This window comes from Salvelinus sp. IW2-2015, linkage group LG1 (assembly GCF_002910315.2).
Source record: "Salvelinus sp. IW2-2015 linkage group LG1, ASM291031v2, whole genome shotgun sequence".
Lineage (NCBI taxonomy): Eukaryota > Metazoa > Chordata > Actinopteri > Salmoniformes > Salmonidae > Salvelinus > Salvelinus sp. IW2-2015.
Genome location: NC_036838.1, coordinates 46,952,446 through 47,024,534, shown reverse-complemented (window position 1 = coordinate 47,024,534; position 72,089 = coordinate 46,952,446). Strand labels below are relative to the sequence as shown.

General features: G+C 42.4%; 1 protein-coding gene and 1 long non-coding RNA gene across 3 annotated transcripts in view; both read left to right on the top strand.

Annotated features, from left to right (window-relative positions):
* Nucleotides 1–723, top strand: part of LOC111968662 (uncharacterized) — a 39,348-nt gene extending 38,625 nt beyond the window's left edge. Inside the window, exon 3 of the long non-coding RNA XR_002877902.2 lies at nucleotides 482–723. This is a non-coding gene — a long non-coding RNA (uncharacterized lncRNA). The remainder of the gene's footprint in view (nucleotides 1–481) is intronic.
* Nucleotides 724–17,515: 16,792 nt separating this feature from the next.
* On the top strand, nucleotides 17,516–50,628 carry LOC111968642 (inositol hexakisphosphate kinase 2). 2 transcript variants are annotated; one of them, XM_023994401.2, is made up of 6 exons: nucleotides 17,516–18,095; nucleotides 45,741–46,143; nucleotides 48,107–48,311; nucleotides 48,814–48,968; nucleotides 49,345–49,520; nucleotides 49,667–50,628. In XM_023994401.2, the coding sequence occupies exons 2-6, from the start codon at nucleotides 45,906–45,908 to the stop codon at nucleotides 50,213–50,215; spliced, it is 1,323 nt and encodes a 440-aa protein (XP_023850169.1). In that variant the 5' UTR covers nucleotides 17,516–18,095; nucleotides 45,741–45,905; the 3' UTR covers nucleotides 50,216–50,628. The 2 variants fall into 2 exon arrangements, with proteins under 2 accessions (XP_023850169.1, XP_023850178.1); XM_023994410.1 differs by lacking the exon at nucleotides 17,516–18,095 and having other exon boundaries at nucleotides 46,052–46,568.
* The last annotated feature ends 21,461 nt before the right edge of the window (nucleotides 50,629–72,089 follow it).

The following is a 72,089-nucleotide window of genomic DNA, read 5'->3' as shown; positions in this document are numbered from 1 at the left end:
AAGCTCTCCTGAGAGCCTTGACTATATTACCTGACTGTGAAGAGAACCTGGGAAAGGTAGACTCTGATCTGAGAGATATGCTCTACTCTGGGTACGTTTCAGCATTCCCTGCAAACCAACTTCATATTGATGCCTTCATGGAGGACAAGGAGTTGTGTTTTATAGTCTCCAGAATGGTTGTGGAAAGTTGATAGGTCACTGAACCCCATCAGTGTTGTTCTCGGATCCCATTGTTGTTGGATCAGAGTTAATCAGCTAAAGAGTAAGCTTTCTCTATGAATACAATTAAAGTTTTTTAGTCACTCAAATACGCTGTTTATAGTGTGGACTAGCAGACTTTTCAGCCTCATACACTCTTCGCAGATCATTGACATATGAGGACCTTTCAAGTGTGTCAACAAATCAATGTACAGAACATGGTCTGCAAAGAGTAAAGTAGATTTGGAGGTGAATACAAATATGACTTCTTCCTATCTTTCAGGTGACCGTAAATTGCCCCAGAAATAAGGGAGGAGTCCTCCGCCATGTTTGGAGAGCAGTGAAGCGACTCACCTGTGGCTGCTGCCGACATGCTAGAGCTTGACCAAGCCGGGACTAAAATACATAGCCTAGACAAGTAGTCATTGTTATATGATCATGTGCAAGGCCTACCTTTTCAAAATCAGTTATTTCATTATTAAAATCGTTATTGTATTGATATGAATAAATTGCTTATTCATTAGAGCGACTTGTCCCTGTCATTATTTTCAGCTATCATGTTTTGATGCCCAACATAAGCCACAGTGTAGACCTATTCTGGTGTATAGCTGAAGCAACATTTCAAGCAAACATAGCCCCGTTTATAGCATTATAAGGTATCCTTTGGTCTTAGACAGAGCCCTATGTATTATTTGGTATCAGAGGAGGCTGGTAGGAGGAGCAATAGGAGGAAGGGCTCATTCTAATTGCTGGAATGGAATCAATGGAACGGTATCAAACACATCAAACATATGGACACCAGCCATTACAATGAGCCCGTCCTCCTATAACTCCTCCCACCAGCCTCCTCTGTTTGGTATTTACAGTAGCGCCATTAAAAGTGTTTTAAAAAACGACGTATATTGACAAAAGGTTCCTCGATTGAACACAAGGTGGTGCTGTTATATAGTTTGACATTTATCGACCCTGGTGTTTGGCCTGGGGCCTGGGCCCTGGGCCCTGGGCCCTGGTCTGTAGTGTAGTTTCAAACTACTCTAATGATCAAAAATATCAATAAGACAAGATAATACCTACCGCACTACAAAACATGTATAGAATGGTTCAAATAATCTCAATTGGTTAATTAATATAATTGGCTTATTGAATAATTCGTGTTAATGATTGGCATTGTTTATGTTTGAGATTTGAGTCATGATACAGAGTCATGTCAGGATAGCATTGTTGACAGTGCCACATAGGTAACCTACGACCCCATGTATCCACCTCAGAGAAAGTGTTTTCACCACCAGCAGGGGTGTGACAGACAGACAGGAATATTGGGCCTGGTCCAGTCCAGTCTACAAAGGGATTCTGGCCCACTCATAATTAGTTTGTCTGTCCACCTGCCAGCAAGGTCAAGATTTGTAAGGAGAACGTTGGTCGAAGAGAGCATGCCCAGGATTTCGGAGTACAAAACAGGTCAGGGATTTGCGTCATCTCCATTGAAACACAAGTGAATGGTGCACTCCCTCTCTGCCTCTCTCAGTGGCAGTGTTCTAAACAGCAGTGCATTCTAAATGAATGGAGCGAGAATGTTTTAGAGCGAGAGAGCGGAGAGAGTGAGGCGGGAGATTGACGGGGTCAGAGTGAGGCGCACAATTTTCTGGGTACTGCTAGGCATTGACGACTATGCAGAGGAAGAGGTTGATAGTGTGTGTGTGTATGTGTGTGTGTGTGTGTGTGTGTGTGTGTGTGTGTGTGTGTGTGTGTGTGTGTGATCATCAGAACACTCTGTTCATTCCACGGCCTCTCATTTTCATCCCTACCCACACAATGTCAGATAATATGTTACCGTATATGTATCATCTCAACAAATATATTCACATGTTACTAGGTTATTTGTGGCAATGTGTGATTATGCAAGACGATGCTAAACAAGGCAGCTACTGAACGTTTCTTTAAGCAACAGTCGTCTCTCACTCTCATTCGTTTGTTCTCCATGCCTGCCAGCTGTGTGTGACTTGGAAAGTCTAGCAGACTTTCCAAGTCTCTTTGTTTAGGCAGCTCCTCGAAAGGAAACTGCCTGAACATGCCAATCAAGCCACTTACTGATTCAATTTGGTAATAGAATGAAACATTAAGGCAGTGGGAGGAACATGAACTGTTTTTGCTCTAATGAATCTAACCTCCATTCAGTCCTGTTCCAAACCGCTCCCACAAGTATTCTGGTAAAGTTGGCATCACTTGAAGGCTTGAATAACCTGAACAACAATGACTTCTACAGGCTCGGTAAACACCCTATGTCCTGTCCCTTAGTTCCTGGGCCTTTTTAAACAAGCCCTGAGCCGGACAGACAGACTAACAGACACAGGAGGCAGTTACAGAAAGACAGAGTGAGGGGTAGAGAGAGGGTGACAAGGCAAAAGAGTGAGAGTTGGTCACATAATAGCTTGTTTACAATACAAAGAATGATTAGGGTAAACAACCATTAAAAGTGAGAGAAGTGGGATCTCTGACAGTTGCTACTGGTAGTAATTATTTGTGTGGTCAACTTCATAGCTAGCCCCTAAATCCTAACAAACCACAATAAACAACAACAACTAACCTTTTCCTGAGTGTGTAAGTTGCTTTGGGCAATATTGTTCTATAACACTAAATTATACTGTTGAACCATTAGTAGTTTAGTATAGCCTAAGATTATGACAATACTATATAGCTCAGAAAGTCTACAAACTTGCAATGAGTGGAAAGTGTTCTTCAGTTGACAATTTCCTGCATGTTGCACTGATGCTGATAGGTCCACCACCACTGTTTCACATTACGTGTAATTATTGGTTTTTCCCCTTTCAGCACATTGGCTAATATTCTTTCCATGGTTCTGTACACTACTGTACTATGTTGACTTATCTTATGGGAACTGAAAACGCTTTATTCACCATTTTCAAACATGTTCAAAAAGCACAAATAGCTAGATTCCTTTTAGACACATGTCCGTACACAATAAAACATGTTGACAGAATAAAATGGATTGCTAGCCCTAAAACACGAGGACAGTTCCCATGTGGTGCAGCACCTGTCATGTGCTTCTTGTTTTCCATTTTCAATTCCATTACCAATCATAATAGACACGGCCTATTCAATTGTCGCTCTACAATTTGAGGAAATGTTCTGGCTACATCAAGAGAGAAAGAGTGTTTGACATGACGTATTTGTGACTATCCCACTCCATTATGACATAACAGCATTAGCATCAAAAAACATTTCTTCACAAAATGTCAAAGCAGTTTTGTCCCTGGGTAAGGGGATAGAATGTGCCTTATCCCTGTCATTGTGTGGGGAGTAAAGCGCTCTGTTGTCCCTGCTGTGTGATTGAGCAGAAAATAACTAACCCACGCATGCTCCCTCCAAACAGCTCTGGGCTAGGGAACAACCGGGGGATTGTTCTGTGTGTAATTTATACACAGGGTTGGGGAGTAACTGATTAAACTATTAAATGTAATCAGTAACATCTAATCTGATTACAAAAAAACTATAACTGTTACTGTTACTTTACCAGCAACAACAAAAAATGGATTACTTTTCAATTCAGAAGGGATGTTTGCGAGAAAAAAATCCATTATGACACCTTTCTGTTCAACATTGAAAAAAGGTGCAAGTTAAAGTTTGTTCCACCCGAGAGTGTCATAGACCACTATGATGACGTACAAAATACATTTGATGGATATTTTTTGTCTTCTTCTAATGCCTGAAAGGAAAACTCMACCCAAAAACTACAGTGGGGAGAACAAGTATTTGATACACTGCCGATTTTGCAGGTTTTCCTACTTACAAAGCATGTAGAGGTCTGTAATTTTTTATCATAGGTACACTTCAACTGTGAGAGACGGAATCTAAAACAAAAATCTAGAAAATCGCATTGTATGATTTTTAAGTAATTAATTTGCATTTTATTGCAAGACATAAGTATTTGATCACCTTCCAATCAGTAAGAATTCCGGCTCTCACAGACCTGTTAGTTTTTCTTTAAGAAGCCCTCCTGTTCTCCACTCATTACCTGTATTAACTGCACCTGTTTGAACTCGTTACCTGTATAAACGACCCTGTCCACACACTCAATCAAACAGACTCCAACCTCTCCACAATGGCCAAGACCAGAGAGCTGTGTAAGGACATCAGGGATAAAATTGTAGACCTGCACAAGGCTGGGATGGGCTACAGGACAATAAGCAAGCAGCTTGGTGAGAAGGCAACAACTGTTGCGGCAATTATTAGAAAATGGAAGAAGTTCAAGATGACGGTCAATCATCCTCGGTCTGGGGCTCCATGCAAGATCTCACCTCGTGGGGCATCAATGATCATGGGAAGGTGAGGGATCAGCCCAGAACTACACGGCAGGACCTGGTCAATGACCTGAAGAGAGCTGGGACCACAGTCTCAAAGAAAACCATTAGTAACACACTATGCCGTCATGGATTAAAATACTGCAGCGCACGCAAGGTCCCCTGCTCAAGCCAGGGCATGTCCAGGCCCGTCTGAAGTTTGCCAATGACCATCTGGATGATCCAGAGGAAGAATGGAGAAGGTCATGTGGTCTGATGAGACAAAAATTGAGCTTTTGGTCTAAACTCCACTCGACGTGTTTGGAGGAAGAAGAAGGATGAGTACAACCCCAAGAACACCATCCCAACCGTGAAGCATGGAGGTGGAAACATCATTCTTTGGGGATGCTTTTCTGCAAAGGGGACAGGACGACTGCACCGTATTGAGGGGAGGATGGATGGGGCCATGTATCGTGAGATCTTGCCAACAACCTCCTTCCCTCAGTAAGAGCATTGAAGATGGGTCGTGGCTGGGTCTTCCAGCATGACAACGACCCGAAACACACAGCCATGGCAACTAAGGAGTGGCTCCGTAAAGGCATCTCAAGGTCTGAAGTGGCCTAGCCAGTATCCAGACCTGAACCCAATAGAACATTTTTGAGGGAGCTGAAAGTCCGTATTGCCCAGCGACAGCCCCGAAACCTGAAGGATCTGGAGAAGGTCTGTATGGAGGAGTGGGCCAAAATCCCTGCTGCAGTGCGTGCAAACCTGGTCAAGAACTCCAGGAAACATATGATCTCTGTAATTGCAAACAAAGGTTTCTGTACCAAATATTAAGTTCTGCTTTTCTGATGTATCAAATACTTATGTCATGCAATAAAATGCAAATTAAATACTTAAAAATCATACAATGTGATTTTCTGGATTTTTGTTTTAGATTCCGTCTCTCACAGTTGAAGTGTACCTATGATAAATATTACAGACCTCTACATGCTTTGTAAGTAGGAAAACCTGCAAAATCGGCAGTGTATCAAATACTTGTTCTCCCCACTGTATATTTTGGTATTTGTTTCATTGGTCCTGTCATGCCCTGACCATAGAGAGCCTTTTTATTCTCTATTTTGGTTAGGTCTGGGTGTGACTAGGGTGGGTGATCTAGTGTGTTTATTTGTATGTTGGCTTGGTATGGTTCCCATTCAGAGGCAGCGGTTTATCGTTKTCTCTGATTGGGGATCATATTTAGGCAGCCATTTCCCAACTGTGTTTTGTGGGATCTTGTTTTGAGTTAGTGCATGTTAAACCGCTTATGTTACGGTTTGTTGTTTGTTTCCGTTCTTTGTTTTTGTAAGTTTTTCAAAAAATAAAGATGTGGAACTCAGAGCACGCTGCGCATTGGTCCGTTTCTCCACACAGTTATGTTACCGATTACAAATTTGGACAGGTAACTACTAACTGTAATGAATTACATTTAGAAAGTTACATACTGTCATAACTGTCCTGTAAGGATCCAAATGGGTCAGATTAGCTTTGCAATAAATAACTTCAACCAGATCCCCTTTCACCCACAGAGGGGGGAGAAAAGAACTGGTGGGGGGGGTTGACAGCTCACGCCCTGTTGTAAATCAATTTCAGAACATTCAGCTATCTCCCTTTCCAAATTCACCCAAGGAATGTGGCTTTGTCTACACAGACCTTTTCCCACCAAAACTCTAACACGTTCTGAAGCGAATACTGGAACAACATTTCTAACAAAGAACGTGGGGAATGGTCAGAGGCAATATGGAGAACACTGGTGACGTTTCAGGTGTTGTTTTGTGATGTCATTAAAAATGTTATAAAGGAAATACTGTAACTTGAAAAGTATACACACTATTTGTGTGAAGTGTTCGTCCGATGAACTGTGCATGAAATATGAAAAATTATGAAAGTGTTTTAGTCGAGAGAGGGATATGATTTTAGGAGCCATAAGAGATAAACGTTTCCATAACTTTATAGAAGTAAGTAGTCACAGCCCCCTTGAGTGAGGTCACATAGCGAGTCAGCCTGAAGGAACACCCCCCCTTTTTGAACGAACAGTATAAAATTATGGGTTAACAATTAACATGTCAGACCAGAAAGACATCAAGCTGCAGCTCACATTTAAAGTGGTTGGAACTTTGAATCTCAACACGAGATAGAGATATAAAGTCACCACCTGGACAATCACTGGTAATGCTGATTAGCTGTCCTAAGTATCTAGAAAAGAGAATTTAAGTGGGACCATTCTACTATTCTCTTCAAACCATCGTATTCTACTACTCTCATCAACCCATTGGGAACCATCAACACGGCTGSTTAGCCTATCTTCAAAGGAGCATCTTCCAGAGTGAATGGAAGTAGAATAAACTCTGTAGTTCTGTTCAGGACTACACGACAAGTCATTGGATAACGGACGACAGCAGAGAACAACAGTAGAAGACGGGTGGGGACCCCTTTTGGACAACCAGAGCCTTACAAGCGTGCCGCAAAAAGGCCCAACACCCTTTCCAAGAAGGCCTGGTTCAGACAAAATACACAAAGAACCAAGATATTTCACATAAATACATTYGTGATTTCTTACTCGTGTTCATGTGCAAAGTATACGATTACTGTGAGAGTAGTTTCTAAATGTACCAAAGTATTATGTCTCTGTCCCTCAGATATTGGCAAACTGCTCTATTGTACTTATTGGAGAAAACGTAAACAGAGCTGAGTCATGCATTTAATGTGTTATGCAATCAAGGATACAGGTGGCTAGGGTTGCACATTTTGGGGAATATTCAGAGGGGGAAACTTTCCGTGGGAATGAATGGGAAAATATGGGAATTGTAAGGGGTGCGTACTGGTGGCAGAGAAGTCAGACGCAGGAGAGCAAAAACTGTGTTTCCAAACGGCGCAGTTTAATAACAAACAAAAAACACCGGAAAACAGAACAATCAAATAATGGTTACATAACCCGACGCACACCAGGACAGACGTGCACAAKCACTTACAATAAACAATCACCGACAAGGACATGCGGGGGAGCAGAGGGTAAAATACACAACATGTAATTGATGGGATTGGAACCAGGTGTGATGGAAGACAAGACAAAACCAAAGGAAAATGAAAAGAGGACCAGCGATGGCTAGAAGGACGGTGACTTCGACCGCCGAACGCCGCCTGAACAAGGAGAGGGTCCAACTTCGGCGGAAGTCGTGACAGGAATTAATGGGAATTAACGGAAATATATGCAAAATATTATTAATACCATTTAAATGTATATGTTTTTTTGCACTGGATATAGTTACCATATCATATGGAGACAGAAACATAAACCTTATCATAAGTAGACATAATTGCAAATGATTCAAACCTTCCAATAGAAATTTTTAAAAACTTTTTACAGTTGAAGTCGGAGGTTTACATACACCTTTGCCAAATACATTTAAACTCAGTTTTTCACAATTCCTGACATTTAGTCCTAGTAAAAATTCCCTGTCTTAGGTCAGTTAGGATCACCACTTTATTTTAAGAATGTGAAATGTCAGAATAATAGGAGAGAATGATTTATTTCAGCTTTTATTTCTTTCATCACATTCCCAGTGGGTCAGAAGTTTACATACACTCAATTATTATCTGGTAGCATTGCCTTTAAATTGTTTAACTTGGGTCAAACATTTCGGGTAGCCTTCCACAAGCTTCCCACAATAAGTTGGGTGAAGTTTGGCCCATTCCTCCTGACAGAGCTGGTGTAACTGAGTCAAGTTTGTAGGCCTCCTTGCTCGCACATGCTTTTTCAGTTCTGCCCACACATTTTCTATAGGATTGAGGTCAGGGCTTTGTGACGGCCACTCCAATACCTTGACTTTGCTGTCCTTAAGCCATTTTACCCACACTTTGGAAGTATACTTGGGTCATTGTCCATTTGGAAGGCCCATTTGCAACCAAGCTTTAACTTCATGACTGATGTCTTGAGATGTTGCTTCAATATATCCACATAATCTTCCTCCCTCATGATGCCATCTATTTTGTGAAGTGCACCAGTCCCTCCGCAGCAAATCACCCCCACAACATGATGCTGCCACCCCCGTGCTTCACGGTTGGGATGGTGTTCTTCGGCTTGCAAGCGTTTTTCCACCAAACATAACGATGGTCATTATGGCCAAACAGTTCTATTTTGTTTCATCAGACCAGAGGACATTTCTCCAAAAAGTACGATCTTTGTCCCCATGTGCAGTTGCAAACCGTAGTCTGGCTTGTTTATGGCGGTTTGGAGCAGTGGCTTCTTCCATGCTGAGTGGCCTTTCAGGTTTTGTCAATATAAGACTTGTTTTACTGTGGATATAGATACTTTTGTACCGGTCTCCTTCCTGAGCGGGTATGATGGCTGTGTGGTCCCACGGTGTTTATACTTGCGTACTATTGTTTGTACAGATGAATGTGGTACCTTCAGGCGTTTGGAAATTGCTCCCAAGGATGAACCAGACTTGTGGAGGTCTACCATCTTGGGTTATCTCTTTTGATTTTCCCATGATGTCAAGCAAAGAGGCACTGAGTTTGAAGGTAGGCCTTGAAATACATCCACAGGTACACCTCCAATTTACTCAAATGATGCAGCCTATCAGAAGCTTCTAAAGCCATGACATAATTTTCTGGAATTTTCCAAGCTGTTTAAAGGCACAGTCAACCTAGTGTATGTAAACTTCTGACCTACTGGAATTGTGAAACAGTGAATTATAAGTGAAATAATCTGTCTTTAAACAATTGTTGTAAAAATTACTTTGTCATGCACAAGTAGATGTCCTAACTGACTTGCCAAAACTATAGTTTGTTATCAAGAAATTTGTGGAGTGGTTGAAAAACGAGTTTTAATGACTCAAACTAAGTGTATGTAAACTTCCGACTTCAACTGTAGTTACAAATTGAACTTTAATTAAATGAGTTGACTCTTCACATGGGATGATTTCACTGAACAACAAAAGGGATTATTGAATGATCCCCAACGATCCATCGCATCTCCAAAAAAACGTTTTCAATATACATCATTAAAATGATAGTCTAGAAACTAAAGCTTTGGTTGTCTTCCTCTCAGGCTTCCATTTCTTCTCCCTGGACCTCCTCAATGTCCACCTCTTGAACATCAGACTCTGAGGCCTCATCTTCACTGTCACTTTCCAACCTTGTTGAGGATGGCTCGTTGTCAGGCTCAAAAAGCATAACATTTTCCCGGATGGCCACCAATTTTTCAACCCTTGTATTGGTCAGCCTGTTGTGTGCTTTGGTGTGTGTGTTCCCATACAAGGACCTGAGGCGGCTGATGTTGGTGGGATTTGGAGGATGATGGAGGCAACAGGGTAAAGAGCCTCAGATCCACAAAGTCACTTCCACCAGGTGGGTGATGAGATATGTTGGCACGACTGCCATATTGCATCTCCATCCCAAAGCCATTGCTTGTAAGTGTACTTCGCCAGACTGCCAAGAACCTTGCCCTCATCCAGGCCATGGTGGCAAAACACAGTAGTGATGACACCATAGGCCTTGTTGATCTCTGCACCAGACAGGATGCTCTTGCCAGCATACTTGGGTCCAACATGTATGCTGCGGGGTGCATGGGCTTCAGGCAGAAGTCTTCACGCTTTTTGATGTATTTCAGAACTGCAGTTTCCTCTGCTTGGAGCAACAGTGAAATGGGCAGGGCAGTATGGATTTATTCTCTTACATCTGCAAGCAGAGTCTGAACATCAGACAGGATGGCATTGTCTCCCTCAATCCGTGCAACTACTACTGCTATAAGTTTCAGGCTGCTTGCTACGCTCACTCAAAATACATCATCCAGGAGGATCCTCTTGATGGGGCTGTCCAGATCGGCAGACTGTGATATGGCCATTTCTTGGAGAGACTCCTTCCCCTACAAGGGACTGTCTAACATAATGACAACACCACTCCAACAGGTGTTGCTGGACAGTTTCAATGTGGTGCTCTTATTCTTCTCACTTTGCTTGCTGAGGTAGATTGCTGCTATAACTTGATGACCCTTCACATACCTAACCATTTCCTTGGCTCTCTTGTAGAGCATATCCATTGTTTTCAGTGCCATGRTGTCCTTGAAGAGCAGATTCAATGCATGAGCAGCACAGCCAATGGGTGTGATGTGAGGGTAGGACTCCTCCACTTCAGACCAAGCAGTCATCATGTTYGCAGTCTGTCACCAGTGCAAATACCTTCTGTGGTCCAAGGTCATTGATGACTGCCTTCAGCTCATCTGCAATGTAGAGACCAGTGTATCTGTTGTCCCTTGTGTCTGTGCTCTTGTAGAGTACTGGTTGAGGAGTGGAGAGGATGTAGTTAATTATTCCATGCCCACGAACATTCGACCACCCATCAGAAACTATTGCAATACAGTCTGCTTTCTCTATGATTTGCTTGACCTTCACTTGAACTCTTTTGAACTCTGCATTCAGCAAATGAGTAGATAAAGCATGTCTGTTTGGAGGGGTGTATGCTGGGCAAAGAACATTCAGAAATCTCTTCCAATACACATTGTTTGTGAGCATCAGAGGTGAACCAGTTGCATACACAGCTCGAGCAAGACATTCATCAGCATTTCTCTGACTATGTTCCTCCATTGAGTCAAAAAACAAAGGACCATGAGCTGTTGCTATCAATAAGGTGTCTGATGAATCATTTTCACTTTGCATAGAAGTAGAGGGACTTTTGTCAGAGGTTGCTTGTTGAAGCGCTGAGGGAACTTCATGCATTTGGCCAGATGATTCTGCATCTTTGTTGCATTCTTCACATATGATTTGGCACAGTATTTGCAAATGTACACAGCTTTTCCTAGCTGCAGTGAAATGCCTCCACACATCAGATATTGCCTGTAGCATTTTCCTGTAAAGATTAGAAAAAAATAATGTACAGATAAATATTTAAGCAGCTAGACTAAACAACTCATTTGTAAGATAAATGTTTTAAGATTAAACATGTATGGAAGAAGGTGAATTAACACTCCTCAGTTAGCAGGCTCAAGCAAGCTAAAACCCACATRATAGCAAAAACTAACCAGCAGAAATGTTTGACAAGTTAGAAATGATTTAAGCACACTTTGCTGTAAGCTACTACTTACTAGTTAACAAACAATCATGTATGTCATATAAAATATATTCACCCCACCCAGTATTGTAATCAAAACTTACCAGAAAGCATGTAGTCCTTGGCTCAGACTGTGTAGTTAAACCAAAATATTCCACAAGACCTAGAATTGCCTTATGAATATCCCACAAAAAAGGTTAATTGTTATAAGCTTTTTTGATGAATTTAAGCAGAATTCCCCAAATTCCCAGGCTTAACATTCCATGGTAAATTTCCGGAAGAATGGCTGAAATTTACCGGAAGGTTTCCGACCCTTTGCAGATTCATGGTCTCTACATTGCATATAAAAGCTTCACATGGATATTTTCAGTGGTATTAAGCCTTACCAATCCTGCAAGATGTCTTCAGATTTTATTTAAGTCAACATCATTCAGTGAATTTGCTATTTACTTTATTCTCTGCAGAAATGTAGTCAGTGCTTGACTTGGGCAGGAGTTCACCGGAACTGAGTACCGGAACTTCAGATATTCTATTCTTGAGTTCTATTCAGATATTCTATTCTTGAGTTCCTCCTGCATTACTTATAGAATATTAGCTCAAAAGTATTGAGGAGTTCCTGTACCTAAATATAAACATTACCAGCACCCAAAATGAGTGCCGGCACCTACTTCAGTCCAAGTCAAGCACTGATTGTAGTGACAGCTTTGTTGAATCATATAAACTTTGTAATGGCAGTCAAACATAAGTTAAATGACCAAAGTTGCTATGCTTGCTAGATAACGCCAATGAATGACAGAATATCTCCTATTTGGCAAAATCGAGTTGATGATTACACAGATAGCAGATCTGCTCATGAATAACAGAGAGTTGAAGAGAGGATTTTGTTTAAATATCAAGGTACAGTATCTTAACAGGGACCAACTCTGTTTAAAAGATATATACATATCTACTCTCATGCCATTTGTTGATCACACATTTTCAACCGAAGCTCTCATATGGGCAGCAATACGAGACAGCGCAGAGAAACCGGGGAAATGTTATAGCAGTATTTTGACATGCATAGGCGAGATGTACTTTGATAATGCAACCTATGGATTACAGAATAAAGTTAGGAATTTTCATTCGAGACGGGAGTCAGGATTGGGAAGATAGGAAAATAGCTCAGGCTCTATWTAAGGCTACATAAGGTTAGCATACTAGATACATTATAGACTACACTTGATTTAGGGTACATTATTGCATGCTAAATGTTTCTGATCAGTGAACGAATAAATGAGCTAGCACTTCCACTTGTCCAGCCAGAGATCAATTAACCAAATATACAGACAGATTCAGTGAAATAAAATCACATTGACTGATTAGACAATTCACAGGCTTTTGGTCAGGAGTAGGCCAGGCTACTACGCAAGTGAATAGCAAAATCCACTTGTATTTTTTTCATACCTAAACGGGTCCTAAAATTCCAAATCAAATAGCTAAATGATCCATATAATGACTATCTTAAAACAATTCCATATGTCTGCTTAGCAGCTTATCATTATAGCCTGCTGTTTTCTAGAAATCGGGTTGGGGCAAATTTTTCGCGTTGGGGTTCATTTAATTTCTGTGATGTCAGATCAGGCCTGGGCTCGGGCTTCATTTCACCAGGCTTTGGTCTGAAAGGGATCAAATTTTCAGTTCTGATGAGAACTCTATACTGCAATTCGGGTCTTGTGCAGTCCGACAGTGTCAATTATACATGTGCTTCGAATTTATGGTGACTTTGTGTTAAGTTAATACGCTAAGGCTTCCATGAGACAACCTGTTTATATAATGTGCTATTTCATTTTTAATCTGCTGCTGCACATGTTGTGTATTTCGTGGAATKGCATTAGTGCCGACATTGGGGGGAAATGTTGTAATTTCCCAGGTCTTGTCATTTAATTTTTGGGGGGAATTGTGAAGCATGGTCCCGGGACAGTACCGGGATCCCAGTTACCGGTGTTAATCCCTAGTATGGTGGTTATGCAACATGTCAACTTGTGTATAAGAATTATGTTGCATTTACTGCACTGTGTACATTCAAAACACGTGTCCTTGATATGCTTTTCCCAATATTCATGTCTTGATGTTTCACCTCAAAACCTTCATATATGTGTTTCTCTGCTGTAATGTGTGCAATCTTCTTTAAAGTAAAATATTTTGGTAGTTTTTGTAAATATTTGAGCTACAGACATGAAAAATTACCTTGGAGTTTGGTCAGATAAAAACCATCTGTTTCCCTCCATTCCTTGGCTTCTGTAGCCTCGTTCCTGAATTGGCAACATCTGTTCTGGCGAACTCCTGCTGGTCTTTCTCTCGCTCTCCATCCATACACATACATGGACATGCTTCAGAACATGCCCCTGCTATGTAACGTTTTAAAAATTGTATGACTGCCTTACTTTTGCCGGGCCCCAGGAAGAGTTGCTAATGGGGATCCATAATACAAATACTCCCCTCCTTCTACCACCTGTTTTAAAGCAGCAGCTGCAGCCAAATAGGATGTTTTTTCTCCTTATATCCCCCCTACATAATTTGATTTACAACACAGTGTGAAAAATAGAGGTAGGGTGTAGACAATCAAAGGACGATGAATGTAATAAGAAACCTTAGGTGCTACCTTAAGGCCGATAGCAACCACTACAGAATTTCCGGTCAGAACAAGGATGAGACGTATGTCCAGGTTAAAGCGAGTTTAATGGAAGAARATGTCCACATTCACACACATACCCGACCACTCATGGTTCAGATAACTGAGAATCATGTCCAGTGAGAATTGACATTAACTATGGTTCTGAAAGGAAAGTGGAGAAAGAGAACTTAGGCTACACCAATGCTATTTATGAGTGACATGGCTTGTATAACACAGGTAAGTACAGTTGAAGTCGGAAGTTTACATACACTTACGTTGGAGTCATTAAAACTCGATTTTCAACCACTCTACAAATTTCTTGATAACAAACTATAGTTTTGGCAAGTCGGTTAGGACATCTACTTTGTTTATGACACAAGTAATTTTTCCAACAATTGTTTACAGACAGATTATTTCACTTATAATTCACTGTATCAGAAGTTGACACACACTAAGTTGACTGTGCCTTTAAACAGCTTGGAGAATTCCAGAAAATTATGTCATGGCTTTAGAAGCTTCTGATAGGCTAATTGGCAACATTTGAGTCAATTGGAGGTGTACCTGTGGATGTATTTCAAGGCCTACCTTCAAACTCAGTGTCTCTTTGCTTGACATCATGGGAAAATCAAAAGAAATCAGCCAAGACCTCAGGAAAAAAATGGTAGACCTCCACAAGTCTGGTTCATCCTTGGGAGCAATTTCCAAATGCCTGAAGGTACCATGTTCATCTTTACAAACAATAGTACGCAAGTATAAACACCATGGGACCACGCAGCCAWCATACCGCTCAGGAAGGAGATGCGTTCTGTCTCCTAGAGATGAACGTACATTGGTGCGAAAAGTGCAAATCAATCCCAGAACAACAGCAAAGGACCTTGTGAAGATGCTGGAGGAAACGAGTACAAAAGTATCTACATCCACAGTAAAACGAGTCCTATATCGACATAACCTGAAAGGCCACTCAGCAAGGAAGAAGCCACTTCTCCAAAACCGCCATAAACAAGCCAGATTACGGTTTGCAAATGCACATGGGGACACAGATCGTACTTTTTGGGGAAGTGTCCTCTGGTCTGATGAAACAAAAATAGAACTGTTTGGCCATAATGACCATTGTTATGTTTGGAGGAAAAAGGGGGAGGCTTGCAAGCCAAAGAACACCATCCCAACCGTGAAGCACGGGGGTGGCAGCATCATGTTGTGAGGGTGCTTTGCTGCAGGAGGGACTGGTGCACTTCACAAAATAGATGGCATCATGAGGTAGGACAATTATGTGGATATATTGAAGCAACATCAAGACATCAGTCAGGAAGTTAAAGCTTGGTCGCAAATGGGTCTTCCAAAGGGACAATAACCCCAAGCATACTTCCAAAGTTGTGGCAAATTGGCTTAAGGACAACAAAGTCAAGGCATTGGAGAGGCCATCACAAAGCCTTGACCTCAATCCTATAGAAAATGTGTGTGCAGAACGGAAATAGCGTGTCCGAGCAAGGAGGCCTATAAACCTGACTCAGTTACACCAGCTCTGTCAGGATGAATGGGCCAAAATTCACCCAACTTATTGTGGGAAGCTTGTGGAAGGCTACCCAAAACGTTTGACCCAAGTTAAACAATTTAAAGGCAATGCTATCAAATACTAATTGAGTGTATGTAAACTTCTGACCCACTGGGAATGTGATGAAAGAAATAAAAGCTGAAATAAATCTCTGGTATTATTTTGACATTTCACATTCTTAAAATAAAGTGGTGATCCTAACTGACCTAAGACAGTGAATCTTAACTAGGATTAAATGTCAAGAATTGTGAAAAACTGAGTTTAAATGTATTTGGCTAAGGTGTATGTAAACTTCTGACTTCAATTGTAGATAATAGCATTGGCTATAATACACCACAGCAGGCCTAATGCCTAGTCAAATAAACATTACAGTAATGTTGAAATGTATACATAATATTAATACACTGAGTATGAATGATATATTATAGAAAATAGCCTAGCTCCATAAATGAGCAACACTAATAAACGGCTAATCGCTAACAGTCATGCTTATGCATTCCAATGCAAAATGCTAACAGTAATGCTAATGCTAGCGGGAGCACGAGCTAGCTAACAAGCTCAACACATGGTAATTATACAAAATAGACCACAAAACTTAACTCCACATAATATGACACCTATCTCAAGGCACTTACGTTTAGATGCACGCTCAATTAAACAYCAGGCATACAGGAGGAAAACTTTACCAGGAGGATAACTGTGAAACTGCTCATCCAGATGGGGAAAGCACGTTTCTGACCACACATCGTGCTGGGGTCATAGATTAATTGATTCTGAAATCCCGGGGATTAAGGCCGCTGATAGGCTTAACGAGTTGGTGATATGTATTTGGCGTCACCTTGACCAATAAGACACTAACAAAAGTGTGGGTCCTCTAAATGAGACTATGCTGCCAGACTAAAACAAAACCAGAAGGGACGGCTAGAATCAGCTGGCCGTTTTAACGTGCTTCAGAGTTATTGAATTAACCTGTCAGGTGACACTGAGGTGGTCAGGTTTGCCACATCTTCAACCAGCTAAAACCACACAATCAGCATGCACTTCTATTGTATTCTACTCTATCAGAAAACTATAAGGGCACAAGGCAAAACCCAGATGCAGACACAGGAGGCAGATGGTTTGAGTCTGATATTTATTACATTCAAAAGGGGTAGGCAAGAGAATGGTTGTGGACAAGCAAAAGGTCAAACCAGTTCAGTGTCTAGGAATGTACAGTGCGGCAGGCAGGCAGAATGGTCAGGCAGGTGGGTACAGAGTCCAGAAAACAGCCAAGGGTCAAAACCGGGAGGACTAGTCAAAGAGAATAGACAAGGCAGGCGCACAGGGAAACCACACTGGTTGACTTAGAAAATACAAGACAAACTGGCACAGAGAGACAGGAAACACAGGGATATATACACCACGGATAACAAGCGACACCTGGAGGGGGTGGAGACAATAACAAGGATAGGTGAAACTGATCAGTGTGTGACAGAAAACATTATTTATCCATTAATTTATCATGCAGCAGCCAAGCCTGGAATGCATTTCTTAAGTCTAAAGGTGTTTGGGTAAATGTAGAGCCTTGTATTTATCTAAAGATATTGCTCTAGGTAAATTATGCACAACTGAATTTTCCATGTTATATCTATGACCTACTGTATTTTGCCGGCTATGACATGGCACAGAGTTTCTTTGCGCAATATCGCGAGACTTTCAGAAACGCTTGCGAAACAGACCAAACAGAGCCGGGGTTTGTGGTGTGAGAAGTCAATGATAGAAGTGAAAAATTATTCACGAAATCTAAATACATAACCTAGATTCGATCCAATGTATTAATTAGTTGAACATGTTTAATTCAAACCTTGGGAATTGGACAAACGGATACGTTTTCATTTTTCTCAAAAACAACTTTATATCGATGGAGTGCGTTTGATTTGACGGCTTGCACATGCGCAGTTCGGCGCGAKACGACAGTTAGACCCAATGCGGGTTTCTACGATTGAGTTTAGATATCCAACGTCGCCATGACATCGCCTACAAGTGTGATCGGGGATTTCTATTGGAGAAGCAGTTTTAGCCTATCTTCATATTGTACTGTCTTTGACATAGGTCTTCGCATAAATCAAAGCAACTGGTTGCTATGGCATCGGGGAGAGGTCGTGCCGTCAACCAATCAGAGACGAATTCCCACGGTCTCATAAACCAATGAAAATTGGACTCTGGGAATAGCGGAAATACATGAAACCCATAGCACTAATATTTTTTTTTTGATCATACCGTGTGTTTATAGGGAATCTCGAGTTGATGATCGCCAAAACCCAAGGTAAATATGCATTCACCGGTAAAAACGGTTTATAACTTTTATAAGTTGATAATTTTGCCTGGCGGTAAATTAAGTAAATTCTACCTATATGCGTACAGAACAATTTCTGACTATTTTGCACGGCGACCTAACGTTAGCTAGCTACCAAACTAAAGCTAACGGTACCCTCGCTAGAAGCACTAGCAGTAACCATAAATGAACGTTGTGGATCAGTCCTAACACTTTCCAGCATTAAATAGAGAGGTTACTAACATTGTTTTTCTAAGGCAGTGGTGGAAAAAGTACCCAATTGTCATACTTGAGTAAAAGTTAGGATGCCTTAATAGAAAATAACTCAAGTAAAAGTCACCCAGTAAAATACTACATAAGTAAAAGTCTAAAAGTATTTCATTTTAAATATACTTAAGTATCAAAAGTAAATGTAATTGCTGAAATATACTTAAATATCAAAAGTAAGAGTATTAATAATTTAAAATTCCTCATTATTCCCAACCAGTCAGCCCAAGTTTTTTWAATATATTTTTTATTTATTTACGGATAACCAGGGGCACACTCCCAACACTCAGACATTAATTTCCAAATGAAGCATTTGTGTTTAGGTAGTCCACCAGATCAGAGGCAGTAGAGATATCAAGAGAACATCCTGGGTCAAGTGCAAGAATTTGACTATTTTCTTGTCAAAATGTAATGAGTACTTTTGGGTGTCAGGGAAAACGTATGAAGTAAAAAGTACATTATTTTCTTTAGGAATGTAGTGAAGTAAAAGTTGTCAAAGCTATAAATAGTAAAGTACAGAAACTCCCAAAAACGACTTATGCTGTACTTTAAAGTATTTTTACTTAAGTACTTTACACCACTGTTCTAAGGCAATGTCAGAGACCAAGTTTCACTTACCTTAGACTCCCAATGTGTCCCAAAGCAAAGTTTCACTGTGTGTTTGACATTTCTCAACGCTCTCATAAAGAGTTTGCGTAACTTGTGTGCAAATGTGTTCCTCCAGTCTTTATTGTTAGGCCTGTAGATTTGGAACAGTGACTTTTCATTTCACTGTCAACTCTGTGTGTGTGAGATAAGAGGGGTCTCTGGTGGTGGTGTAGGCTTTGAGTCACAGAGCGATGTCTGTGGTTTCGAAGGATGACATTTTCTCTCACCAGAGCAAACACCTATAATTTGGAACCCGACTCAGGTTGCTTAGGTGCCCACTCTTTGATATACAGTACCAGTTAAAAGTTTGGACACACCTACTCATTAAAGGGTTTTAATTTATTTTTACTATTTTCTACATTGTAGAATAATAGTGAAGACATAAACTATGAAATAACACATATGGAACCATGTAGTAACCAAAAAAGTGTTAAACAAATCAAAATATATTTTGTATCTTAGATTTTTAAAAGTAGCCACCCTTTGCCTTGACAGCTTTGCACACGCTTGGCATTCTCTCAACCAGCTTCATGAGGAATGCTTTTCCAACAGTCTTGAAGGAGTTCCCACATATGCTGAGCACTTGTTGGCTGCTTTTCCTTCACTCTGCGGTCCAACTCATCCCAAACCATCACTAGCACATTAGAGGCTGCTGCCTATAGGCATAGACTAGAAATCACTGGCCACTTTAACCTCACTAGGGTAAGTGGGACGCTACCTGGCCAACATCCAGTGAAATTGCAGAGCGCCAAATTCAAAAACAGAAATACTCATTATAAAACATGCAAGTGTTATACATCGGTTTAAAGATTAACTTCTTGTTAATCGAACCACGTTGTCAGATTTCAAAAAGACTTTACGGCGAAAGCGTACCATGCGACTCTCTGAGAACAGCGCCCAGCAGACAAATCATTACAAACAGTTACCAGCCAAGTAGCGGAGTTACACAAGTCAGAAATAGAGATAATATTAATCACTTACCTTTGATGATCTTCATATGGTTGCACTCACAAGACTCCATTTACTCAATACATTTTTGTTTTATTCAATAAAGTCCCTGTTTGTATCCAACAAACTCAGTTTTGTTCTTGCGTTTTGTTCAGTAATCCACAGGCTCAAACGCAGTCACAACAGGCAGACGAAAAATCCAAATGGTATCCGTAAAGTTCGTAGAAACATTTCAAACGATGTTTATAATCAATCCTCAGGTTGTTTTTAGCCTAAATAATTGACAATATTTCAACCGGACAATAACGTTGTCAATATAAAAGGTAAACAAGAAAGGCGCGCTCTCGGTCGCGCGCATCAAAAAGCTCTGCAACACTGTAGGGTCCACTCATTTAGAGTGGTCTTACGCCCTCATTTTTCAGAATACAAGCCTGAAACAGTTTCTAAMGACTGTTGACATCWAGTGGAAGCCATAGGAAGTGCAATTTGAGTCCTAAGTAAATGGATACTGTAATGGCGTTCAATAGAAAACTACAAACATMAAAAAATCCCACTTCCTGGATGGAATTTTCTCAGGTTTTCACCTGCCAAATCAGTTCTGTTATACTCACAGACATTCTTTTAACAGTTCTGGAAACTTTAGAGTGTTTTCTATTCACATCTGCCAATTATATGCATATCCTAGCTTCTGGGCCTGAGTAGCAGGCAGTTTACTTTGGGCCCGCTTTTCATCCGGAAGTGAAAATAGTGCCCCCTAGTGAAGTTAACTTCTCTGGGGCAGGTGGGACGCAAACGTCCCACCGGCCAATAGCCAGGGAAAATACAGCGCGCCATATTCAAATAACATGATATAAAAATCAAACTTTCATTAAATCACACATGTAAGATACCAAATTAAAGCTACACTCGTTGTGAATCCAGCCAACATGTCAGATTTCAAAAAGGCTTTTCGGCGAAAGCATAAGATGCTATTATCTGATGATAGCACAACAGTAAACAAAGAGAGTAGCATAATTCAACACTGCAAGCACGACACAAAACGCAGAAATAAAATATAAATCATGCCTTACCTTTGACGAAATTCTTTTGTTGGCACTCCAATATGTCCCATAAACATCACAAATGGTCCTTTTGTTCGATTAATTCCGTCGATATATATTCAAAATGTCAATTTATTTGGACYGTTTCATCCAGAAAAACACAGCTTCCAACTYYCGCCAMKTCACTACAAAATATATCAAAAGTTACATGTAAACTTTACCAAAACATTTCAAACTACTTTTGTAATACAACGTTAGGTATTTTTAAACGTTAATAATCGATCAATTTGAAGACGGGATGATCTGTGTTCAATACAAAAAGAAAACAAACTGACGCAACTTTTTTCGTAACGTGACTCTCTCAAAAAATTTACTTAGTGTGACCCTCATTTACGATAGCCCTACTTCTTCACTACACAAAGGAATAACCTCAACCGATTTCCAAGGACTGGTGACATCCAGTGGAAGCGGTAGGAACTGCAAGCAAGTCCATTAGAAATCTGGTGTCTAAGAAAACTAATTGAAAAGACAGTGACATCAAAAAAATACAAATTCTGAATGGTTTGTCCTCAGGGTTTTGCCTGCTACATAAGTTCTGTTATTCTCACAGACATGATCCAAATCTACTAATAATATGCATATCTTATATTCTGGGGATGAGTAGCAAGCAGTTGAATTTTGGCATGCTATTTTTCCCGAAAGTGAAAATGCTGCCCCCTGCCCTCAAGAAGTTAAGGAATGKAACACTAGTCACTTTAATAATGTTTACATATATGRCATTACTCATCTCATATGTATATAACGTATTCTATACTATTCTACGGTATCTTAGTCACTTAATGTTTACAGATCTTGAAATACTCATATGTATATACTGTATACTATTCTACTGTATCTTAGTCCGTTCCGATCTGACATCGCTTGTCCATATGTAAATAGTCTTACTTCATTCCTACTTAGATTTGTGTGTATTGGGTATATGTTGTGTAATTAGTTTGATATTACTTGTAAGATATTACTGCACTGTCAGAGCTAGATGCACAAGCATTTCGCTACACCTGCAATAACATCTGCTAATCACGTGTATGTGACCAATAACATTTTATTTTAATTGGGTTGAGGTCGGGTGATTGTGGAGGCCAGGTCATCTGATGCAGCACTCCATCACTCTCCTTGGTCAAATAGCCCTTCCAGAGCCTGGAGGTGTTTTTGGGGTCATTGTCCTGTTGAAAAACAAATGATAGTCCCATTAAGCTCAACCCAGATGGGATGGGGTATCACTTCAGAATGCTGTGGTAGCCATGCTGGTTAAGTGTGCCTTGAACCACACATGCTGCGGAGAACATCCATCCATTCACCTACTGGTTGGAACGAGGATCTCAAATTTGGACTCAAGTTTTGGATAGACCTCAACCGGTCTAATGTCCATTGCTCGTGTTTCTTGGCCCAAGCAAGTCTCTTCTTATTATTGGTGTCCTTTAGTAGTGATTTCTTTGCAGAAATTCAACCACGAAGGCCTGATTCACGCAGTGTTCTCTGAGCAGTTGATGTTGATGTGTCTGTTACTTGAACTCTGTGAAGCATTTATTTGGGCTGCAATCTTAGTCTGGTAACTCTCTAATGAACTTATCCTCTGCAGTAGAGGTAACTCTGGGTCTTCCTTTCTTGTGGTGGTCCTCATGAGAGCCAGTTTCATTGTAGTGCTTGATGGTTTTTGCGACTACACTTGAAGAAACTTTAAAAGTTCTTGACATTTTCTGTATTGACTGACCTTCATGTCTTCAAGTAATGATTTACTGTCGTTTCACTTTTCTTATTTGAGCGGTTCTTGCCATAATATGGACTTTGTCTTTTACCAAATAGGTCTATCTTCTGTATACCACCCCTACTTTGTCACAACACAACTGATTGGCTCAAACGCATTAAGAAGGAAAGAAATTCCACAAATTAACTTTTAACAAGGCACACCTGTTAATTGAAATGCATTCCAGGTGACTACTTCATGAAGCTGGTTGAGAGAATGCCAAGAGTGTGCAAAGCGGTCGTCAAGGCAAAGGGTGGCTACTTTGAAGAATCTCAAATATAAACACTTTTTTGGTTACTACATGATTCCATGTGTTATTTCATAGTTTTGATGTCTTCACTATTATTCTACAATGTAGAAAATTGTTCAAATAAAGAAAAACCCTTGAATGAGTAGGTGTGTCCAAACTATTGACTGGTACTGGAGATGAACCTATACTCTAAGTGTAATTTTCTTGGCTAATTGAAAAACAAGCTAGTTCTAAGAGTGTATTCATTTTGTATATGTTTCTAATCAAACTGAAATTTGCCCTGGCTAGCACCTCATCATGATGTTATACAGGCCATTGGCCCTGAGGGTAACTCACTTTAGATGGTGTTCTTTTCCAGGCCTTACGTAAGGCATGTAGGGTATCCCTCAGAAATGAGAGACTTCCTCCCGGCAGTGACGTTACGCCTTTCTCACCCTAACCCGAACTATCTGTCCCTACAGCTAGCCAGCTACCGTGGTGATATGTTCCTGTTACTGCACCTGTGGGGTAAATGTACTCTGTGGAAATTGAGTCCATGCTGCTGGTCTGACACGCTGGCCTTCCACTGGAGATGGATGGTCAAGACAGGAGACGAAGGCTTTTCTTGCACATAGCTTCTCCGAGTAGTCCATGTGGCTCCAGTCCAATGCAAACTATCTCAGAAGGATTAGGTGTGAGGTGCGGGAAGTACAATTTGAGTTGGGACACATTAAGTTGTGTGTGTGTGTGCGCTCTGTGCACCCACCTGTGTCCTCCTGAATGACAGGCATTTGACAACCTGCTGTGAGATGCCTTACCTCAGCCAACTCTATGACACATTTTTGGAGAGACAACCATGGATAGACACAGGCCATGTTTACCAGAAAACAGGACAGCAATTCTGTGGAAATGGTGGTTGTGTTACATAACCAGCCTATGGAACCTCTCCCTCCTAGGTTATCTGGCCTGGTACTGACCCAATCTTCAGAACCCTGCCTTCCTCCTGTCTTGCCCTCATTCTTCCTTCCCTCAGACTTCCTGGGGGGTTCCAAGAACTAGCCACTCTGTGGTTCTGCATAGCAGCGAAATCAATCTGACAAGGCAAGGCGTGTTGGAGAGTGCTGCTGACAACCTGTCCATATCTCATAGTGGGGTGATGGCAGGTTGGGATGGGAAGAAGACCCATGGAAGGTTCAGTGTTCTTCTGATGCGTACAGTAGGTTATAAGAAACTGGCCTAATGAATAGCTTTAAACATAGGCTCAATAGCAGATGTCCATTAAAACCATGATCAGGCCTAGGCTATGTTCCGATGAGTTGTTGGTTGGTTGCATTAGAATTTGCTGCCTCTTAAATGGCAGGTTTAATAGCTAACCATTAATGTGTTATATCATGATGGAACAAACACCCACTGGGTTAATCTTGCCATGTCTGTTCTTCATAGATTAGATTGGTTTGGCTCCCCTCAACCAAAGGCATGTTTTTTTATTTTATTATTGCAGGCATTGTCAAGGGTGAGACACCTGGTCCTGGACATCTCACCTGTTTAAATGTTTTTATCCTAGTCTGTCATTTGGATGAGAGGGAAAGAAACACACGTCTTACATTGTCAGCATCACTCTCGTATGACGATAGAGGCATTGCAGAGTTGGCTGGAGGCCACAATTCCCTACCCCATTAGCACACCCCTGGTCCTCCCCTCCACCCTCCTTTCCCAGACCCACAGTGTCTGCTGTGAGTCACTCAGCCCCTGTTAATCTGAGATCCCTCTGAAGTTTGGGCTCCGATCTCTCTCTCACACACACACTCCTGTCCCGCTGGCACTGTGATTACTGAGGTTTAGTGGGTTGGGCACACACTCGGAATGGGGCGGGGTAAGGGTTAGCACCGTAGCAACAGGATGAAAATGGCAGAGACATCAAAAGGACAGGATAAATTTACACACACTCATTTGCCCTAATATGGCTCTGCTCACACACCAATGTATGTAGCCTAAGCCATCAGAGACATTCAGTCACATATCCTTAATAAGCTTTCTAGACACACAGATGACTTTAATACTTTAATATAGCCTAGTCCAATTCTATAATTATTATTTTGCCTAGCTTTAATGCAGAGTTTCCCAAACTAGGGGTCGAAACCCCATGTGGGGTCGCCTGATTTTAAAAGGGGATCGTGAGAAAAATAAATAAGTGGTTGTAGTAAACAGAGCGGTTTCTATTTACTTCCTACAAATGTGGAGCTGTCTTTTGAACTATTTAAGTTACAAAATATTATGAACCCATCACTGAAAGAGAAGACTCTCAGGAACACATACAGTATGTGTCTTCTCTTTTCCTCTACAATGCCCACAAGTGTAGTTAGAACACAGTGGACAAGACTAGGTGCTAAATCAGTGGAGGAACAATAACATAATGAATGACATGGAACTCTATTCCACATCAAGCAACTGACGCAAGCAGTAAAATTAGATTAAAAAAACAGATTAAAAAACACCTTCTGGAACAGCGGGGACTGTGAAGCAACACAAACATTGGCACAGACACATGCATACACACACACACGATAACATACGCACTATACATACACATGGATTTAATACTGTAGATATGTGGTGGAGTAGGGGTCTGAGGGCACACAGTGTGTTGTGCAATCTGTGAATGTATTGTAATGTTTTAAAATTGTATAAACTGCCTTCATTTTGCTGGACCCCAGGAAGAGTAGCTGCTGCTTTGGCAGTAACTAATGGGGATCCATAATAAATACAAATGATGCGCATATTCTATCAAAAGTACTGTCAGACTGATTTGTAATAGACTACCGTAGCCCCAAGGGTGTATGTGTGTGTATTAAACGTTTCAGTTTTTTAAAACTTGTGGGGTCATATTTTTATTTATTTAATCAAAATGGGGTCGGGGCCAAAAGTTTGGGAACCCCTGCTTTAATATCTTTCACACTCTTGTTGACTGACAGCTTAAACTAGTGATTGACAGATTGAGAGAGAGATTTGGTATTCTCTTTAGGCTGGCCTATTCTAGGACTGTGTGGATCATATGAAATCAGATCTGACAACTGAGCCATATCTGATATTACCTATGCACACACACTCTGTCTTCTGCCAGGATGGGAGGGGGTTTCCCTGCCCCTGAGAGGGAGAGGGGGGGGGGGGCTGGGGAGACTAAAGCATTTCTGGAGGGACACTATGGCTTTATTTGTGCACCATCAATTCTAAACCAAGGAGTGACAATGCCAGGAAAAGCAATAACGCTCCCTCCATACCTCTGATAGTCCAACATTTTAACTGCCAATCATCATTCCCTCCATAGGTCACAGACAGTCAGTAATTTGGTCACTGACTGTTATGTAAATTGTATGTTGGTGTCTTGTTAAATGCATGAAGTATATCCTAACCTCTGCTCTTTTGTTGTCCTGCCCTGTAGTGCTTRGTCTAGTCATTTCAGCAAGCCATGACACCTACCATCTCAGAATTTTCTGAAATAATTTCTGTAGTTAGAAACAGACAATTATTTTTCAGGAATGCTTATCTTATCCAAGTTTTAATTTGAATTAGCCTTTTTTATTTATTTATAGGATTCACATAATATTCCACAAATTATAGCACCCAACATCTGATTTGGATAAAACTTCTTCTTCCTACCATTGAGTAAGACATGAGAAATCAAATAAAATGGTCAAAAGCCATCCAAGAACCCCCACATCCCATGCAAATCCCACCCCAATAACCAGTATACAGGATCTGTTCTCTATGTTTGACACGTTAATATGGAGCTGCGGCTTGGAGTATTGCTTCTTCAATATTTGTATCTGTGAATCTGGTAATGTTTGTTTTCCTCTGTTAGAGAAATTAGCCATTGGAAGTCGCTTGCATTATTTACCATAAATCAGTGCGACATTACCATGTTTTGCCCACTAGATGCCACTGTTTCTGCTACTGCCACCACACCCTTTCATACATTTTCCAGGTTTATTAAATGAGTCAACATTTTATTTGCAACTTTGGGTACAAACCAATCGCTTTTGCTCATGGTTAAAATAAATTGTGTGGTCAAGCCAGTCCTCCATGAAAGCAATTCAGTTTGTCCTTCTCTTAGCAATGTAATGAATCAACCCAACTCTCCTTGAATAGTCCAACAAATGGAAGCTCTCTGAGGGCTATCCATATGGTGCAATTCTCATATGAATAATTTTCCTACTAGCCTATGGAGAAATTGGCTTGTGACTAACCCTAATAAAATAAAAAATACAATTATAAACCATTGCATGGAAGTCATGTTTGTTAATACAATTATTAGAAAACATCTCTCTCTATATATATATATATCACTGCTCAAAAAAATAAAGGGAACACTAAAATAACACATCCTAGATCTGAATGAATGAAATATTCTTATTAAATACTTTTTTCTTTACATAGTTGAATGTGCTGACAACAAAATCACACAMAAATGATCAATGTAAATCAAATTTATCAACCCATGGAGGTCTGGATTTGGAGTCACACTCAAAATTAAAGTGGAAAACCACACTACAGGCTGATCCAACTTAGATGTAATGTCCTTAAAACAAGTCAAAATGAGGTCCAGTAGTGTGTGTGGCCTCCGCGTGCCTGTATGACCTCCCTACAACGCCTGGGCATGCTCCTGATGAGGTGGCGGATGGTCTCCTGAGGGATCTCCTCCAGACCTGGACTAAAGCATCCGCCACTCCTGGACAGTCTGTGGTGCAACGTGGTGTTGGTGGATGAAGCGAGACATGATGTCCCAGATGTGCTCAATTGGATTCAGGTCTGGGGAACGGGCGGGCCAGTCCATAGCATCAATGCCTTCCTCTTGCAGGAACTGCTGACACACTCCAGCCACATGAGGTCTAGCATTGTCTTGCATTAGGAGGAACCCGCCAAACCGGTCATGCTGGAGGATGTTGCAAGCAGCAGAACGTTCTCCACGGCGTCTCCAGACTCTGTCACGTCTGTCACATGTGCTCAGTGTGAACCTGCTTTCATCTGTGAAGAGCACAGGGCGCCAGTGGCGAATTTGCCAATCTTGGTGTTCTCTGGCAAATGCCAACGTCCTGCACGGTGTTGGGCTGTAAGCACAACCCCACCTGTGGACGTCGGGCCCTCATACCACCCTCATGGAGTCTGTTTCTGACGTTTGAGCAGACACATGCACATTTGTGGCCTGCTGGAGGTCATTTTGCAGGGCTCGGGCAGTGCTCCACCTGCTCCTCCTTGCACAAAGGCGGAGGTAGCGTCCTGCTGCTGGTTGTTGCCTCCTACGGCCTCCTCCACGTCTCCTGATGTACTGGCCTGTCTCCTGGTAGCGCCTCCATGCTCTGGACACTACGCTGACAGACACAGCAAACCTTCTTGCCACAGCTCGCATTGATGTGCCATCCTGGATGAGCTGCACTACCTGAGCCATTGTTTGTGGGTTGTAGACTCCGTCTCATGCTACCACTAGAGTGAGAGCACCGCCAGCATTCAAAGTGACCAAAACATCAGCCAGGAAGCATAGGAACTGAGAAGTGTCTGTGGTCACACCTGCAGAATCACTCCTTTATTAGGGTTGTCTTGCTAATTGCCTATAATTTCCACCTTTTGTCTATTCCATTTGCACAACAGCATGTGAAATTTATTGTCAATCAGTGTTGCTTCCTAAGTGGACAGTTTGATTTCACAGAAGTGTGATTGACTTGGAGTTACATTGTGTTGTTTAAGTGTTTCCTTTATTTTTTTGAGCAGTGTATATATGTGTGTGTGTGTGATTTGTGACATTTACCATTAACATTGCAAAACAATATACAGTGTGTATTTGGGACTTTTACTGTTGAAGAGACCAAACCATTAGAACTGCTGTAGCCTAATGGTTTGCTTGTTCACCGGGAATGGTCTAACTAATCCATACTTTTTTGAAGGACATAGAGGGTCTGTTTCCTGGACAATCATTAAGCCAAAGAGAATGACAAACTGAATTGCTTCATGGAGGATTGGCTTGAATTGTGAGGATGACCATACAATCTATTTTCATCATGAGCAACAGCTATTTATTTTCAAACCAATGTTGCAAAGAAAATGTTGTGATCCATTTAACAAACACGAGACCTCCAACATGGATGAAAGGGTGTGGTGGCAATTAGAAGGAGCGGTGGCAGCTAGTGAGCAAAACGTGGTACTTTCACACTCATTTATGGTAAATCATGCAAGTGATTTCGATGGCTAATTTCTCTGAACGGGGGAAAAATAACACAACCAGATTTACAGGGAATACATTACAAAGAAACAATACTCTAAGCAGCAGCTCCATACTACTTGTCAAACATGGAGAACTAATACTGGTTGTTGGGGTGGGATTGGCATGAGGGGCCCGTGGGTGGCTTTTGATCATTTAATGGATTCCTCATGTCTTACTCATTGTTAAGAAAAATGTATGTCCAAATCGGATGTTAAGTACTATATTTATTGAAGATTCTATGAATTATATAAATAAAAATGACCAATTTGGGTGGAATCAATTAGCTTAATTCTAAGACGTAATTATATTTGAACAAAATAGTATTTCAGGAATGCTAATCTTAACTACAGAACAATCTGAGATGGTGGGTGTCAAAATCCTTCTCGCTAGTTGTTAAGAAGCATAGTTAGCTATATAAGGCTCCATAAGTGGCACAAGCAAGTGACTGTTATGCCAGGGAAGTCGGTTAGATTGAGTGAGAGAGAGGGAGGCCCTGGTATTTGTCCTTGAGAGTACATAAGCGTGGCTCCGTTCCACAGTAACAGCCGAGTCGTTGGAACCTGCTTTGTTAGGTAGAGTATGCAGGAGGTATAGGAAAGACCATGGCAGAATCCTGTCCTGGTGCCAACTCGCCTACAATCCTCTCTCTACTCCACCCTACCTTACCCTACTCCACCCCATTCTCTCTCTCTCTCTGGCACCCTATTGCTCTAATTAGAATCTGATGCACTTTTATTGAAGGATTACTACCTTATATTGAGCCTGGGATCTCATTTTCACTGGTTTATTATAACATACTCTGGCACAATGGCTGTCTCACTCTCTTTCTCCCACTCTCGCTCTCCCACTCTCGCTCTCTCCACGTCCTATTTTGCTATGATAGGGTCAGGCTGATGCCTCCTGCACTCCCCTGTTCWCTTCAGCTGGGGATCACGTGCAGCAGATCACCCAGAGAATTATGGACTTGAAGAGTATGAAGGGATTTGTGACTGCAAAGGGGTTTAGTCTCAGATTGTGGAAGCAGGGAAGTGCAAAGTAGTGATGTTTTGGGATTGTAAAAGGTGCACTATGCATAAATCGCTCTGCCATTTCCTGGTTGCAAAATTTCAGTTTGTGACAAAACAAGCAAGTAGTGTAGAGAATCATTGTACCATCTAAACCGCTGTGAAAATATTTTCCATAACCCAAAATATTGTATTTCCACCTGTTTTGAAGCTGGTGTACAAAACCGAAAGTAAGACGCAAAAACGAAACTTAAGCTCGGGAAGCATAGAAATAGCGCATATAGAACAGATCTACTGCTTCTTAGACTTGATTTCAATGAGAATGACTAGCATTTCTATGTGAATTTGGTCAAGTTACCCAAAAAGTTATATTGCAGCTTTAAGGGGTCGATGGGGACAGAGGAATTGTATTGAGAGGGAGTGGTGATAATGGTGGAGAGAGGGTAAAAATGACTAGGGCTACTCTTTACTCTCTCATCATCAATCTGACACACTCACACACTGACCATATTCCAGCTCCCCACTCATTGGCACAGACCTTGAATTGTAAATTACTTTTATGTTTAAGATATGGAAAATGTCTATGCAAATTGCAACTCTCTCAGCTGATCTGAATCTGTTGTAACGTAGGCTACTTGTAGGGTTTGTTATTGCACATATTTTCAGTCTGTATGTGGATGTATTCATCTATTTAGCTGCCTGTAAGAATGTTGGCTATGGGGTTTCTTCTGTCTGTTTACTGAATATGTGTGTGTCTTGCTCTATCAGAACGCTTTCTTCAGTGACTCAGGCTGCAGTACTTTTCCACTGTGCTCTGCAGCTTTCTGTCTGCTGTGGGACTCAGTGGCCTGCTCATTGGACCAGGCCCAGTTTCCCCATCAACACCCACTCAGGGGCCTTCATCACACCCATCACCCAATCCACTGGCTGGCCAGCTCACCTCAACAGCCAGCCAGACACCCCATCTCTCAATCCATCAGACACTGCTCTTCCTTTCTGATAATGATTCAGCAAGCGATTCAGATGGAGAGTTTTGGCTGGGCGGGTTCATTAGAGGAGAGGGAGGGCTACCTCTGTGATCTATCCAGACACACATGTACTCTCCCTCACGTGTTCACACGTGAGAACCATGGCACAAATTGTTGGTCAGGACACCAAAACACACTGTTCTCCTGCCTAAATAACTTCTATCAACAGCCTCCTTCACTGTCCACACTTGTTTTAAAAACACACACTGACTAATGACTATGCATCTGAAGCAAAAACCTATTATCACCATGAAGCCACAGCAGCCTAATAACCCACCTACATCAAACCACCAACGCTGCTTCCCAACAATCGGGCTGTTTTTAGTGTGTGAGGGTGCACTGTGCAGGATCTTGACTTAAGTAAGTATTGCGTTTCCAGGGTGAGAGCAGACTCCAGCCCTCAGTCACCCTGTAATGATCATATTTCCAAGTGGAGCTTTAAAAGCCAAGCTTGAATTGCCCAAAGGCAGCCTGTCCAGACTCTCTCTCTTGCTCTCCTTCTCTCCAGAGAAGTAATTTTCCATTTTCAACCCTCTCCCCATCCTTTTCTATCTTCTCCATGTTGGTTTCCTCTGGTTTACCTGGGCCTCTAGTACTGTTAGTGTCTGATACACGGCAGATAGGCTACTTGTACTGGCTGGCTCTCCTTTTCTGGTCATGAACAAAGGACAACATGCATGCAGGACGACGTGAACRAAGTGCATGGGTCCTAAGGAGAGCCAGTCCTTGGCTACGTGCATGGATGGGATGTTTGCGTCAGTGGTGGTGGCATTTCTTTGTGTTTGTCAGCGCTCAGGCCCCTCAGGCTTTTAATAGCATGTGATAAGATGTGTGACTGCTGATATTTAGGGCGAGAGGTGTGTGTGTGTGTGAGAGAGCGGTTATATTTAGTGTTGATGAGCCATAAGGCATGTGTACACCCATCCTGTCACCTCACGTGTGGTGAGATGAGATCTCTGGGTGAGGAAATCTCAGCAAGGCTGGTGCACACACCAACTTGACACACTGAACCTATAGAAGGGTTGGTTGTTTAGCAACAAAACGGACACGTGCGCAACTGGGGCGAAACAGAGTTATCTTAGATGGTTGTCAACATGTGAAATATATTTAGCCTCCAATGTTTGTTTATTAAAAACATAAATACATTGAGCACTTGTCTGTCAAATAAATCATTACAGTTGTTTGTTAGCTAGTTTGTGAATTTTTGCCATATTAGCATTGACATAAAATCAGTCAAAACACCTCAAGACGTGGTATCAAGAACAAGATGAAACTAGCTGAAATGAGCCACTTAAAGTTTGGTAGTTTCTTGTCATTGTTGCTAGCTATCTAGTCATCCAATATCACAACAGACTTATGCCCCATTGAAGCGTGCACATCGTTTTCGTGACGTTGTCAGCTTACCCATGTATGCCGTGGTGTCAGGGCTCTACGCTGACCTTTTCGACAAGGAGCACGTTTTGAAAAAGGTAGGCGAACACAAATTTAGGAGCACAGTGAAAATTATTTATGGGTAATAAAGCTAGAATCCTTAATTTTTTTCTTAAAATTCCAGGTCATACAGCAAAATATTTAGGTGCATACGGGAGTAAAATGGTCGCATTGTAGAGCCCTGGGAGTCAAGTTGACAGGAGAGAGATGCCTCTCCACAGAAGAAGATCCTATTGAACTGCTGACTCAGGCTATGTTGTGGATAAGGCCTTAATTTCCATTGCAAAGATGCTATGAGGCTGTGCATCCCTGGCCACTGAATTGGAAATGGCATGACACAACATTCAAACATAAACAAATCATACACCCACTACAGGTATGCTAGATCCCTGTGGCCTGTTTATGAACAGATGCTGCTCTCTGGGTTCTTGGACACTGACTGAACACCGAGGAGTGGGGTTGAGCCAACACCCGTTTACCCCTAGCAGCAGGGGGCAATGGCTAAACTAGTGAAAAGAGGCTCTGTCGCGCACACCCTTGCACCACTGATCAGTGTGTTCAGGTGCTGTCCTTTAATAAGAAATATTTAAATTCTCAGCAAATTGAATCAACGTACTTGAGGAGAAGCGCACTCCATTACAAAATTATATTATTTTCAAAGCAAATATGTTTATTGCATTTTGTGCTGAAGACTGCTTTCAAAGATTCAAACAATGAGGGGTGTGTCCTCAAGTCCAGACAGCCTTAACTGGGGCCAGTGATGCAATTCTGCTATCCTGGTTACCAGCAGGATATGAAGTCAGGGTGGGAACTAGAGCTGGCCGATATGGAGAAAATGCGGTACCAGTCAAGAGTGGACACCTACTCATTCCAGTGTTTAAAAAAAAAATATATATATATATATAGATTTTTTTTTTTATATTGTAGGATAATAGTGAAGACATCAAAATAATGAAATAACATATGGAATCATGTAGTAACCAAAAAAAGTGTTAAACAAATCAAAGTATATTTCAGATTCTTTAAATACCTCCCTTTGCCTTGATGACAGCTTTGGTCTTTCTTGGCATTCTCTCAACCAGCTTTACCTGGAATGCTTTTCCAACAGTCTTGAAGGAGTTCCCACATATGCTAAGCACTTGTTGGCTGCTTTTCTTTSACTCTGCGGTCCAACTCATCCCAATTAGGTTGAGGTTGGGTGATTGTGGAGGCCAAGTCATCTGATGCAGCACTCCATCATTCTCCCTCTTGGTCAAATTGCCCTTACACAGCCTGGAGGTGTTGGGTCATTGTCCTGTTGAAAAACAAATGATAGTCCCACTAAGTGCAAACCAGATGGGATGGCATATCACTGTGGTAGCCATGCTAGTTAAGTGTGCCTTGAATTATAAATAAATCACTGACAACCAGCAAAGCACCATCACACCTCCATGCTTCACAGTGGGAACCACACATCCAGAGATCATCCGTTCACCTATTCTGCATCTCACAAAGACACTGCGGTTGGAACCAAAAATCTCAAATTTGGAAAATCAGACCAATGGACAGATGTCCACCGGTCTAATGTCCATTGCTCGTGTTTCTTGGCCCAAGCAAGTCTCGTCTTCTTATTGGTGTCCTTTAGTAGTGGTTTCTTTGCAGCAATTCGACCATGAAGGCCTGATTCACACAGTCTCCTCTGAACAGTTGATGTTGATGTGTCTGTTACTTGAACTCTGAATAATTTATTTGAGCTGCAATTTCTGAGGCTGATAACTCTCTTTAAAATGGCGTCGGAAGAAATGGCAGCAGTTTTACGGGAGCCCAACCAATTGTGCTATTATGTGGGGTTTTTTCGCGTTATTTGTAACTTATTTTGTACATAATGTTTCTGCGACTATCTTACGGCAAAAAATTGCTTCTGGCCTCCCGGGTGGCACAGTGGTCTAAGGCACTGCATCGCAGAGACTCTGGACTCTGTCGCAGCCAGCCGCGACCGGTAGGTCCATGGGGCGACGCACAATTGGCCTAGCGTCGTCCGGGTTAGGGAGGGTTTGGCCGGTAGGGATAACCTTGTCTCATTGCGCACTAGCGACTTCTGTGGCAGGCCGGGCGCAGTGCACGCTGACCAGGTTCCTAGGTGTACGGTGTTTCCTCCGACACATTGGTGCGGCTGGCTTCCAGGTTGGATGCGCGCTGTGTTAAGAAGCAGTGCGGCTTGGTTGGGTTGTGTTTCGGGGGGACGCATGGCTCTCRACCTTCGTCTCTCCTGAGCCCGTACGGGAGTTGTAGTGATGAGACATGACAGTAACTACTAACAATTGGATACCACGAAATTGGGGAGAAAAAGGGGGTAAAAAAAAAGAGCTTCTGGATATCAGGACAGCGATCGCTCACCTCGGATTAGACAAAGATTTTTTCTACGACAAGGAGGACGCACAGGACATTATCCAAACACCCAACAGGGCCGACATCCCCGCTATTTGCAAGAGGAAGCGACGCAGGTACAGAGGACAAAGAACCGGATGCCTCGTCAGGACCCGGAGAAGGCGAGTGGGAAAGCTGCCGTTACCGTCAATACTACTCGCCAACGTGCAATCATTGGACAATAAATTAGACGAGGTACGATCACGAATATCCTACCAACGGGACATCAACTGTAATATCCTATGTTTCACGAAATCGTGGCTGAATGACGACATGGATATTCAGCTAGCGGGATATACGCTGCACCGGCAAGATAGAACAGCACACTCCGGTAAGACGAGGAGGGGGGCGGTCTGTGCATATTTGTAAACAACAGCTGGTGCACGAAATCTAAGGAAGTCTCTAGATTTTGCTTGCCTGAAGTAGAGTATATTGTGATAAATTGCAGGCCACACTACTTGCCTAGAGTTTTCAGCTATACTTTTCGTGGCTGTTTATTTACCACCCCAGACAGATGCTGGCACTAAGACCGCACTCAGTCAGCTGTATAAGCAAACAGGAAACCACTCACCCAGAGGCGGCGCTCCTAGTGGCMGGAGACTTTAATGCAGGGAAACTTAAATCAGTTCTACCAAATTTCTATCAACATGTTAAATGTGCAACCAGAGGGTAAACAATTCTAGATCACCTGTACTCCACACACAGAGACGYGTACCAAGCTCTCCCTCGCCCTCCATTTGGTAAATCCGACCATAACTCTATCCTCCTGATTCCTGCTTACAAGCTAAAATTAAAGCAGGAAGCACCAGTGACTCGGTCTATAAAAAAAGTGGTCAGATGAAGCAGATGCTAAACTACAGGACTGTTTTGCTATCACAGACTGGAACATGTTCCGGGATTCTTCCGATTGCATTGAGTGCCCCACATCAGTKCCCCCTGTAATCCATGGCTTCTGGTTGGGGTATGTACGTACAGTCACTGTGGGGACGACGTCCTCATTGATAGAGCCAGTGACTGTACGTACATACCCCAACCAGAAGCCATGGATTACAGGCAACATTCGCACTGAGCTAAAGGGTAGAGCTGCCGCTTTCAAGGTGCAGGACTCTAACCCGGAAGCTTACAAGAAATCCTGCTATGCCCTGCGACGAAGCATCAAACAGGCAAAGCGCCAATACAGGGCTAAGATTGAATCATACTACACCGGCTCCGACGCTCGTCTTATGTGGCAGGGCTTGCAAACTATTATAGACTACAAAGGGAAGCACAGCCGCGAGCTGCCCAGTGACACGAGCCTACCAGACGAGCTAAATCACTTCTATACTCGCTTCGAGGCAAGCAACACTGAGACATGTATGAGAACATCAGCTGTTCCGGACGACTGTGTGATTACGCTCTCCGTAGCTGACGTGAGTAAGACCTTTAAGCAGGTCAACATACACAAGGCTGCGGGGCCAGACGGATTACCAGGACGTGCGCTCCGGGCATGTGCTGACCAACTGGCAGGTGTCTTCACTGACATTTTCAACATGTCCCTGATTGAGTCTGTAATACCAACATGCTTCAAGCAGACCACCATAGTCCCTGTGCCCATGAACACAAAGGCAACCTGCCTAAATGACTACCGACCCGTAGCACTCACGTCTGTAGCCATGAAGTGCTTTGAAAGGCTGGTAATGGCTCACATCAACACCATTATCCCAGAAACCCTAGACCCACTCCAATTTGCATACCGCCCAAACAGATCCACAGATGATGCAATCTTTATTGCACTCCACACTGCCCTTTCTCACCTGGACAAAAGGAACACTTATGTGAGAATGCTATTTATTGACTACAGCTCAGCGTTCAACACCATAGTACCCTCAAAGCTCATCATTAAGCTAAGGATCCTGGGACTAAACACCTCCCTCTGCAACTGGATCCTGGACTTCCTGACAGGCCACCCCCAAATGGTGAGGGTAGGTAGCAACACATCTGCCACGCTGATCCTCAACACTGCAGCACCCCAGGGGTGCGTGCTCAGTCCCCTCCTGTACTCCCTGTTCACCCACGACTGCATGGCCAGGCACGACTCCAACACCATCATTAAGTTTGCAGACGACACAACAGTGGTAGGCCTGATCAACGACGAGACAACCTATAGGGAGGAGGTCAGAGACCTGGCCGGGTGGTGCTAGAATAACAACCTATCCCTCAACGTAACCAAGACTAAGGAGATGATTGTGGACTACAGAAAAAGGAGGACCGAGCACGCCCCCATTCTCATCGACGGGGCTGTAGTGGAGCAGGTTGAGGGCTTCAAGTTCCTTGGTGTCCACATCAGCAACAAACTAGAGTGGTCGAAACACACCAAGACAGTCGTGAAGAGGACAAAGCCTATTCCCCAGGAAACTAAAAAGATTTGGCATGGGTCCTGAGATCCTCAAGGTTCTACGGCTGCAACATCGAGAGCATCCTGACTGGTTGCATCACTGCCTGGTACAGCAATTGCTCGGCCTCTGACCGCAAGGCACTATAGAGGGTGGCGCGTACGGCCCAGTACATTTCTGGGGCTAAGCTGCCTGCCATCCAGGACCTCTACACCAGGCGGTGTCAGAGGAAGGCCCTAAAAATTGTCAGAGACCCCAGCCACCCCAGTCAGACTGTTCTCTCTACTACCGCATGGCAAGCGGTACCGGAGTGCAAAGTCTAGGACAAAAAGGCTTCTCAACAGTTTTAACCCCAAGCCATAAGACTCCTGAACAGGTAATTAAATGGCTACCTGGACTATTTGCATTGTGTGCCCCCCCACCAACCCCTCTTTTACGCTGCTGCTACTCTCTGTTTATCATATATGCATTGTCACTTTAACTATACATTCATGTACATACTACCTGAATCAGCCTGACTAACCGGTGTCTGTATGTAGCCTCGCTACTTTTATAGCCTCGCTACTGTATATAGCCTGTCTTTTTACTGTTGTTTTATTTCTTTACTTACCTATTGTTCACCTAATACCTTTTTTGCACTATTGGTTAGAGCCTGTAAGTAAGCATTTCACTGTAAGGTCTACACCTGTTGTATTCGGCGCACGTGACAAATACATTTTGATTTGATTCTAATGAAGTTATCCTCTGCAGCAGAGGCAACTCTGTCCTCATGAGAGCTAGTTTCATCATAGCGCTTGAACGTTTTTGCGACTGCACTTGAAGAAACTTTCAAAGTTCTTGATTTTCCGCATTGACTGACCTTCATGTCTTAAAGTAATGATTAACTGTTTCTCTTTGCTTATTCGAGCTGTTCTTGCCATAATATGAACTTGGTATTTTACCAAATAGGGCTATCTTCTGTATACCAACCCTACATTGTCACAACACAACTGATTGGCTCAAATACATTAAGGAAGAAATTCCACAAATGAAATTAACAAAGCACACCCTTAATCGAAACGCAATCCAGGTAGACCACAGCCTGTCGTTTTCCAATGGGAGCAAATGAATCATAGTAGGCAGAAGCACAAGCTAGCGAGAGCCTATTGGCTCGTTCTAACATGCATTTGTGTGTTTCCATTAGGGAACGCCTGCTCTGTGAAGTGTGTGCAATAACTCTAATCGCCCTTGCACACCTTCTGAACACTTTTTTACAACTTTGGTAAAGGGTAAAGTCTACTAAACTTTGTCCACTCTTTTCTAGTTTTGGAAACAAACCTGTGAGATTATAGGCTCCCATAGGAAATACCTATCAACACATTAGTTCCTACCCTGTCACAATAACTCCTCCCTAGCATTTTCATTCATTATCATGTCAAACAACACTGTATTAAAAGCGCCCACTATTATATTCTAACTATATAATTAGAATAGACATTCTATTCCCATTATTCCAACAGTTAACCAAGTGTTTTGCTCTAAATCGCAAGTCAAATTGCAACATTTGGTTAAAAATAAGGCCCAGATTACTTGCCCATATCGTGCAGCCCTTCGTGGCAGTGTGGAAATGATCTCAAATGCAGAAATTGATGTATATTGTGACTTTTTGGGGGTTGAATTGTTTTATACTGTTCAATCAGAATGGAGAAAGACCCATTGAAAACACTTAGAATGTATGTGTTGCCACCCTAGGGTCACGCACTACTCATAAAGCAAATGTAGTAATTTTATTATAAAAATATATATATAAAATACCGTCAATGTTTTTTTTTTAAATACTGTGATATGGCCAAAATATTATATCGCCGTAGTGTGTGTGTGTGTGTGTGTGGGTGGGTGCCGTTATGATTGTGTGTGGGTGGGTGCTGTTATGATGCTGTGTAGGTGGGTGGGTGCCGTTATGATGCTGTGTTTGGCATTACTCAGCTCTGACACAGATTGACTCACGTACTGCAGTGGCTTAGATTAGAAGACATTAAGAGGGGGGCTTTGGATGGGCTTGGCTGTTTTGTAGGAATCCAGGGAGGGGTAAATTCCATTTAGAATCAGTCAATTTAGGAAGAGAATTAAAGTTTCTGCTTGCCTGCAGCCTTAGCACGATGCCCTCAGAAGTGGGTCAAATAGGTTGGCATCTCTCATTGGCAACTTGACATCGCCAGTGAGAAAGATCAGTGACCCCTTCATGCATGTCATGGATAGGTTTTAGAGGATTTATGTGGTGTGGGCTGTGGGCACATCTGTAGCCAAGGTAATGCAGCTGTGTCCGGRTGGCTGAAGTATTCAAATGTCACCCGTTGCACTCTGGTGTCAATGCTGGTATTTATGGACCTGTTACCTCTCACGTGCGTGTAGCCTGTTCGTGTTTATAAACGTGTGCAGAGAATGTTGGTACAGTGCGTAAAAAAGACAAAGCATTCTGAGCCTACTTAGTGTCGTCTGTAAATTGTGTGCATGTTTCTGCCTGACTGTGTGCGTGTGCGTGTTTGTTTGGAGGGCGCTATGTATTAGTCTCTGAATAGCCGGTAGCTCTTGGTATTTTACGGGGAGCTTACGTGGTGACCTGTAAAGACTTGGTCAGCAGCACACTGATCTGATGTAATCTGGACTGATCCGTCATCTGTCCGTCTGGGGAATAAGCTGACACTGAGGTGAGCCAGCTGAGCCTTCTTCCTGAAACAGCCCAGCAGGAGTGGGAGGAGACAGGTCAGCAGAGGTGTGTTGTGGCGTTTGTCCTTGTGTACAGTCAGTCAGTGGTATTAGTTCTGCCTTAAGACGCCTACTACACCTGTAGCCTATCTATTCCATTCTAAATACAGTGCATTCAGAAAGTATTCAGACCCTTTGGCTTTTTCCACATTTTGTTATGTTACAACCTTATTCTTATATAGATTTATGAGGGGGGGGGGGGACAATTGAATCGACACACAATACTCCATAATGACAAAGCAAAAACAGGTTTTTAGAAATGTTTGCAAATGTATTCAAAATAAATTCAATTGATTGAACACGATTTGGAAAGGCACACTGCACACCTGTCTATATAAGGTCCCACAGTTGACAGTGCATGTCAGAGCAAGATCCAAGCCATGAGGTAGAAGGAATTGTCTGTAAAGCTCCGAGACAGGATTGTGTCGAGGCACACATCTGGGGAAGGGTACCAAAACATTTCTGCAGCATTGAAGGTCCCCATCATTATAAAATAGACGTTTGGATCCACAGAGACTCTTCCTAGAGCTGGCCTTGGTCAGAGAGGTGGGTTCCTCTGTGGAGATGGTTGTCTTTCTGGAAGGTTCTTCCATCTCTGCAGCACTCCACCAAACAGGCCTTTATGGAAGCCACTCCTCAGTAAAAGTCACATCCCACCCTGCTTGGAGTTTGCCAAAAGGCACCTAAAGGACTCAGACCATGAAAAACAAGGTTCTCTGGTCTGATGAAACCAAGATTGAACTCTTTGGCCTGAATGCCAAGCGTCACATCTGGAGGAAACCTGGCACTACAGTGAAGCGTGGTGGTAGCATCATGCTGTGGGGATGTTTTTTAGTGACAGGGACTGGGAGACTAGTCAGAATTGAGGGAAAGATGAACGAGCAAAGTACAGAGAGATCCTTGATGAAAACCGTCTCTACCCCAGTCGGAGCGCTCTGAAGGTTCACCTTCCAACAGGACAACGACCCTTAGCAAACAGCCAAGACAACGCAGGAGTGGCTTCGGGACACGTCCTTGAGTGGCCCAGCCAGAGCCTGKACTTGAACCCGATTGAACATCTCTGGAGAGACCTGAAAATAGCTGTGCAGCAACTCTCCCCATCCAACCTGACAGAGATGGAGAGGATCTGCAGAGAAGAATGGGAGAAACTCCCCAAATACAGGTGTGCCAAGCTTGTAGCATCATTCCCAAGAAGACTCTAGGCTGTAGTCAATGTCAAAGGTGATTCTACAAAGTACTGAGTGAAGGGTCTGAATACTTATGTAAATGTAATATTTTTAAATTAAAAAAAAATCAATTTGCCAAAATTTCTAAACCTGTTATTTGCTTTGTCATTATGGGGTATCGTGTGTAGATTGAGGAAGGAGATGGGGGAAAACTATTTTTTTTTTTTTTTGAATAAGGCTGTAACATTAAAAACAAACGTCTAGGGGTCTGAATACTTTCTGGATGCACTGTATGTTCTAAAGCACTGAAAATATAGGCCTTATACATTCCTAGAAGTAGCTTTACAAATCCAGGATGTTTTGGAGTTAAGCTAAATTCTGCCTACAGTGCTAGCTTGCTTGTTTACGAGCTACAGCCTTTGTCCATGTGTCCTTCATAGCCCCAGGCTGCTCTCTGGGTTCACTACAGTAGTTCCTCCCTTCTGTCTGAAGTCACTCAGCACCTACATATTATCCCCACTCCAGTTACTCCTCTGTTCTGCTCTGCCCAACGTGCCAGTACCCCTGGCCTCATGTTAGTATGAAACTAACCTTGTCCACCTCCTGCCCCCTATGAGCACTCCAGCACCACAATGTGCCCACCACCATGCTCCCAAGACATTCTGTCCGAGGCGCGCTGACATTCCACCACAACCCGACCTCTGTCGTTCCTCATGCAGCCGTGAGAAACTAGCATGGTGACAATAACCCCAGCTGAACAGCAGACCTGTCAGACCCTCAGTGTCACTGTAGACCAGGGGTATTCAACTCTTACCCTACGAGGTGCRGAGCCTGCAGGTTTTCTGTTCTACCTGATAATTAATTTCACCCACCTGGTGTCCCAGGTCTAAATCAGTCCCTGATTTAGAGGGGAACAATAACAAAATGCAGTGGAACTGGCTTCGAGGTCCAGAGATGCGTTTGAGGGCTGTAGACAGATGTTTTTGTTAACTTATTTGTACCTCCATATCATAGTTTGATAGGACATCCACAAGTACTTCAGCATGTCAGTCAGTCACAGCTCCATAGGGTAGAATGCCATCCTGATCCTGTCTAGCTCTGCTGGCTGGAGGCTTCTAATCCATTTTGGGGTCTCCTGAGGATATTTCCCTCAAAAACGAGTCCATTGTTGTGCCCCTCCCTTAAAGTCTTGCAAGTCTCTTCAAAGTTCAGGCCAAAGTCAACATGTCTGCAGTGCTGGCAATGACCTTTGGAGTGAGAATGTTATTTGCCAGTAGGTCAGACATTATTGGCAAGACGTGTCATTTGGGGCTGTGACTGACTTCTGTGTGCGTTCTATGGAGACTGTGTGGAGGTGTAAAGGACCACTTCCCTGAGCTCTGTGCTCCTATTGGGTTCCCAGGCTATGGCCTGGTCTGTCAGCAGATCGCTGTGTCTTTGTCTCTCTGGAACACACGACAGGAACACTCAGGGCATTAAACAATCTACCTCACTAACGGCCCCATGCCACGCTACTGCTCTTCAGCAAGTCCACTAGCATCACTCTCTCTCTCTCTCTCGCTCTCTTTGACATTCTTGTGCCCCTCCCTAAAGTCTTGCAAGTGTCTGCAAAGTCTAGGCCAAAGTCAGCATGTCTGCTGGCAATAGGCTACCGTTGGCATGGATATTGACCAATGTTCAGGTCAGAGATGATTGGTCAAGAGACAAAGCCAGAGCAGTGTCAGTGTATTGCTTCATTAGTGTTGTATAATGTGGTTGTGTGTTGCCTACCTGACAGTCCCTTTGTGCCCTGTGCCGTCAACCTGTGTTTGTCTGTGTGTTTTAGTTCCGTTTTTTTTCCATTTCCCTCATTTCTTCCCTGTAGTTTTCCAGGATGCTGGATTAGAGATATTACTGTGGGGATTTCTGCTACTGCCTGTGATCTGAGGAGAACCAGCCAGTGTCTATCCCCTCCACTGCTACTGGGCCAGGCACGCAGGCGCACGCACACACACACACTCACACACACACCCTACGGGCAATTCCATGGTGACGGAATTACGCTTTGACACGTTTTCACTTTAAAATGTATGCCAAACAAAACCATTTATTTCAAAGTTTAACAAACCATGCAACTTTATGCACAAGGACTGCTTTTAACAATTTCCACTGAAAATGTTACAAAAACTAATTTAGTGGAAGAACTTTGGTAATGGAATTACAGTCAAATCTTATTCAGGTTTCTATGTGATCAAAAACTCTGTTAAATATCTGCTCCGAATGAAGATTGAAATGTCTGCTGAAAGACTGGGGGGTCAGCTATGACGTGGCACCTTAGCTTAGAAAACATCTATTTTAGTTATTGAACTACAGTAAGTGAAGTGGATTTACACCTTGTAACAGAATTATGGTAATGATATTACGTCATGGGTCCCTGGTCTGTACTACACAGAAATGCATAATTATGTTTGTCATTCTCCTCATGTTTCACAACTTTGGTCATCACAGTGCAGAGTACAATACAGCACAGTAGAGTACATGACAGTACATTACAATACAGCACAGTGGAGTACATGACAGTACAGTACAATACAGCACAGTGGAGTACATGACAGTACAGTACTACTGCATTGTATTAGACTACTCTATTGTGCTCTACTCACTGTACTGCACTGTGCTATCCAAACTTGTGAAACATACGTCTATGATAGGTTCAGATTTGGTCCGGTCCGTCTGGGCATTAACATCAAGGCCAGGGTGGACTGACCAACTTTCAACTACTTTTCAACGTCCATGTACATCCGGTGTCGGTCAGTGCTCAGTGTGTGAGGCTGATGCTCACAGTAAATGGAAAAAGAGGGGACTCGTGGTTAGGTGTCTGTAAGAGCTGGGAGAGGTGACATTTAACTGGAGAGAAAGACAGACCGAGAGGGGAGGGGTTGCTGAACATAACAGTATGGAAGAGGGAGGACCGTAGAAGGTGACCCAACTGTGGTTTGTGACTRTTATGATTTCCCATTGTATCCAATTCAGTTGCAGTAAATCCCTTTAATATTTTTGGGAGTAAGAGTTTGAATTATTCATTCATAAACAGAATTGATGTCTACCATTACTTGATACTTCTATGACTTCATTTCACAAAAATATAGACTCTTAGCTTTCATTTGACACCCAAATTGGTATGTTCCAATGAACTTCCCATGTTGGTGCTCATGGGTCCTTTTCCATGGAAATGCCCCTACCTGTCCTGTTGTGACTGGCAATTCTGTGAATGAGGAGTTGGTATGTTCTCCCTTCTTGAAACAGATTAGCCTAGGCTACCACGAAGGGAAGGATTAGTGTCCACCCTGCAGCTCAGGAAACACAATCACTCCCTGTTCTCTCGCTATTCGCTGACTCGTTCTGCTGTACAGGGCCCTGCTCCCAGTCAGCATGTTTTGCCTAGCTAGTAGTTATAGGCAATGTTGGCAGTTTATCTTCAGAGGAATCTGGAAGACAACGAACACTGTTTTATGTTGCCCTTGAGACTACCTTTACCTTAACTGACACCATTATTTGCACCAGACCGCTGTTTGTTCTATAATCAACATTCTGTGGCTCTCAATGTTATTTGTTATAATGCAAACCATTTGTTACTGTGTTTACCAGTGTTTTTGTGACATATTTGACTGTCTTTGCAAATGTCAAATGGCTGTATGTGGTGCTAGACTGTATGTGGGCACTGGGTCTGCATTATTTGACCACCAGTCTCACCCTCTCAGCTGGTGGTCTGAATTAGAAAATGCAGCTTGTTGAATGAGGTTGTTATTAAACGGCTTCTGTCATACAGAGCAAACAGCGGAGTTCAGCTCTGCCTTCATCCCTCCTCCCTCTCTGTTTCTCTGCTTCTTTCCTTTTTTCTCTCTCCCCTCCCCCAATCCCCTTCCATCCCTCTTTGTTTGCTTGCTCTCTTCCCTCAATGGGTACCACCCAACAACCTGCTTGTGATTGGTGGAAGTGGGCTGAGTGGGCGGGTCTGTTTTTGTGCTTGTGAGTTTTTTACCAGTCCGAGCGAGAGCAGGCTGTCAGTGTCAGAAGGGTTTCAGTGGGCAGCAGGCGAGACTTTCAGTCAGGCTGTGTCTCACTCAGACCACACTCTGCAGAGCAGACCTTCATTTTCAACCTCAGGACACAAAGGACTTTCTGTTTCTACACCTCTCTGCCTACTTTCTAAGGCCAGGAGGAAAAACGGGATTTAAGATTGACCAACGCTGAGACGATATTTCTCTTTCTCTCTCTTTTCCTCCTTCCAGTCACTCTTTGTTTTCATCTTGCAGAATCCCTCCTGCACAGAGGAGAGATCAGGAAAGGAGGGATCAAAATAAACATCAACAGAGAGAGTCTGCGTGGGTGGTCGTCCGACAGCCCTGCTGCACGGTGTCCCTGAGGAGGGAGGCTAATGTGCGTGGCGTCACTGTGCTCCGGATCAGGGTCAGTGGAGAATGAGTCCGGCCGTGGAGGCTCAGACCATGCAGGCCAAGCAGCAGCAAACGCAGCATCAGCTACAACACTATCTGGAGAAAGGAGTCCCGCTTGAGCCCTTCATGCACCAGGTGGGGGGTCACTGCTGCGTGCTGCGTTTTGGAGAGCAGACCATCTGCAAGCCCCTCATCCCCCAAGAGCACCAGTTCTACAAGAGCCTACCCAGCGCCATGAGGAAGTTCACCCCCCAGTACCGAGGTAAGACTGTACCCCCTAACCTCTACCACACCTCCACTGCCATCTACGTGTGTGTGTGACTGGGCTGTCTCTTTTGACCATATCCCAGTCCCCCTCTCGCTATTTCCTGATTGGTATGGAATGTGATTGGAAAATAGGTCAGCTTATTATTGCAGGTGAATGCATTTTTTTTCTCTGCACTTTTCCTTGTTCACGGTCCATGTTAGTGCATGGTTTCATGGTGTAGGGTGTTTTTTAGGGAGTCGAACGGTGTCCCTTCACAGATGGATCAGGTGGGTTCTGTCAATTCTCTAAGGCCCAGGTTAGGACTTTGCAGCCAGCCAGGATGCTGTGCGGTAGGCGGTGCTGTTGGATCTGGCCACAGGAGGGCGCTGTAGCAGTGGAGCACCACCAGGTGTGCTGTCCTGTGTGTAGAAGCATTGGAGGTAAGTCACAGACAGGTAGGAGCTGTGTTTCTCTACCCAGAGAGCATACAGAGCAGGTAGAATGCAGTATAGTACGCATGAAGACCGGGTTAGTGTGTGTGTGTGTGTGTGTGTGTGTGTGTGTGTGTGTGTGTGTGTGTGTGTGCGCACACACAGAGAGAAATGCTTTCTAACATTTTCAGAAATAATTCAGCAAGGAGAGGGTTAAATCCATCATACAATGACATCAGTATCTAAGGCTTGAGGTTCAGAAGGCAGGGTCCTAACGTCCACCAGATCTTGTTAACTCTCACTGTTCACCACCAGTGCTGCGTCTCCCCTCTGCTTARCCCTTTAACAGTGGGTTATCTAACACTACGGGTCACTGCAGCTGTTTGTCTTTAGTACCTGACAGACAAGTGAAAGGTGAACCTGTGTGTGTAAACCGGGGGCTTTCTACCTCCTTTTTTGACATTCTAAAACAAGGCTGTGGCTTGATACTCAGTTGCTTTGGATCTCATATACTCACACCACAAAATGTGTTCTGATCCTATAGGAGCCAATTACTCCTAAACTTTATCTCACTTTTTCATCTTCAACCGTTTTCCCTTTGCGCTACTGTACCCTTCCATGTCAATTTGCAGCTGTTGTGTTCTATGCATCCCATCCCCACATAGAGATTGGGTGGCTGGGTGAGGGAGTTGGGGTGGTTTTGGGTGGGGGATGTCTCATGAGGGAGGGGGGTTAGAATGTTGTACATACGGGATGGGCAGAATGACATCAGAGTGACTGAGGGATTGAAATAGGCTTTGAGTTCATCCGTCTGGTCCATCTACAGAGACTATGTATGCTGCTGTGCTGTTCTCTCACTGTACAACTTGTTGTAAGGCAATATGCATAGGTTTACATGATTTGTGGTTTTTGGTACTCTGGTGTTGGTGACAGTGTGTTTAAGATGTTTGATTTTATTTACTGTGTAATAATATTACTACTATAATGGTTGGAGAAACCAGCTCAAATCACTTCAAATAAATCCGATTTTTAACTGCATCTGCTTGAGCCTTGTGTGGTTTCTGTTTTGGAGTGACTTTCCTTTTCTGCATGACAACAACATACTGTACACAAATATATATATATATATACAAGATTTCCATAATGTCACAGCCTCTATTTGTTGTCTCCATGCCCCATATCGCCCTCTGCCTCTCTCTCTCTGTGTCTCTGTCTCTCTGCCTCTCTCTCTGCCTCTCTCTCTGCCTCTCTCTCTCTGCGTCTCTGTGGAGTTGGGAGATCTGTATCTGTTTGTTATAAAGTTTTTTGTCCAGGTCCTTTGATCAGGTTGAGAGAAGCCAGGGCAGACGGCTCTAAGAAAAAGAAAGAGAAAAAAAATGCTGGAGAGCAAAAATAGTTGGGATAAGACTCCAAATACTTCCCAGTTTCTTGTTTGCTGCTGAGAAATGAAAATAGTGTTTCATCAAGAGACAGTCAAAAGAACCATTGATGTTTCAATGAGGTTGATATCTTACGAGTTTGTCTTCTTCCTTTCCTCTCTCTCTCAGGTGTGGTATCTGTGGGTTTTGAAGAGGATGAGGAGGGCAACCTGTGTCTCATAGCGTACCCCCTGCACAGTGACTCTGGGGTTGGGCACCTGGAGAATATAGATCTGTCGGTCAACGGCGAGCCATACAGCAAGATGCTGCACTGGGGCAACAAGCAGCTGTCTGCCCGGAGTCTGCTGGACTCACACGAAGACAAGGACAAGAGGTGAGACGAGACAGATTGAAACGCTGTTACGGAGACTTACTGTGACACTGATGAAGAGACATGCAGGGCACCAGAGTTGGTGATCGTTATGGTGAACACACGCAATCACTAACACATAACTGACAGATACACTAACACAGAAAGCACTCTGAAATACAAGCAGGCAGTACCCATCTGATGTGAGTAGATGATGATGTGGCCAGGCTGGGGTTAGTTAGAGCCAGATGGTTATGGAACAGAGCCCTGATCACCAGGCCAGGAGGGGCAGAGCACAAGGGGAAGGGTAAAGGGTAGGGAAGCGACAGGACAGTCGAGGTTGATGCAATCTGACCAAGCATACACTTATAATATGCCGATCTTTGTCATGTACCTTCCATATAACATTACCTGACACCTATGTTGAGACACATTGTATCAAAGGTTCTAGAACGTAAACTTAATGGTACAATAGGGAGACTCCCTCCCTGCTCTCCACCCCGCCTGACTCTCCTCTCTCCCCCAGTCATAAGCATGAGGAGGAGGAGCTGGAGTGGCTGCAGCAGGAGGAGGTGCCTCTAGAAGGCAGCAACGCCATCCAACACAACCCCTGGAGACTCCAACTCCAACAGAAACACCTGCAGAGGATGAAGGAGAACGCCAAGCACCGCAACCAGTACAGTATCCTTTCATTACCATAACTACTCTAAACATCAGGCCATCCAGCACCTGCCTGCAGGGGTTTTCCATGTACTGTACCTGATCTTATTACTGTGTGCTACTGCCTATTTCTTCACTCTGCAGAATCTTGTGCCCAATGTAGCCTCACAATCTTACATATAATGTACTTGTGACATMTTTGTGTTTGTAAGTGAAGTAGATTGATGTGAGGAAAGGCTAAAGATAGATTTGTGTCGGGTCCATCTGATGAATTAGTGTCCGCTGAGAGGGAGTCAGGTCTTCCTACTACATTAGTGGAGAGTTGTCTCCATCAGGTCCATTAGAACATGTGATTCTCCTGTGGCGAAAGGCTCCTTGACTCAGGACCCCTTCCCAGAATTCATCCTGCTGGAGAACCTGACGTGGCGACACACGGTTCCGTGTGTGCTGGACCTGAAAATGGGCACGCGGCAGCACGGTGACAACGTGTCCGAGGAGAAGAAGGTCATGCAAATCCGCAAGTGCCAGCAAAGCACTTCAGCCTCCATCGGAGTACGCCTCTGTGGCATGCAGGTGGGCACAATGTTAACGTGTGTGTTATTGATGGGGATGGGGCAGAATTGAAGAGCCTGACATGATCTATTGGGGAGGCATAGCTTAGTTTTAGTTCAGAAGAAACATTTATTTCTGAACCCCTCCATCTCCTACCTCTCTCTCAGGTATACCAGTCAGACTCGGGTCAGCTCATGTTCATGGATAAATACATTGGGCGTAAACTGACCCTGTCGGGCTTTAAGGAAGCCTTGTTCCAGTTCTTCCATGACGGGCGGCGTCTGCGGCGTGAGCTGCTCTCCCCGGTGCTGCGGAGGCTCAGGGAGATGCAGACAGCCCTGGAGAGCTGTGAGTCCTACCGCTTCTATTCCTCCTCCCTACTGATCATCTATGACGGCGAGCCGCCCTGCACACATGCACACAGGGCCCCCGAGGACGGTCTGTCTGAGGAGGAAGTGGAAGAGGATGAAGAGGCAGGTGCGTTTGGGTTTACCCGCAGTAGTAGTGGTAGCGCTGGTGGTGGGTGCCTGGCAGCCCGATCTGATACAGGCCCTGACCCGGCGGTGGACGTGAGGATGATTGACTTTGCCCACACCACCTGCCCCGACTTTGTGGAGGACAGTGTGGTGCACGAGGGCCAGGACAGTGGCTACATCTTTGGTCTGCAGAACCTCATCGCCATCATCTCCAAGCTGGAGGACCACAGCACAGACTAAAACAGTCATCTTCTCTCTTTTGGACTCATGGAAAAAGCATCACACTGGACTACAGAGGCTGGCCTTAGGGGCATGCTGAACATGGCTGTAGCCTGTTTTCCACAAGGTCCTTGTTTCTGTTCTTGGTGCTTATTTTGGGTGTTTTTGTTTGTGTCAGTGGGGGATAAAAAGGGCCCTGATGGTTCATGTTTAAAGAGACATTTGCGATCTTCAGTTTAGTTAACTCAGTGAGTTGTCACCCTTATCTGCTTACTGACCGCAAGCACGGATTCCAACAGTTCCTGCTGCCTTATATACACACAAACACATGCACTGATGTTGATGTGTGCTACTGATGGGGCAGGTTTGAGAAAGCAAAAGAGAGAAACTGCTGTACCTGTGTGAAATTAAAGTTGCTAAGGGAAAACATCTTCCATTTTACTACTATACCAGTTTATTTTGCCATCCCGTTCCCTTTGGATTCAAAGAAGAGACTGCGGTATATTCAGATAGCTATTAGATTACATACAGAGGCCTTTTACAGGTAACTGCCCAAATCAAGGAAACACCAACATAAAGTGTCTTTATGGGCCACCACGAGCCAGAACAGTTTCAATGCGCCTTGGCATAGATTCTACTCTACTGGAGGGATGTGACACCATTCTTCCACAATAAATTCCATAATTTGTTTTATTGATGGTGGTGTAAAACGCTGTCTCATGTGCTGCTCCGTAATCTCCCATAAGTGTTCAGTTGGGTTGAAATCTGGTGACTGAGAAACACGCACAATATTTATTTTTTTAAATGATACTAAAATACACACACACACACCCTATAAACAACCCTGTGCTCCTTTGCGACCCCTCTTTCAAAGTCACTGAGATCTCTTCTAGCCATGGTAGCCAAACTAGTGGGCAACTGGGCATTTTCATACATGACCCTAAGCATGATGGGATGTTAATTGCTTAATTAACTCAGGAAGCACACCTGTGTGGAAGCACCTGCTTTCAATATACTTCGTATCCCTAATTTACTCAAGTGTTTCCTTTATTTAGTCAGGTACCTGTAGATCTATTTATTTGACATGTTTCTTAAACTAAAACATGTAAAAAAGAAAGTGAATGGAGATACAAAGACTACATTCCATGTTATTAATCTGATTTATTAATTAATATTGTTGTTTTATGTTCAGATACCTCCTATCTTGTATCTGTCTTGTCCACATTTTGTTGGAGAAATAAAACAATTTTTGGTTGTGGCAAATGCTCTGCTCTCTATTTCTATCCCTTTGTGTGCTAATACTGTGTTATACAGTGATGTCGGGCTTCATCTCACTAAATCCAGACAACAACCAGCAATGGGTTGAGTGCCTAAGGGGTGTAACGGTAAGTGACATTTTCAAAATTTTACAGAAGAGTAAAATAACTTGTATTGCTAGTGTTTTCTGCTTCTACAGTAAAACAGCCATCTTGCTGGAATCCATAGTTGGTGAAACTGCCACGTCAGTTTGGTATACAACAACAAAGAAGTTACTTCAAACATAACACTTTCTTTCCCTCAGACATCATTGCACACCCGATAGAACACCTGAATATGTACTGCAATTATAACAAAAAATGAACCGCGCTGCCAGTCGCTCCTCTGTTTCAACAAAAGAATAAAGACGCCGGGGACGAACAGTGGTGCTGTTTCACCTTATGCAGATTTCAACTTTAACCCCCACATGTTTAAAAAAATTAATTGATTGAAATGTCACTTGTCTTTTTGGAACCAATGAAATCTACTAATTTACTCCAAAACGTACTCCCTTTTGACACACCGAATTCAATTGGTTGTAATGGCTCTTCATGTTTTTACATGGAAAACTAGTGTAACCCCTGATTTCTAATAGAAAGCTGGCAATGCTCTTCGTTTACATTTATTTGATGGAGGGGAAAGGTCATATTGTGTGGGTGAGTGATGACTGGGAATGCCTCACATTCCGGGAATGCCTCACATGTGCTGGCACTAAAAGTGCCAGCACATTTATGAAAGATTTAATCCAGGATTTGTTTGGAGAACTGCAGCTCCATAATGTCCATCATGATGCAGTCCCACCACCACCTGCTTGGTCAGGGGGAAAGACCTGACCACAGGGTCAGACTGCTCTCTTCGATAACATCTAAGAATTGAGGCTGGAATTCCCATCTAAATAACAGGAGTATCACTTTCAGTTTATTAAAATGTCAGATGGACCTTTATCATAATCCCATTGGGGTGCTGAGACACAAAAGCTCGGCTCCAGAGCGTCACAAATGCTGTACATAGCTACACGATCCAGAGAGGAATATAGAGACTGTGTATGTGATGGTGGCAGATGGGGCTGGTACTACAATGAGAGGTCGAGTGAGGTCATCTGGAGATGAGGGGAGATCGTGTCTCTGCCAGCCACCGTCAGGTCCTAACCAGTCTGAAGAAAAAAGGAGAGGAGAGTGAATCAGCCAGTCTTGGGAGGAATGGTATGAGTCACAGGCTTCTGAAAACATGTGATCCACTCATGGAATGGATCCCTAACGCTCAGAAAGCTCTTCTCTCTCTCTCTCTCTCTCTCTCTGTGTCTCTCTCTGTCTATCTGTCTCTGTCTCTCTCTCTCTCTCTTCCTCCGTCTTCTCTGCTCTGTCTCTTCTTCTCTGCTGTCTCTCTCTCTCGTCTTCTCTTCCTCTCTCTCTGTTCTCTCTCTCTCTGTCTCTCTCTGTTCTCGTCTCTCTCTGCTCCTTGTTTCTCTTCGTCTCTGTCTCTCTGTCTCAATGGGTCTTCTCTGTCTCTCTGGTTCTCTCTGATTCCTCCTTCTCTGTCTCATCTCTCTTCTCCTCTCTCTCTCTCTCTCTCTCTGTCTCTCTCTCTCTCTCTCTCCTGAGTACACAGCATTGATAGACCATTTATCTGCCTAGTGCCCTCTCTCTGGGAAACACAGCAGCTCAACTTTGTCTTTCATGCTATGTGCTCTACTTCAATACATAGCATGTATGGGGGACATTGACAATCAGAGAAGCTTTCTCCTATACACACATGCCATTTTCTCTGTTTATCAGTGCTTTTTGCTATTTGTCTCTTGTTTCTCTGGTTAGGTTGACTGATTTTAGGGAAGTCTCATCTTATGAAATGTTAAATCTCTACTGTTTGTGGAGCAGGTCTGACCCACTGGCTGACGTGCCCCAGAGGACACCGCTCCAATTTCAGGGTAAACAGCTGGGTGGATCAGGGTGGGGTGGGGGGGGGGGGCAAACAGGCAGTACTCCACATTCCTGTGTGAGATTGCAGAGAGAGAGATGGAGGGATTAGATCGAGTATAAACTGTCATATTTCAGTCTCTTGGAAAGTGGCTTTAGGTGATGATGTAACAGAAAAGCCGCAGAGTGGACTGTTTTATCTACTAGGCTGAATGTGTTGTCCATACCCTTGCCCTTCTTCATAACTATGCTCAGGCTACTAATGCAAATGGCCCAGTTGTATAACAGTGGTACATAATCACTATGGCAACAGCAGTGTACCATTTTTAGGTTTTCTCTGAAGCTGAGGATAAAGTGGTGTCCCAGAATCTCAGATGTTTGATCATACAACATCAAACACTCACCTCTATTTCAAACAAAAGTATTTACTGTATATTCGGTAAGTATTCAAACCCCTTGACTTTTTCCACATTTTGCCCTTTAGATTTTTTTGCAAATGAATAACAAATTAAAAAACATCACATTTACATAAGTATTCAGACCCTTTCCTCAGTACTTTGTTGAAGCACCTTTGGCAGCAATTACAGCCTTGAGTCTCCTTGGGTATGACGCTACAAGCTTGGCACAGCTGTATTTGGGTAGTTTATCCCATTCTTCTCTGCATATCCTCAGGCTCTGTCAGGTTGGATAGGGAGCGTTGCTGCAAAGCTATTTTCAGGTCTCTCCAGAGATGTTCGATTGGATTCAAGTCCAGGCTCTGTCCTTGAGTGGCCCAGCCATTCAGAGACTTGTCCTGTAGCCACTCCTGCGTTGTCATGGCTGTGTGCTTAGGGTCATTGTCCTGTTGGAAGGTGAACCTTCGCCCCAGTCTGAGGTCCTGAGCAGGTTTTCATCAAGGATCTCTCTGTACTTTGCTCCGTTCATCTTTCCCTCGATCCTGACTAGTTTCCCAGTCCCTGCCGCTGAAAAACATCCCCACAGCATGATTCTGCCAACATTATGCTTCACTGTAGAGATGGTGCCAGGTTTCCTCCAGACATGTCGCTTGGCATTCAGGCCAAAGAGTTCAATCTTGGTTTCATCAGACCAGAGAATCTTGTTTCTTATGGTCTGAAAGTCTACGTCTGGCCATAAAGGCCTGATTGGTGGAGCACTGCAGAGATGCTGTTCTTTCTAGAAAGTGCTCCCATCTCCACGGAGGAACTCTAGAGCTCTGTCAGAGTGACCAAGGCCCTTCTCCACCGATTGCGCAGTTTGGCCGGGCGGCCAGCTCTAGGAAGAGTCTTGGTGGTTCCAAACTTCTTCCATTTAAGAATGATAGATGCCACTGTGTTCTTGGGGACCTTGAATGCTCGAAAAAAAATGTTGGTACCCTTCCTCAGATCTGTGCCTCGACACAATCCTGTCTTGGAGCTCTACGGACAATTCCTTCGACCTCATGGCTTGGGTTTTGCTCTGACATGCACTGTCAACTGTGGGACCTTATATAGACGTGTGTTCCTTTCCAAATCATGTCCAATCAATTGAATTTACCACAGGTGGACTCCAATCAAGTCGTATAAACATATCAAGGTTGATCAATGGAAACAGGATGCACCTGAGCTCAATTTCGAGTCTCATAGCAAAGGGTCTGAATACTTATGTAAATAAGGTATTTCTGTCTTATTTTTATAAATTTGCTAGTAATTTCAAAACCCGTTTTCACTTTRTTATTTTGGGGTATTGTGTGTAGATTGCTGATTAACTATTTTTTGTTTTTTATCAATTTTATAATAAGGCTGTAATGTAACAGGATGGGGGAAAAGTCAAGGGGTCTGAATACTTTCCGAATGCACAGTATGCTGCACGTCCATTAATTATGTCTGTTTATGTAATTCTCCAGTGAGTTACATGCGCTTCAGCTATACTTCGAAACTGAGTTTTCTTGGGTTGATGTTGTCACTCCTGGGCCTCACACAGTATCAGTCTCATACCGTTTGCCTGAAATCAAAAGGAGACAGAATGCTGCAGAATTTAAGCTTAGTTTCTCATGCATAAACCATTCCAACTGAGTCCCCCACAAACACCCAATTTCATACACAAACACACACACTTACATGCCTGCCAAAACTCACGAAAACATAGACAGATTAAGCGGGATTACGAGTTCCGGGAAGACCAAGTTGGGCACAACAAGAAGCATGCAAATGTCAAAAGGCGTCAAGGGAAATAATAAACAAATTTAAACAAACAGATTTGTACAGCTCATCTTTGTTGGACTGAGTGGCAGGGTTGAGGCCACTGAAAGAGTGCAGACATCCCCACACACCAATTCCCTATCAGTCCCATCGCTCACTCAGTCCCTCTGACTTCTTTCAGACAGGTAGGTACTCAGACAGTCACAGAATCCCTCTCTGTCGCGCAAAGGCTTGTAATGGCTAACTCACATTTCTTGTGTGATCTGCCGCTTTTGCCTCTGGAAATGGAGTGTGCATGTGCGTGCGTCTAAACAAGCCAGTGTTGTTATGGTTGTGCTGGGCATGTTTTGACAGAGGTTAAATTCAGTGACTTGATACTGCTCTAAGTAAGCCAGTGCATTGAAACAAGAATGGAAACTAGGTGAAAATGACTGCTTCTCTTTCAGTGCCCTCAACCCTGCCACTCGTCAGGTTTAGTTAGTTCTTTGTCAACACCTGCTAAAATGCAAAACCATTTGATCCTGATATAACACCTTTGTACACTACTCCCAGTCAAAAGTACTGTACCGTGATCTTGGAATCACTTTGGGCCCGATTCAGACTTGCCTTTCCTATGCACGCCGTTCCTACACACTTCTCAGTATTTGGTATTCAGACGTAACATTATGCAGGTGCGTAACGTGCTTTGCAGGCGTGGTTCCCTTGTACATGCAGAAAACATATTTAATTCCACCTCTGAAAACCCTCCCACCTGCTGGCCAACAGATTTTCTTGTGGGGTTTTCATTCAATAGGGTTTTCAGTACATTTATGTCAAGCCATTCCTTTTAATTTGGTGTAGACCTTTAATTAGAATTTTCTCGACAGACTCAATAGAATATATGGAGAGAAATGTTCAAAATATTAGGGATCAATGAAAGAAAGACATGTAAATACACATTAGTCTCCTTTTCAGCACCAATTGGTAGATTTAAAAAAAATACTCCGATCTTAAATAATATATAATGTTAGGAAAGTGTTAATGAATAATAAAGAAAAAAATGGTTTGGAGAGCCTTTACGCACAAAATATATTGATGAATCAAAAATAGTGGTTGATTAATCCGGAAAGTTGCCATATTCAATTGTTCAATCCATTAAATATTGAAAGGTGAGAAAAGTGTACAACGGGTTGAACAGTAGTCCTATAACTCTACCCTAATAATCCTCACTAATTATGGAACTGTGATGACAACGGTCCAGTCGCCATGAACCATGTGCCAGGCTCCAGGTTTAAACTGCTATCTACGGTCTGAATAGGCCATGAATAGGCTACAGGTCCCAAATTATTGCACAATTTGTATTACATTAGCCTAACATAAACCACTATTGCTAGTGATCCTCAGGAACAACCACACCAACGTGGAAGAGGAAAGAAAGGCTACCGATAGCGGATCATATTTAACACGATACAAGGTCTGTTTTGGAGGGGTTGTGCAGTCCTTTGTTGGCTTTACAGGCGCTACTTATACTGTACAGAGGACCTTGATAGTTCTTCACCATTGGGCTCAAGTGACCTTCACATCTGTAAGGGGGGTTTAACCACATTTAGAGATGGAGGGAGAGATAGAAGGGAGCAAGGAAAGGACCACGTCACCACCACCCTTATATAAGATTCTAAATTTCATCTTGGCCTGATTTGTCCTCTTGTACATAGCAGAGCAAGAATTAGCCCAAGGTTCCTGTTAGGGCTGGTCCCACAGCCTTTGCTGTTAAACAGGCTTAAATGAACATCCAAATGACTTTAATGAGATATTTATGACACACCCTGCTTCATCACAAACCAGCATTATTGATATGTGATCACTCAATTAAGTGGATACAGTATGTTGACAATTTACTGTTCATAAGGATTATTACTGTCATGCATTGATGCATGTTATTTTGTCTATACATCAAGTTAATCTTGTTGTACTGTTGGCCATAATGCCTTTATCTCCAATAGCGATTGGGTTGTATTTCTATGTAAATCATCATCCTTAATCCGGTTATAGAAGTGTTTGTTGTCCTGAAAACAAAATTGCTGAAATAGAGTGAGTTTGCTAAATCTTTTATCACGTTTAAGTACAAACAATTTAATGCAAGGGATTCTAATGATGCGCTCTCTCTCTCATCCCCTCCCTCTCTTTCTCTTAATTACATCGTCTTTCCAATAATAATAGCTGCCCTCCCCACTCCTTGTCCCTCTCTGTATCTCTGACGCTGAATTTGGGTTTACATAACCGTTGTCTCATTGCCATGTCGTGTGCCCAGGAGAGGAGGATGTGAGTGGTGAAGGTGAGGGATGCTGCCTGTTTCTGTGTTTGTATCCCAGCAGCTAAACCGCTCAGGTCCAGTAGCAGTACTGAGAGCCCAAGTGGAGATGGATGGAGTGAGACATAGTTAACTGGGTGATTTGATCTCTATAACCCCAACACATAGGGTTCATCATCCATGTTGTTGACCGTGTTGTTGACCTTAATCAGTGCTATCCTCATACACAGTGAATAGGGCAGGGATGTGTGTTGTGTCATCTGTAGGAAGCCAAAGACTACGTTTTAAGACTTTTGAATACATTATATTCTATTAAATTCCATCACATGGAAAACCCCAGTAACAGGATGTTCTAGAGATCCAATACATGAATAACGACACTGAAAGAACAGTAACTGACTAACTCATAGTCATACACAAACATGCCCCCACACCTAGCCGGCTGCTGTATATTTAGCCGCCTCTAAAAATAAGAAGGAAAAGAACCGTCTAATCTGGAGAGGACGCAAATTAACTGTCCACCCCCGTCACCACGTGTTCTTGTTCCCAGATCAGCTTCCCACTCCTCAGGCTATCTGCACGTCTGCACATTTCTCTGTGTGGTCGTGTGTTTCTCTACATGTACGCGGTTACGAGATCAGATGAGTGTTTGGTCAGAGCAAATATATTTTTGGTACGGTAGCCTACTTGTGCAGTCTGTGAGTGTGATCCCGGCTACTCATAAGATCATAGAAAACCCTATGCCACTCATAGTGTTCTCAAAGGAAAAACTCACTTTCCAGCCTTAGGGATAGAAAATACAATCCCTTGTGAACCACTCAGACATGCACTTCAGACTAGAGGTCGACCGATTAATCGGAATGGTTTTCATAACAATCGGAAATCTGTATTTTTGGGCGCCGATTTGCCATTTATTTTTATTTTTTTATTTTATTTTTTAACACCTTTATTTAGTCTTTATTTAACTAGGCAAGTCAGTTAAGAACACATTCTTATTTTCAATGACGGCCTAGGAACGAGGCAGAACGACAGATTTTTAACCTTGTCAGCTCGGGGGATCCAATCTTGCAACCTTACAGTTAACTAGTCCAATGCTCTAACACTGATTACATTGTACTCCACGAGGAGCCTGCCTGTGCCGCGAATGCAGTAAGCTAAGGTAAATTGCTAGCTAGCATTATCTTATAAAAAACAATCAATCAATGACTGTCATTGCTCCAATATGTACTTAACCATAAACATCAATGCCTTTCTTAAAATCAATACACAAGTATATATTTTTAAACCTGCATATTTAGCTAAAAGAAATCCAGGTTAGCAGGCAATATTAACCAGGTGAAATTGTGTCATTTCTCTTGCGTTCATTGCACGCAGAGTCAGGGTATATGCAACAGTTTGGGCCGCCTGGCTCTTTGCGAACTAATTTGCCAGAATTTTACGTAATTATGACATAATATTGATGGTTGTGCAATGTAACAGGAATATTTAGACTCATGGATGCCACCCGTTAGATAAAATACGGAACGGAATAAACGTTTTGTTTTCGAGGTGATAGTTTCCGGATTAGTCAAAGGTATATGGTTTAGAGAGAAATAGTCGACGCGTTATAATTCCTGTAATAACTTGCGGCTGAACTTGACAGGGGTTCCTTCGTTATTTTACYGTTCATGTCTTCCATAGAGAATGTCTTGATCTACTTCAAATAAGGTCTGTGTTTCGTGCAGGCTTAAACCGCCTCGACGTTTTGATACCCGTGTAAATCTCACTAGGATAAGGTAACGTTTGTCAACATATTTTCATAAATCCACTCTACAAAATGTTTTATCTTCGCTTATATTTAGCCAATATTGATCAGAGTTACCTTGTCCTATGGATATCTACACAGTTCTAAAATTGGCAAGGTGGTGTAAGCCTACACGAAACACAGACCTTATTTTAAGGGAATCTAAAAATATCCTATGGAATAAATGAAGGAACCGCTTTTCAGATTTTGCTAGGTGTCATGGGAATTATGACTCGCACTTTGGTCGTCAATTCTTACCATGCCCATTATTAAAATAGGATTTCCTGCATATAGAAATTACAGTTTTTGTTTTCAACATTCATCACAGGTAACTTAAACTCTATTTTTATTCAAACAGTTGAGAGTATTTGTCTCCTAAGCAGACTCTTCAGTATCATTGCCACTTCAGAGCTGTGTGTGTGTATTTATGTATTATATTAAGTTAAAATAAAAGTGTTCATTCAGTATTGTTGCAGTTGTCATTATTACAAAAATGTGTGTGTGTGTATGATATATATATATATAAAACKTTTTTATTTTTTCAATAATAAATCGGCCGATTAATCGGTATTAGCTTTTTTTGTACTCCAATAATCGGTATCGGCGTTGAAAAATCATAATCGGTCGACCTCTACTTCAGACATCTCTGTCCATTGACCGAGAGACGCATGTCTCCTTTGGGGGCAACCTCAAAGAAAAATGGAACAATCAATACCAAAAGCTTTCAGAAAAAGCAGTCTTAGTGTCAGTCTTAGTGTCAATATGGGTCTGACATGTTGCTGTCAGTAATGCATTTCTGAAACAACTATAAATAAATATACATGTATTTTGTCTATAATCACAATGTTCAATCAATCAGCTCATGGAGAAGAAGGTAGTAAGATTTGTACTGATAGAATCAAGCCCAAAAATATATTTTGACCTTATTAATCAATGAGAGAGGATGGAAGCAGGTAAAGTGACAGCAGCTGATCAAGCTGGATGGGTCCATCAAATCACTTAACATCCAGATTGGGTTAGGTTGGAGGTCCTAATGAATAGAATGATGATAATACCTGAGAAGCCAGTGTTTGGAGGATATATTGGCAAGGGTGTTAGCCACGAGATGAAGTCGAGTTACCAACATATTCAAATAATGATTTACATATTTTCATTTTTTTTTTAAATGATGCTGAATTTATTCATACTATTTCATCCTTCCACAATATAGTCCCGACACAAATCTAAGGTTGCTACCCAAGCCGGCTGGTCGATCGGTTTGCGTGCCAGAGACGCGACCTAGTCGTTCAGTCTTTTTGAATGTTTTGTAACGACCCTGGGTTTATAAGCGCGGAAATCGATTTTGCTGCACGAGCATGCTTTTGCGGCACAGTTGATAGCGCGCCGGACTTCGGGCTAGAAGGTCGAGGGTTCGAGACCTGCTCCGTGCTGTTTCATTACATTGGTGTCAGAAGTGATCGGACCTTGCATCCACGACAGTGCGTGTGCTTGGCCGGTGAGCGCGTTCCTGTAAAACGTAGAGTCGCAAGCTAGCGCGAGGACGCGCTCTTTGAAAGGAGGGAGTAGTGTAACAACCCTGCGTTTRTAAGCGCGGAAATCGACCTTGCCGCTTAGCATGCTTTTGCGGCACAGTCGATAGCGCGCCGGACCTAGGGCTAGAAGGTTGAGGGTTCGAGACCTGCTCCGTGCTCTTTCATTACAGTATCTATGGTCGCGACCTAGTCATTCGTTTTAAATTTTCCATGGCCATACTGGTTGGCAACGTTCTTATCCCTTGCTTGCTAGCTAGCCAACTACAGCTAACTTACAGTCACGTCAAAAAGTGCAGCCAGAATAACAGCAAAGTAGCTGCATTTGCATTTGTTTAAGCTGTTTTCTAGTGACATTGGTTACAGCCTGGGCAGACGAGCGAGCCCAGGCTGTAACCAAGAGTCTTTCTGTTTCTCGGTCTCTTGCTCTCTGTGTGTTTTTGCTGTCATAAAATATGTTTGAAGTTGATGTTAGTTTGTGGCACAGTGAGCTCTCCCATTATGTATACCTCCAAATGGATCCTAGTCAGCAGAATTACTGTGTAGGCTATGCTACTCAGTTAGAATTTTTGTATTTGTATTTATTATGGATCTCCATTAGCTGCTGCTTCCTGGGGTCCATCAAAATTAAGGCAGTTTATACAATTTTAAAAACATTACAATACATTCAGACTGTGTGCACTTAGGCCCATACTCCACCACTACCACATATATACAGTACAAAATCCATGTGTACGTGTGTGTATAGTGCGTGTGCTATCGTGTGTGTGTGTATGCGACTATGTTTGTGTTGCTTCACAGTCCCTGCTGTTCCATAAGGTGTTTTTTTATCTGTTTTTTAAATAAAATTTTACTGCTTGCATGAGTTACTTGATGTGGAATAGAGTTCCATGTAGTCATGGCTCTATTTAGTACTGTGCCCCTTCCATAGTCTGTTCTGGACTTGGGGACTGGTTTCCTAGCTGTGTGCCAGTAGTTCAAACAGACAGCTCGGTGCATTCAACATGTCAATACCTCTCATAAATACAAGCAGTGATGACATCAATCTCTCCACTTTCAGCCAGGAGAGATTGACATGCATATTATTAATATTAGCTCTCTGTGTACATCCAAGGGCCAGCCGTGCTGCCCTGTTCTGAGCCAATTGCAATTTTGCTAAGTCCTTTTTTGTGGCACCTGACCACACGACTGAACAGTAGTCAAGGTGCGACAAAACTAGGTCCTGTAGGACCTGCCTTGCTGACAGTGCTGTCAAGAAGGTAGAGCAGCACCTTATCATAGACATACTTCTCCCATCCTAGCTACTGTTGTTGTATCAATATGTTTTGACCATGACAGTTTACAATCCAGGGTAACTCCAAGCAGTTTAGTCACCTCAACTTGCTCAATTTCCACATTATTTATTACAAGATTTAGTTGAGGTTTAGGGTTTAGTGAATGATTTGTCCCAAATACAATGCTTTTACTTTAAGAAATATTTAGGACTAACGTATTTCTTACCACCCTCTCTGAAACTAACTGTAACTCTTTGTTAAGTGTTGCAGTCATTTCAGTCACTGTAGTAGCTGACATGTATGGTGTTGAGTCATCCGCACACATAGACACTCTGGCTTTCCTCAAAGCCAGTGGCAATTCATTAGTAAAGATTGAAAAAAAAGTAGTTGGCCTAGACAGCTGCCTTGTGGAATTCCTGATTCTACCTGGATTATGTTGGAGAGCCTTCCATTAAAGAACACCCTATGTGTTCTGTTAGACAGGTAATCCTTTATCCACATTATAGCCGGGGGTGTAAAGCCATAACACATACGTTTTTCCAGCAGCAGACTATGATCAATAATGTCAAAGGCCGCACTGAAGTCTAACAAAACAGCCCCCACAATCTTTTTATCATCACTTTCTCTCAGCCAATCATCAGTCATTTGTGTAAGTGCTGTGCTTGTTGAATGTCCTTATCTATAAGCATGCTGAAAGTTCATTGTCAATTTGTTTACTGTAAAATAGCATTGTATCTGGTCAAACACAATTTTTTCCAAAAGTTTACTAAGGGTTGGTAACAGGCTGATTGATTGGCTATTTGAGCCAGTAAAGGGGGCTTTACTATTCTTAGGTAGCGGAATGACTTTAGCTTCCCTCCAAGCCTGAGGGCACACACTTTCTAGTAGGCTTCAATTGAAGATGTGGCAAATAGGAGTGGCAATATTGTCATTTTCCATCCAAGTTGTCAGACCCCGGTCACTTGTCATTGTTGATAGACAGCAATCAATTTGTTTCACCTCTTCCACACTAACTTTGCGGAATTTAAGATTACAATGCTTGTCTTTCATAATTTGGTCCGATATACTTGGATGTCTAGTGTCAGCGTTTGTTGCAGGCATGTTATGCTTAAGTTTGCTAATCTTGCCAATTAAAAAAATCATTAAAGTAGTTGGCAATAGCAGTTGGTTTTGTGTTGAATGAATGAGCCATCTGTTTCAATGAATGATGGAGCTGAGTATGCCTTTTTTTCCAGAATTTAATATAAGGTGCCCCAAAGCTTTTTACTATCATTCTTTATTTAATTTATCTTGGTTTCATAGTGTAGTTTTTTCTTATTTTTATTCAGTTTAGTCACATCAATTTGCAATAAGTTTGCCAATCAGTTGTGCAGCCAGACTTATTTGCCATTCTTTTTGCCTCATCCCTCTCAATTATACAATTTTTCAATTCCTCATCAATCCACAGGGATTTAACCGTTTTTACAGTCATTTTCTTAATGGGTGCATGCTTATTAGCAACTGGAGTAAGCAATTGCATAAATGTGTCAGGTGCAGTATCTGTTTGCTCCTCATGACACACCACGGACCAACAGATATTCTTAACATCAATAACATAGGAATCACTACAAAACTTATTGTATGACCTCTTATACACTACATTAGGCCCAGCCTTTGGAACTTTGGTTTTCCTAGATATGGCTACTATATTGTGATCACTATGTCTGATGGATCTGGATATGTCTTTCAAGCTAATTTCTGCAGCATTAGTAAAGATGTGATCAATACATGTTGATGATTTCATTCCTGTGCTGTTTGTAACTATCCTGGTAGGTTGACTGATAATCTGAACCAGGTTGCAGGCACTGGTTAGAGTTTGAAGCTTTTTCTTGAGTGGGCAGCTTGATGAAAGCCAGTCAATATTTAAATCACCCGGAAATGATACCTCTCTGTTGATATCACATACATTATCAAGCATTTCACACATGTTATCCAGATACTGACTGTTAGCACTTGGTGGTCTATAGCAGTTTCCCACCGGAATGGGCTTTAGGTGAGGCAGATGAACCTGTAGCTATATTACTTCAACAGTATTTGACTTGAGATCCTCTCTAATCTTTACAGGAATGCGGTTCTGAATATAAACACCAACACCTCCACCATTGGCATTTCTATCTATTCTATAAAAGTTATAACCTTGTATTGCTACCACTGTATCTAAGTGAGTTTCAGAGATAGTCAGAATATGAATGTCATCTGTTACGAGCAAATTATTGATTTCATGAACCTTGTTTCTTAAGCTACATATATTAACATGGGCTATTTTGAGCACTTTTCTTCTGGGATGCTTCCTTGCTTTCATTGCTTTACTAGGAAGCTTAGCAGCAGTAGATGTGCTCATGTCCTTTATGTTAGTGCAGGGTGAGCTGCTCACAGTGGACTTCCTCCTAGGGCACACCGGCTTAGTGCTAACAGTATAAATCTGGTTCATAGGCACATGATTACTGCATAGGATCAGTAGAGGCATTCAGGGCAGTTAAAGGGACATACATTAGGTTTCTTATATGGTGTCTACTGACACCCCTGGTGTAATGTACAATTGCTGAAGCATTATGACAACTCTGCGTCACAATGGTAGGGATGAGTTGAGCTGGGCTTTGGTCATTGATAAGTCATTGTCTCAATGCAGCCTTATAGTGCTGTGAAAGGATCCAGGATCCCAAATGATTTGGGTAGATCCCATCCACCTTATAAAACGTGTTTTGTTTCCAAAAGGTATTGAAATTGTCAACAAAAGTTACACCCATTGAGCTGCAATAATTACGGCGCCAGTTGTGAAGAGAAAGAATCTGGGATCGATGTGTTAAGCCATGCCTGTGTTGTTGGTGTGTAAGAGTAATTGTGCCATTATGGATCAGTGGTTAAGCGTGTCACACAGTTCTACCATGTGTGTTTGTGTTTTTTTCACACAGTACCATAAACTTCTAGGGTTCAGACAGGGGAAAAGTTGCCCATGGAGAATATTTTTTTGGGTATTTGCTTTTTTTTACGGTGTAGCCCTAATAGAGAGCCCCTTTTCATCTTTGTCCATTAAATTACATATGCATAGATATTTCTTTGCTCAGTGGTATGCTTACAGGGCACTTTTCTCAACAATACATTTACAATACAATAAACACTCCACTACTCTGTCCACTGAAGAGGTCATCACTAGCGTCCATAGCCACAAAGTCATAATTATGGCTAAACCCTGCCCATTTCTATAATTGATCTTCTTAAAATTGTATTTTAAACCTAACCTTAACCACACTACTAACCTTGTGCCTAGCCCTGCCCTTAAATTAAAATAAAAAAGATATTGTTTTTTTTACTTTGTGGCTGTGGAATCTGACATGGCAATGGAAGCTAGTGGAAACCCACTAAAGACTGCGGAAAAACAACCTCGAACAGTGATTTTTTWAAATTGTATAAGGCTGACCTCTGGTGGCAGTCAAATGTTGTGACTACAACAGCTTTGACTTTGAATATCTTTTTTATGGTATTTTGTTATTCTTTATTGCTGAGAAGTGCAGTTAATTAAATGCCCAGTGCAGTCAAAAACGTGATTTCATGTGTTTTATATATATTTTATAATGATTTAATGACCAATAAGAAAGAGAGTTCCAAACCTCTCTGCCAATAAGAGCTAGTTTTCAGTTTTCCCCTCCCCACCACCCCATGTTGGAGTTCGTTTTGCAAGGCCCGGTGCCCAGGTTGGGGGAGAGTTCACTTAAGGACCACTGGAATGGTCTAAAATGAGCAAACCACCAATCCAAGCATTTTTTTGGTTGAGAAAGTACTCTTGCTAAGAAAACCGGACCTCTCTGAAATGAAAATGGATGGCCCTCCATTCAGTAAAATATATTTTTACCTGACCCTCCCTGAACGTTTGAAAAAAAAACAAGGGACCCTCCCCAAAATATAAATGAAAACATAAAGTGGATAGCAGAGAACATGCCTACCGTTTATCGTCACTCATTGAACAGACCAGAGCCTTAGATATGCAGTTTTAGAAACGTTTCTTCGTTTTGTAAGTATTACATGACAAAGTAGCCAGAAGGTTGTGGATTTGCAGATCACCGTGGGAAAGGGTAGGGTTGAAAAGATATCCATTATAATAAAAGCACTACATGWATCTATCAAATTATTTGCGGTCTGAGAAAAGAAAAAAAACATTTAAACGCATTTTATTCAATTCTACGTCATTTTACATCACTGGAGACAAGCAGAATATTTTTTATTACCACAACAGAGCATGACAACGAATGAGCGCATGCTGCAGCACCGGAGACGGTTTGATTTCGATCATTTTCAAATCTATTCTATTTTATTCCATGATGTTGTTGTACAAAATATATTTGTGTTGACTGTGATTGGGGCATGGGAATATAAGAGCATCTGCCTGGATAAATAAAAAACTAGGCATGCAAAGCTCACCGCATGATCTTCAAACCAAATACTGACCAAACTCATGTATCTAAAAGTGAATTCAAAGGCACTGTAGAATGACTGTATAGCATAGCAAGGCATTTTTTTTTCATTCTTATTTCATTATGAGTTATACTCTTTTAAAATGTGATTTTATAAAGCCTAAATTACAAATTTGTGGGCATGTTGTTGAAGTGCTGTTGTTGATGTGTTGTTGAAATCCTAAGCGCTCCAGCTTCTAACGTGTCACAATTGCTTCACATTTGATTTTTTAAATGGCAGGCTATAGTCTTGAAATAATAATAATATAGTCTAAATAATGAATGTTCGTTACTTCTTAGGCTACCTGGCTTGCTCCGGACTGATTTAGAGTTAGTATGTTGTTTAATAGCCTGTTAAAATGTTGAACGTCAATTGATAGTGACAGAATCATACTGTACATTACTTCCCAAGCAAAGTACATTTTTTGTCTCCTCGGCTATAGAAGGTTGTAGCACAGCCTCTAAATGTCAAAGAGACAAACCAAAGATATTCTATATGCATTGGAGTCACGTCTTTCCACTGCATTTTACAGCTTGTTTCTAGCGTAAAGCATTGCAGACTAAAGCGCCGTGATGTATCACGTTATATAATCAGGTCCATTTAATTGTTTTCAAAATCATAAGCCAACAAGGAGTAGGCCTATGCTTACAGCCATTTTCTTTAACAAAAGCCATAATACCCTCACATGCCCCCTCAATTCGAGCCCTGGTTTTAATTTAACACACCAAGCTATACACTAAGATATTTAAGGCGTGTATGGTGACAAAGAAATGGCTGGCAAAATCCATGGATAGTAGACTATAATTTTGTATGTCAAACAGATAGGTTTACCTATAATTTCTTGAATAGGAAAAAAAAGGATACAACACAAAACCCTCTTGTTAGTAGTCTGATGTCAAATTAAAATGAAGACTGTTTAAATGAATTAGCGTTCTCGAATTAGCCTACTTTCAGCACCCATGCGCTGCCCATCTCCGTGGCTGCCGCTTCATAGTAATGTCAGTTATGTAAATTACTCGAATATGGCTAATTGTGAGGTCAATAACTCTGATAAATAGCTTCATTATGGGCAACAAAAGTTTATTCATATCAATTATAGCAGTATCAAGCTTACCTCTCGCCCTCATCTTCGCGCTCTACCGTTCAAACTGAACATCAGTAGGCCTAGTCGACACGCACAGATATTGAATGTTTTGGACAAAAACAATTTATTTTCAAAAGAAGCCTTTGACTCGCTTTCTGGAGTGCCACTATACACAGCACAGGTTTATGTTGGTTAGGCAGCACAAATGGAATCAGCAAGAGCAGGACAGGCCGGGGCTCATGATTGGGAACGCCAATCCATTGCAGTGTAGTCTTGTTTTATATACACCAAACTCGTGAAGGAAGTACATTTTCTCAGAAATATAACTTTGCCCTGTGCTGCCTCAAGCATGCTCTTCGTATAACCTATTGTCACAATTCGTGTGTATAGGCAGCCCAGCCTCACATTCAATTCGCGCATATATGTACAAAATGTATTTCAGCAGATTTCGTGCGTTTTTGTGCATTTTTGGGGTGGTTCAATTCGTTTGAAAATACACAAATTTCTGTGCTACTTAATTCGTGCGAAAAGACACGAATTTAACCAGTAGGCGACACACAAGCCGTTGCAACAACCATAGACGCGATCGCCTGTATTTATTTCATTATTTTACCGTTATGATATATAAGATATTTGTTCTTTTTTAAACCATATAACCATAAGAGGTCATAATAAATATATATTGCTTATTTTTTAATCCCTATTAAAATCTTGTTGGTTTTATGCCTATATTACTGTGTTCGATTTTTCTGAACAAGACTTTTCATATAGAATGAAATGTAAAGGCAAATGCCAATGACATGGTTAAATATGTTATATCGGTGCTCATGTTTCCATGCTATTTCTTCAAAAAATAAAACGTTGTAAACCATTTTTACCTGGACCAGATGTAACTGGAACAAATAACAATGCAGCCTTGCCATTTGTCCATAAATAACAAAACTTTATTTTTTCAGCCTACTAACATTTGGAGGAAAACGTATAGCCAGGTCATTGTAGTTCTTACATTTTGTTGGCCAACCAAAATTACAAAACGTTAACCCGTAAATAAGAGCCTAGGTGGCTGAGTGAGTAAATACACATCAGGCCTCTGACAGTGCTAACGCCACCTTTTCAACTAGAAACGTTTCTTGTTGTTCAATTCACAACCCGTCAGTGCCGAAAATAGCTAGAAAGCTTTTCGTTTTCCACTTGGCTGCACCTACGGTTACGCAAATATACGCATAAATCAAAGTCTGCCAATACCCCCTGCGTCGACCCTGTGTACGCAAGCAGCAAAACACCGGAAAGCTTCTAGCCCTACCGCCGCAAAGTTACAGAAGACAAGAAATAGTTACCTTTCATCACGCGTCATTGTGACACTCTAGGATGCCCCCCTAAAAGCCAAATTTCAACCGTTTTGAAAAATGAACACCTGGTAACCCCCAAAAAATACCAGGTGCACGAAAAGTTTGGACTTAGAATATTTTTTTGAAAAACCTCCATAAATCACTCAGGCCATTGACTCTGAGAAGAAAAAAACATAAAATATTTCCAGAAGAAAAAAAACATAGAATATTTTTTGAAAACCTCATAAATCACTCGGCCAGCCACCCATGATTTGGGCGGTAGTATAGCGCTCCCAGAGCGGTATGGAAGTCTGGTCCCCCTAAAGCATTTAAGGCTCTGTGTGTTCTTTAAGCACCATACTTTTTCACTTCCATTCCTTGCTTGTGTTGGATTGTTGTGTGTGTGTGTGTTGTGTGTGTGTGTTGTTGTGTGTGGGAGAACATGTGTGTGTGTGTGTGTGTGTGTAGAGAGGCTTTTCTTTGACATCTGTTTAGAGAAATGATGATTTACAGTTCATAGGTTGCCGTCATCAACATTCTAACGTTTTGGAAAGATCTGACTTTTTTACTTCGAAACAGCACCCTATGCCCCCAATTTAGGGATTTCCGGTTTGGCACGGGAAGCTATAAGTAAAATCCACATATCCTCATCGGGGTAGGCTTTTACAGAATCCTGAGTTTTAAAGTCTAGTTACGTTAAGAATGACTTGAATACACATAGGGTTGAATGCACTTATTTCACAAACTGTAGGTTTGGGTATTCAAAACACATTTAGGTGATTTAACACTGTCCGGTTGCTCCAGGAAGCTTAGAAATCAACACAGGTAGACTTCATAGTGACTGATGATTGTCATTGAAGACAGGTGTCATAAGACATTCATAACCACATAGGCTTCAGGTTGAATTTAGGGGTGCAGGCAATGTGTTCCTATGGGGTGAGATGTCATTGTAAACTGTTTGATGTAAACACCTTCTTTTAACTGTTAAGGGTTAATGCCACACGGTCAAGGTTAGGCTTGCACAGAGACCTTAGAAACGTTCCTGAGGTCAAATTGTGCTTCTAAACCTTAACAGTTCTCTCTCTGTCTCCCAAAAGCAAAAGACTTGAAATGTAGGTCAMGGGTCATCTTCTTGTCACTGTCGCTGCGCTCAGACCGAGCAAGCTACGGTCAAGCGGGACATCTCGTTGAACTCGGCACGGCCTGGAGACCATGGTGATGTCATTTTTAGTGGTGATTTCAGAATGCTATTTTGGTGGTTTTTCACTGTTGAAACATATTGCAAATGCACAAAAGTCAACTAGCAAGTCAGTGTCCATCAGCCAATTAGATACTTTCAGACACCAAACTGATACCATCTGACTCCAAACTCACTTTTTCCAACTCGTTTARAAGCCAACTATCACATATTTCAGAGCAGGCCCAAAATTCACAGCGCCTTCCATTTAAACCATAATAAAACAAATAATACGTAGTTATGTTCTAGCTGCGGGTCCAGTTCTCACATTATGTTTAGCCCTATGTGAGGCGACCTCGAATCCCAAGTTTCGGCTCGATAGGTCATTCGGTGCCCGAGCAAAACCTTAATTGGTGCTGAAATTCCACTTTTTTCCATACCTTGCTACGGGGTCCTTGAATGAGCTATCGGACAGAAATGTCGGGGTCCGTCTCTATGGGCCGAGCCAGTTTCAATGCACCTAGTCTTGCAACTCTGGGACTTTTCTAAATGTCACCATTTTCGTAATGCTCAAAATGAATTTAAGTCAATGCAAATGCACGAGGCTTTTTATCGGTCCGAGAACCTTCTAGAGCCACATAACTCACCGTGCTTAATCGACCTGAGCTCTAGAACAGGTTTGTAAAGTTTCAGATCTCTAGGTCTGACGATTCTTTAAAAGTTCGAACAAAAGTAACTATTGCAGGCACTGTCTGCCTCTAAGCCCCTCAGTGTGTCCCTCCATCCTTTCTGTGTGGGTGTGTAAAATTTTCCTTGAAATCTGATGGGATGAATGACTGATTTACAGTTCATGAGGGTTGCCTATTCACATATATTAAGTTTGGAAAGATTTGACTTTTTTAACCCTTCGAAACAGCCCTTTTGACACCAATTATGGCACTTCCGGTTGGCACAGGAAGCTGAAAGTAAACACATATCCTCATTGGAGTGGGCTTTTACAGAATCCTGAGTTTTAAGTCTATACGTTAAGAACTCACTGATTTACATAGGGTTGAATGCACTATTTCTCTCAAACTGCAGGTTGGGTATGGCAAACACTTTTAGGGGRATTTAACCACTTCCGGTTGCTCCAGGAAGCKTAGAATCGACACAGGTAGACCTCATAGTGGCCTGATGGATTKTCATCGAAGACAGGTTCATAAGGCATTATTAACCCACATAGGCTTCWGGTTGAATTTAGGGGAGCAGGCAATGTATTCCTATGGGGAGACATGTCATTGTAAACTGTTTGATGTAAACACCTTCTTTTAACTGTTAAGGGTTAATGCCACACGGTCAATGTTAGGCTTGCACAGATCGGGAGGACCTTAGGAACGTTCCTGAGGTCAAATTGTGCTTCTAACCTTAACGGTTCTCTCTCTGTCTCCCAAAAGCAAAAAAATATGAAATTGAGGTCAAAGGGTCATTTGGGTCCCTTCTTCTTGTCCCTGTCGCTGCACTCAGACCGAGCGAGCTACGGTCAAGCGGGGCATCTCGTTGAACTCGGCACGGCCTGG

Excerpts from the sequence above, each read along its gene's own strand:
- LOC111968642 (XM_023994401.2), top strand. The coding sequence starts at position 45,906 with ATGAGTCCGGCCGTGGAGGCTCAGACCATGCAGGCCAAGCAGCAGCAA. Across the intron at positions 46,144-48,106 it reads GTTCACCCCCCAGTACCGAG|GTGTGGTATCTGTGGGTTTT; the intron begins GTAAGACTGTAC and ends TCTCTCTCTCAG. Across the intron at positions 48,312-48,813 it reads CACGAAGACAAGGACAAGAG|TCATAAGCATGAGGAGGAGG; the intron begins GTGAGACGAGAC and ends TCTCTCCCCCAG.